At 40.2% G+C, this 69,428-nt stretch overlaps 7 protein-coding genes and 1 long non-coding RNA gene across 13 annotated transcripts; 4 read left to right on the top strand and 4 right to left on the bottom strand.

The window, feature by feature from the left end:
• Positions 1-2,001: 2,001 nt before the first annotated feature.
• LOC104449105 (nucleotide-sugar uncharacterized transporter 2) lies at positions 2,002-4,842 on the bottom strand. The gene is made up of 7 exons (XM_010063130.3): positions 4,391-4,842; positions 3,677-3,828; positions 3,342-3,550; positions 3,141-3,234; positions 2,874-3,040; positions 2,622-2,792; positions 2,002-2,503 (listed from the first exon to the last, which is right to left on the bottom strand). The coding sequence occupies exons 1-7, from the start codon at positions 4,512-4,514 to the stop codon at positions 2,224-2,226; spliced, it is 1,197 nt and encodes a 398-aa protein (XP_010061432.2). The 5' UTR covers positions 4,515-4,842; the 3' UTR covers positions 2,002-2,223.
• A 6,674-nt stretch (positions 4,843-11,516) lies between these two features.
• LOC104449104 lies at positions 11,517-14,628 on the top strand. The gene is given in 4 exon segments (XM_010063129.3): positions 11,517-11,889; positions 11,892-11,946; positions 11,949-13,693; positions 14,192-14,628. Coding segments are annotated over 4 exon segments (2,238 nt in total). The 5' UTR covers positions 11,517-11,550; the 3' UTR covers positions 14,291-14,628.
• Positions 14,629-15,651: 1,023 nt separating this feature from the next.
• LOC104449103 (protein CWC15 homolog) lies at positions 15,652-19,278 on the bottom strand. Its single transcript, XM_010063128.3, has 8 exons — positions 19,120-19,278; positions 18,490-18,645; positions 17,348-17,454; positions 17,190-17,231; positions 17,027-17,114; positions 16,601-16,703; positions 16,081-16,181; positions 15,652-15,911 (listed from the first exon to the last, which is right to left on the bottom strand). The coding sequence occupies exons 2-8, from the start codon at positions 18,618-18,620 to the stop codon at positions 15,788-15,790; spliced, it is 696 nt and encodes a 231-aa protein (XP_010061430.2). The 5' UTR covers positions 18,621-18,645; positions 19,120-19,278; the 3' UTR covers positions 15,652-15,787.
• Positions 19,279-26,921: 7,643 nt separating this feature from the next.
• Positions 26,922-30,205, top strand: LOC104449102 (E3 ubiquitin-protein ligase At4g11680). 3 transcript variants are annotated; one of them, XM_010063127.3, is made up of 4 exons: positions 26,922-27,640; positions 27,962-28,420; positions 28,904-29,285; positions 29,716-30,205. In XM_010063127.3, exons 1-4 carry the CDS (start codon positions 27,621-27,623, stop codon positions 29,860-29,862), a joined length of 1,008 nt encoding a protein of 335 aa, XP_010061429.2. In that variant the 5' UTR covers positions 26,922-27,620; the 3' UTR covers positions 29,863-30,205. The 3 variants fall into 3 exon arrangements, with proteins under 3 accessions (XP_010061429.2, XP_010061428.2, XP_039171699.1); XM_039315765.1 differs by having other exon boundaries at positions 26,927-27,640; positions 27,951-28,420; XM_010063126.3 differs by having other exon boundaries at positions 26,922-28,420.
• Positions 30,206-30,371: 166 nt separating this feature from the next.
• On the top strand, positions 30,372-31,723 carry LOC104449100. Its single transcript, XM_010063121.3, has 3 exons — positions 30,372-30,710; positions 30,819-30,888; positions 31,136-31,723. The coding sequence occupies exons 1-3, from the start codon at positions 30,454-30,456 to the stop codon at positions 31,229-31,231; spliced, it is 423 nt and encodes a 140-aa protein (XP_010061423.1). The 5' UTR covers positions 30,372-30,453; the 3' UTR covers positions 31,232-31,723.
• A 349-nt stretch (positions 31,724-32,072) lies between these two features.
• LOC104449101 lies at positions 32,073-38,910 on the bottom strand. Of its 3 annotated transcripts, none has more exons than XM_010063123.2 (12): positions 38,581-38,909; positions 37,208-37,300; positions 36,948-36,978; positions 36,565-36,683; positions 35,564-36,191; positions 35,378-35,468; positions 33,956-35,265; positions 33,476-33,555; positions 33,290-33,385; positions 33,138-33,211; positions 32,804-32,933; positions 32,073-32,410 (listed from the first exon to the last, which is right to left on the bottom strand). In XM_010063123.2, the coding sequence occupies exons 2-12, from the start codon at positions 37,238-37,240 to the stop codon at positions 32,327-32,329; spliced, it is 2,676 nt and encodes an 891-aa protein (XP_010061425.2). In that variant the 5' UTR covers positions 37,241-37,300; positions 38,581-38,909; the 3' UTR covers positions 32,073-32,326. The 3 variants fall into 3 exon arrangements, with proteins under 3 accessions (XP_010061425.2, XP_010061427.2, XP_010061424.2); XM_010063125.3 differs by having other exon boundaries at positions 36,884-36,978; positions 38,581-38,908; XM_010063122.3 differs by lacking the exon at positions 36,948-36,978 and having other exon boundaries at positions 38,581-38,910.
• A 3,109-nt stretch (positions 38,911-42,019) lies between these two features.
• On the top strand, positions 42,020-45,726 carry LOC104449099 (LRR receptor-like serine/threonine-protein kinase). The gene is made up of 2 exons (XM_010063120.3): positions 42,020-44,849; positions 44,945-45,726. Exons 1-2 carry the CDS (start codon positions 42,029-42,031, stop codon positions 45,397-45,399), a joined length of 3,276 nt encoding a protein of 1,091 aa, XP_010061422.2. The 5' UTR covers positions 42,020-42,028; the 3' UTR covers positions 45,400-45,726.
• Positions 45,727-45,920: 194 nt separating this feature from the next.
• LOC120294895 lies at positions 45,921-51,027 on the bottom strand. 2 transcript variants are annotated; one of them, XR_005552244.1, is made up of 4 exons: positions 50,783-51,027; positions 50,350-50,658; positions 49,024-49,863; positions 45,921-46,789 (listed from the first exon to the last, which is right to left on the bottom strand). It is a non-coding gene; the product is annotated as an uncharacterized LOC120294895 (long non-coding RNA). The 2 variants fall into 2 exon arrangements; XR_005552243.1 differs by lacking the exon at positions 45,921-46,789 and having other exon boundaries at positions 48,279-49,863; positions 50,783-51,009.
• Positions 51,028-69,428: the final 18,401 nt, after the last annotated feature.

The following is a 69,428-nucleotide window of genomic DNA, read 5'->3' as shown; positions in this document are numbered from 1 at the left end:
GTGTGTTGGTATAGTAAATTGTAGGGATTATCGATTTCAAGATGGGTGGTTCCCACCTTGGAATTGAGAACCGCTCATTAGTTCCATGAACCTACCTAAGAATTGGACCGAGTCTCAGGTGAGTCTATGGAACTAATTCCACCAAGCTTCACGCATTTAGTGGCTTGTTTTCTAGCAAGCCACGAGTTGTCCCACCAAGCTTCTTTTTTTTTTTCCTTCTAGCAAAGAAGAATGCTCTATTATGTAATTGCCATTTTGTTTGTAAAAAAAAAAAAAAATTCTTCCATGTTCTTTAATTGAAAAATAAAAATATAACCTTCCGTGTTCTTTAATTGCCTTGCCTTTAGACCAAACCCGGGTACATGGAAAAGCTCATCTAGCATGGTAATTTAGACAGGCTTGCATTTGAAGTGAAGCTTGTGATTAAACTTGAATCACAAGCTTCACTTCAAGCGCAAGTCAAAGAATTCCCTCTCAAATATGTGTGCAGAATATTTCACTTTCCTTTTTGTACTTCGGACAATGAATAGGTTGAAGCAACTAAAAAGGGGCCAACGGCATCAATTAGGGTTTCCAACTTACAGCAAATGGAGTTGACCAAGAGCGAGAGAGGGAGGCAAGTGTCACGGGCTGAGAGTTTCCTTGGCCTCGGAACAACTGCAGGCGCCTAGTGGCGGAAGTCGCTGGAGGCCCCTTTCTTTATTGTTCCACGAACGATACGGTGAATGATTCTTTGTGCGAGATCTCTACCACGCCCGGCTTCGCTCGGGCGTCTAGTCCATCGAGTAAGACAATAGTTTTCTTTAGGCACAATAACCGGTTTCGGCCCGCCATGACCTCATCGGGAGAGGCATCGGCCCAGGCCGGTTTGTGCAGGGAGGCCTACCCCGTCTTGAGCTCCCAAATGATATAATCCTTCTATCCTAGAACTCTTAGCATCAACTGTTCTGACGTCACTCCCACGGACTAGTTATGTTCTACCCTTCTGCCCCACACTCTTCACCAGATAACCCTAAGCGTCACTCACAAGTGTCATGAGTACGGGAGGATTCATGGACCGTGACACAAGGCTGTGATATGTCTGCAATGAACATTCGAAGGCACGGCTATGAGTCAATGAGAGTTGAGACTCAAGAGACAAAGAGATGAGACAAGATGATTGACAAGAGAGATCAGGGATTTAGGGTTTTAATTTTTCTTAAAAATTAAAATATATATTATATGTCCAGTTCGGATAAATGGATGGGTGGTTCAACATCTGAAACTGAAAATTAGACCAATACCTAATGATTCCAAATTGGAATCAGGAAACCATCGGTTCTAGGTTGGTCTAGTTGGCTTTTGGGTTGTCAAAGCTGTTTCTAATTTCTTTGCACCTCCCCAATAAACTGGCCAATCTATTCAAGCAGGAATAATAAACATCTTGTTGCTAACTCTTTGAACTTGTTTACCGCCCACTCATGTGCATTTTTAACTAAATAAGTCAATATACAGTTTGCACCAATATGATACTTTTAGGAGTACTTAAATATGATTGGACATGTCGCGACATATTTTATATCTATTTATGTATGGTAATTGGCCAAATCTATCGTGTTGACAGTAGAGAGTCCAAAATCAAATGAATGATTTCCCTTGATCGTTTCCCTCTAAACAATCATACCCAACGCTACCGACCAAAAAAAAAAAAAAAATCATACTCAATGCCTTCTCATGCAAGAAGTTATCGGGTAAACCGATACAAGTAACTCAGCACAGACGAATGGTTGAATCAGGTAGGACTCAGGTGGGCCCAAAAGATCCATCTGTTCATATAATCTCGATGCACCTAATGACATTCCTTTCGTGGGTTGGAGTAAAGTAAGAAAAATCTCGTATCAAATAAATAGAGACGACATCAATAAAGTAAAACAATGATTGCATATGTCGCCAGCATAAGAATAGTTTTTTTTTTACAGAAGCCACCTTTTACGCTATTTTGAGAGAGTGGATAGCCATTAATTAGGATAGAGAAGGCGCATGCTTGACTTTTCCATTAAAATAAGTGTAGAAAGAACTATCCTATAATTAGTGGTATTCTCGAATATTGTCAAATCCTAAGCTCTCAAAAACAACTTGAATCAAAAGCTAAACAAGATAATCTCTAGATCCCCAAAAAGTGAGGGGGAATAAGCCATAATAGACACCTTGAAAAGGAAAATGCACTAAATCTAATGGACATTTTCAGGCAATATTTGCAGGGTTATGTACATCGGGCTCCGAGGCTTGTTCACCGAGCGACTTGGTTGATACAGGCAATGCCTGCTTCGGCGGACGCTTCTTCGATTTCTCCACGGGTTCCTTCAGATTAAGAGACGTGTAGACCGACATCCCACAAAGCGCCGTCACTGCGCCGCAGATGCTCGCCGACCCCGGATCGGAGTGGAAGAAAACGTAGCCTCCGAGGAGGATCACGCACGTCTTGAACTGTCCTAGAACGACATGGGAAGTGGCCGAAGTCGCGCTGCATAAGTTTGCCATAAACAACACGTTCTGTTAGCAAGTTCCCCATTGCTGAGATGCAAAGCTCAAAATGACAAGCTTCCCGAAACGAATGGATGGCATGTGTTTCGGTTTCCTACCCCAAAGCCAACGCGCCGGACCATTGCAGGAGAAAGCCTAACAGAGCGGAGATCAAGATTGCACTCGAGTTTCGCAAGTCCCAGTTGAAAGATAGCACTCCTGGAGGGTCCAGCAATGGCATCAGCGGCAACAGGAAAAAGATGGTGATAGGGGTCGTCTTCCACATCAACCTGTGCTCATCAAAGTCGACGGTTAGAGCAGTTGTGCAATGATCATTGTGCGGAAGATACAGATCTTCGTCTGTCGCTTACGCTAAGGCAGTCCAATTGCTTTGCTGCTGCAGGTTAGACCAGAGGATCTTATTTATAGCGCTGGGGATTATCCAAATGACCGCGATGCAGAAGCCGTACAAATTGAACTCCAGATCTGTCACAGTGGCAACAGCCACACCGAGCGAAACGACTACCAAAGCCAAAACCTGAACTATGGAATGCACATTCGTGAACAGAAGAAAGAGCAAGTTCCAAAATGAGTACAGGAATGACTTCGGTAGCCAGGAATTTCAGCCTGTCCCTGACCTTTTCCAAGGAAATCCTCTTCTTGAAAAGAATGAATTCGGCCAGTACAATGGTCGGAGTGACCGCTATCTTAGCCATTTGGTAGAATCCAACGCTGCACAAATTCAGCTCATGATCTTAATTGCGAGGCAAACAAAAAGAAGATGGCTATGATTAGTCCAGAAAAAGATCATCAGAGAGGACCATGAAGCTAGTTAGGACCTGTTGTGCTTCAGGCTGGCGTTGGCGAGGCCAGTGGCAAAGGACATGACAGCACCCAACGCGAAAAGGGAGGAGAAAGGAGTGGTTTTGGACGGAGGCGAGACCGGCAGCAGCGACAGCGCCTTGAAAATCGCCATCAGAACCCAGGCGGTGCAGTAGTGGATCAGCGTGAGGAAAATCGGAAAGTTGAACCCGATTTGCCCCATCACCTGCGGTCACGCTTTTACTGATTGAGCAGGAGCCAGATGATTTGCTTAAATGGATCAACCAGTAAAGCCAAGACATGCCGTAAAACGTTAAAAACTGAAAGTGGACAGAAGAAACGAGGGACGGACCGATTTATTTGTGAGGATGATCCCCACAGCAACCATGAAGTTGAAGGTCATCGCCACGACCGGCCCGCAAAACCGCTGCTGTTGGCGCTTGGCGCCTTCCGATGTGCAGAGCTCGTTGTGGAGAGAGCTTCTGAGCTCTTCGAGTGCTCGACCTGGTCATGACCCTATGTTAGTCTTGGGAGTTCTTACTCTCATCTAAGTTACCACACGTGCACTAGCCAGGTTCAGCACCGGAGATTCAGCTAACAAAAGAGATGATAATCTAGTTTCTGCATATGAAATTCAATCACTTGCTCAAGAGGACACACGTGAATGATCAATACCATCGAATTATCGGGTTCTTCAAACTAATAAATTTGCCAATGCAGCACTCTTGATCAAGTACATGGAAAAGCAAAGTAACTAGAAAAGAAGACAAACAGTATAGGAAGGCATTCAGTCGAACGTCCTCCTCACCCACATTACTGAATTACAGACTGAAACAATCTCAGCGAAAAGAGAGGAATCGAAAAAACACTTAACAGAGCCAGAAATTGACCTAAACCGATTCGCCCAAACACGAAGAAACATCGCCAGGGACATCAAAAGAGGACACTTTCGAAGCTAATGTAAATTCCAACTTTCCTGACAAAGAGGCGCACATATAATATCACACTAAACTCATCAAGACCACGACAATGCAGGCAAATTCAGGGTACCCTTTTGACGACTCACCTGTGTCCCCGGCATCGCTGTCCTTCCTCTTGATGAAGAACTTCCTCACCGTGTTCCGATCCAACAACGGGTCGAGAACTCCCCCGCCGGATCCGGCCGCCGCAGCATCTGCCTTACCGCTCATCGGGCCCAAAACCGACCTCGCCCCGCTATCCCAAGCCGGGTCGCATCACGGCCCGAGAGAGAACGAGCAGCAGAGAAGGAAATCCTGCGTTCCTAGAAGGAATGAGAAAATATTGAGAGGTTGTTTTGCAACGCGAAGGCTCAACAAACTTGATGGTTAGCTACAACTAGTTTTTTCTCTTGTTTTTTTTTTTTCTGCCTGTTTGGGCACTAGCACTGAGGTGGGCACCTGGGTTACGTGATCGGGAAGGGAAGTTTTCGAGGGAAACATCATAAAGAATGAGTCAACGTGGAGATCTGTCCCCTCGATTGGTGAGAGTTTCAGATGAGATTTAGGAGTTTGGGAAATTTTATCTTGCTTCGTTCTTTATTTCCCTTCTCTATCAAGATCTTTTGTTTTCAAAGCAAATCCCGCATACGTGCCTTGTTTTGGAAGGTACGATGTTCCCAGGGTCTTGGTTTCTCGAGAGGCTTCTTCGGAATTCATCATCACTGGAGCTGTGGGGTGACCTTGGAGATAAAAAGGAACTTGAAAGGCTAGAGATAATAATGATATTCTGCTCTGTTAGGGATGATCAGGATAGTTTTCTATATTGGAGATATATTTCTATTGATTCTCCATATCTATTGAGATTGTGCATATGAATCTGGATCGTGCATATCTTGATTAGTATGTTATCTTAGATAGTCACATGATAAAATTTATAAATAAACTGATTTATTCTTCGTTATTATATGACAGAAATACATTAAAAAAACTCAAAAAAATTATATAAAAAGTAGACCACCAATTCAATCTTAGTTTGACAAAAAAAATACTTTAGCTATAAATTTTTGATGATTTGTCAATTTAGTTATTTTGGCTAATTTTGATTGAAAATTGTTGGTGTGGTGATTTAGTTAGTGCTAGATTTTTTATGTGACACGGTCAATATTGACATTAACGATTTTTTTAATTTAAAAAAAAAATTCTGAATTTCTTTTATCTTTTTCCTTTTTCCGTTCCTTGGTCATTGACCTGGCTTACTACAAGTGAGATTCGCCACAACTTCCACCTAGCATCGCCAAGGCCAGCAACCAGCGGAGGGAAATAAGGGAAAAAGAGAAAAGAGAAAAAAAGGGAAAGTAAAAAGAAAAAAAATTCAGGAAATTTTTAAAATATTACAAAAACTGTCCAGGTAGGACAATTGGCGCTGTTGGACCTCTATTTCCAACCAAAATTAGCAAGCAAACTAACTAGGCAAATCATTAAAAAGTTTATGACTAAATTGACACAATTAAAAAGTAATAAATTTAAAATTTTTTGAATAATTTTCCCTAGAAAATTCTCAATTCTATTTCCCACATTTTTCTTTAACTTGTCCATTAACCCGCGATTAGTTAGTAAGTCTAATTAGGTTTGAAATTAATGAAAAACAACAGGCCATGTGCACCCCGCTTTTCTAAAAAAAATCTGAACCAACTAATTTCCAGAACAATGGAGTATAACAGCGCAACTACTCGTACTATATATATATGCTAATATATATCCAATTTGATGGCACATCGTAACGTTGCTTGCATATAAAATTCGTCCGAGGAGACCACCCCAACAGTTTCCTAACATCCTGCGAATCATCCGATGAAATGTCATGAACAGCAACCAATTTGCCAAAGTTTTTTTTTTTTTTTTTTTTTTAGGGCGCCGAATCATGCCACACCATTGGAAGTCGCCACAACCCCGATGAGGGTCGGCGATGAAGGGGGCGGCGCGACCGCCCTCGTCCTTTGCTTGTGCCCTCCGATCCCCCTCCCTCTGTTCTCAACAAAATGCTGATTTTCAAGCCCCTCAAACGACGCCGTTTGAAGGGTATCGGCAAGTTCTAAGACTTAAAAAAGCTTAAAAAGAGTTTTAGGATACAAATCCAGATAAATATAAGTATTGAGGCTCCTACAATAATTTTCTTGTATTTAAATACTTAACCCTCCATCACGCCTGAATTTAAACTATTAGATAATAATTTGAACACATGAAAATTTGTAAAATCGCAGTCCATCTAAAGATTTAAGATTTAAGATTTTAAAAAAAAACCTAATTGATACACCCATGATAAATTTATCACAAACTAATTTTTAACCACAAAAAATCTTAAACCAATATATATGTAACAATTTTACCATAAACTAATTTTTTGACTTTTAAAAATCTCAAAATGATATATTTGTAATAAATTTACCTCTGTTAGTTTTCGACGTTTCCGTTAAATTGGATTAATACTTCAAAAAATATTAAATTGATATACATGTAACAAACGGAGGATAAAACTCCAAATTGGTACCTCCATCAATTACCACATGTTATTTAACTTAATAATTTGACAACGGAATTTAACGGAATTTAATGGAGGGTAAATTTACCACAGGTGTATCAATTTGAGATTTTTCATGGTATTAACCTAAAATCTGAATTATTTAGACAGATATGTGATTTAGAATGCAATAGTAGACAAAAAAACAAGAGATGCCTACATTTATGGGCCTATCATCACAAGGCATGTATCTATTGTCACCAAGATGGCCCATTAGTGAACCATCTCTAAGACGACCTATTAGTGAACTATCTCTTCAGGGATTGTGAAAGATGTTCCCCTCAAACTATTATTGTTGTTGGTTCAACTCGTATTCTCCAAAAAGTGGATCATGCTCTAACAGATCTGAATAAATTAAATACATGCATTAAGATATGAGTGGTTCTTATTCCACAACAATGAAATCACTTTTTCACCTTTTCATGGACTAAGGGAAATTCACTTGGAAAAGAAAATATTTCAAACTAATGGTTCCGGATACACAACTAGGTTTCTAATGTACGAGATTTTGTAGCACTTGCCAATAAAACTCTATAAATTATTATTACATGGAACAAATCTCCATACACTGATTCAATTACATCACATCTTGGATTGAAACTTCAATGCTCAACATGTCTTGCAAGTGACTAGATCCAGCTATCTCATCACTGATTTGATTGCTTTATCAAAGGTTTCAAGACTAACCTAATCTTGGTCACCTCCTCCAAGCGTAAGTTCTATCATATTTCGGCTTCGAAGATTCGATAAATTTTTTTTTTTTTGCATTAATTGTGCTTCCTTTCACTTTCAAAGCCGAAAACTCGGAGAAGAGTAATTTTTTATGTTGTGCTCTATAGGGGTCATCAGTTTTAAGATAAGTAAGTTTCAGATGTGGAACCTGAAGCCTACTTGTTTGAACCGATTTTCATTTTTTTGAACTTGAAACCTGCCTTAATGGTCTTGGAACTAATTTGGAGCTGTTTGTCTATCTGGGTACTGGTTTTTTTTTTTACTTCATTTTTTCTTTTGAAAAAAACCAAAACACGTAGCAATCATAACAAAATAGTATGGGTAACAAAATGGCTCTAAGTAAAACATCCATACAATAGGGAAATTAAGCTCATGCAAGAATAATAATTATCTTCTTCCAAATTCAAAAAATATGTTCTAATTGGTTCACGAATTGGTAGGTGGGTAAGTTCAACACCCAAAACCTAGAACCTATCAACATAGTACCAATTCCAAAAGAGAGCCAATTATGTTTTTTTTATGGATAGTCTATTCCAGTTTCAATATAGAACCGAATTAATTACATAGCCCTAGTGCTCTAGCTTTTATTCTTTTTGAAGTTGGAACTCTTATTGTCTCAAAATTCATAAAGTCGAGAGCCAAAATTGGATAAGGAATAAATTTTTAATGAAAGGAAAAAGGATGAATTGTATGACTTATGGTAAGTTGAAAAGGACACATAGCATCTACATTTCCCAATGTACCGTAAATGTGGTCATTACTAAGTCAAACTATATGCTTATGTTCTGGCCAGGAATATATAGACTCAGTGCTTTTACAATTGAATATAACCTCGACGCACCAACCGTACGTCGTACATATGATACTGACCCTCGTAACGTTTGTAATGTGATTATTGTGAATTTGATGAAAACTGGCGTGGTCGATGGTGTAGTTTACAGAATTTATTAAGATGATGATGTTGCTTGATCTCTATGATGTCGACCCTCTTAGCTTGATTGACCTAATATTTAGGCGTGATTATCGAATCAGCTAGCTTCATGGCCCAAAAGAAGAAAAGTGAATTCGCTAACTTGGGAAGGACCCAAGCACGCCTATGAATGCGGAAAGCGACATGTCGTTTCCGGGCTTCGAGAGAATTCCGTACATCCCTCCCAATAGAAAAACCTTATATAAGCACTATCTTTTATTCATTTATCTCAAAATCCTATTTTTTTATGGACAGTAGCAAAGTTGCTACGCTTGTTTGCCTCTATAATTCCTGGGCTTTCACGCTTTTTGTTTTCTTTAATTGAGTATTTGTCCTTTTAATTTATCTAATGAAGTCCTTTTTACGTCATATAAATTTTTAAATTAAGTTTCCATACTAAGTCAGCCAGATTTAGCCAACATGGCCATCTAATGTCGTCATAGTGTAACATGAATAAAATTTTCTAATATGGACTATGCCAACGTGGCCATCCAATGTCGTCATAGTGTAACATGAATAAATTCTAATATGGACTTCCACTTTGGCATACGTACTTCATATTCTCACATCATTTATATTGACTTGTCCACATATATTCACATGAGCATCAAAATATTCTATTTGAGTCATTTTTTGGCGTCATTTGACATTTTTGTCAGCTGAATTTGATTAGATTTGGAGGTGGAGGACTTTGATTAGAAAATTTGTGAAAGTAGAGGGATTTGATTAGATTAATTAAAAGTAAATGGGCTTTAATTAGATAAAACGTGAAACAGTAAGATGACAAGTAGAATATTTCTTTTAACAAAATTCGCGCAGAACTCGTAAAAGCATTGCGTCGTGTCCCTTTTCTCAATGAAGCATCAGATGCTGTTTACCACTTTCCTTCGACTTAATTTGTCTTGCAATAGAATTGACGGTCACAATTGATAGATGTTTTCCAGCAAAACAAAAATATAAATGCAGGATCTTCTTCGCGGAAGTCCTCAGATATTTCTCAAGTATAATTGATGATGAATATTTAGATTCTTCAAAACATCTATTCTATGTGACATGCGATAACTCAGAGCATTAAAAACTGCAAGCCTTTCTTCATTTCGATGTTTAGCATGAGGGTACCGTTTAACCTAGTCTTAATATTTAGTGGATCGAACTGATCTACAAAATAAAACTAATGCTCTTGTCTAGGTTTTATCTTTAATTTATTCAATATTTTTAATTTTGAAGGACTTTTATTATGCTTTTGGATCTTCCGATCTTAAAAATTTCTAATTGTGTCGACTTACATATTACTTTAGAGATTACTTGCAATTGCTTCCAATTTTGTAATTACGATTATCTCATGATAAATGGGCTCTTATTGACTCGTCTTTATGTGCACGTTTTGAGTCAATCAATCATGACCATGTGTCATGCGCTTTACTAAAACGTTTCCTATTGGAAACTCATGCTCCATTTCATCGACAGGTCTTGTGAAACAACTTTTCTTTTATGGCCTTCATGATCAAAAAGCTCGTTAGCCATTCCAGCGATTGGGTTTCATGGGTCACGAATATTTTGTAGTGACTTGGTTTGGTCACCACTATTTTATATTCGGGACTGAGATTTTTGGTCTAGTATTGACCCACTGGCAAGATCGAAACTTAAAAAGCATAAAGAACAAATTCGGAATTACCCATTAATTTAGTGTGATTCCCATATCCTTGATTAGGAAGGGGGTTTAACCAAAATGCTGGGTCGTGTTCTATTGAGTTGCTGCTGTCGGTAGCCCCTGCATCAACTCATGCAAAGCCTGAAAGCAACTCTAGCAAATTGACAACCAGAACACAATTAAAAAATCTGATCTTGTAGACGACTCTGTTCATATGGTCCCCCACACAACCAATGACGGTCACCCCATCGCATCTCTCTATCCTCTAGAGTAAGGTCTTTGTTTCTAGATATCATATTCGAATGGAGATCAAGAGAAGGATTTGATTCTCCATCCTCCCATTGTAACCACAAAATTCATGTTTGGTAGATGAAATCACCTGTCTTATTCTTAAATATATATATAAAAAAAAAATCACGCCTTATAAAGTATTCAGCGAACTTCATTAATTAGGCGAGACATGATCTAAAATTCATATGGTTGTTCCAAGCTGGCAAATACAAACTTATATAATTTAGCTGGTGAAATGTGAATTGATTGAATTTGCACAGTAACTCTAATTCACACATATCGCATATAAGTTTTTGCTCTTTAACCACCTCAACTTCTCTTGGCTCTCCCCTCGCGAAAAACCCAAAGAAAGAAAATTCAGCAGGAACAGTAAGTTTTGAGCCTCAAAATGTCATGGATGGCATTACATCCGATGCAAGGTCAAAAGGTACTTTCCCATGCTGCAGTTCTGTTGCTTCTTCTGCTTCCTCCCTCTTTTCTGTTTTCTTGGCCTGGCCTTTTCGGGAGTGACCCTGGAATTACTTGATTTGGGGGGAACCGGCTGAATGAGTTTGTGCAGGAGATTCACGGGACGTTTCCCATGTCAGGAACTGCCCAAAACAACAGAAAAAACAAAAGTGAAGAAAAAAACATAGGGAAGTGCCCACAACAGCTCAGTTCTGTGCTGTTTTTCCAAGTGATGAAGGGAAAAAGCGGGGAACACATGAATTGCTGTCTTGATGATGCGCCATTCCCTCTTTAGAATAATCTTATTAAAAATCTCACTCACAAATATCTCAAAATATATATCAGACGGCTAACTAAGAAAATTTTACAGTTCTCAAATATTTAAAATGTTTTCAATTGTGGGTTCTTGACAAGTTTCCTACGGACGCTGGCCCACCCAATATAAGCGATTCAAAGATATTTATCGAGAAATCGGTTAATTAAATTTTATTTATTTAACGGCCCGGCATTGAAATTGTCGTCGGCGGACAGCATTCGATATTTTTTCATTTGAATATTCAAGGTCCCCACGTCGATTTAATTAAGGCGAACTGCCCTGATGATGCGCAAAGTCATTCTCTCTCTGGGACAGTCTTCTTCTTCTGACACCACAGACAATCTCTTTCTTTCCAGTTGCCGTCAAGGGACTCTCTCTCTCTCTCTAAAGTTCATAGAAATCCGAACTTTTATGCACTCTCTCTCTCAAGTTCATAAAAATCCGAACTTTTATGCAGGCTACGCCGGTGTCAAGCTAGCATTGGATCATCTTCCTGAAAAAGCTCCGACCTTTGCCCCTGAAACCCTGCATCTCCGCTTACCCAACAATAAAGAGAGGGAAATGGAGCTGGTCCCGTACAAAGATCCGAATTCCGAACCCGAATCCAACTCCCCCTCCGGCTCTCTCCCTGGCAAGACATGTTCCGATCGGCCGCCGTCCGCAAGCCCGCCCCGCCCCCGAGGCCGCGCCGCCCCCTCCCCCTGCTCCCTCCTCCGCCGGTGGCGACGGCGGCCCAGGTGGCAAGAACTCGCTCTCCGACGATCCCCAGGTGAAGCTCGCCCTCTACATAGCCATGGCCCACTTTGGCCTTGCGTTCACCATCTTCGTTCTCTACGGCATATACAAACTGTTGCAAGAGTATATGAGGCCAATTCAGTGGGCCATTCTGTGCTCGATCCCTCTGAGAGGTATACAAGAGACCCTGGTCGCATTTTGGACTGAGCCTCTCCAATTAGGCCTCACTGAGACTGTGCTTGCCGTCCCCCTCGCCATCTTTAGGGCTCTCATGGGCACCTTTGTGGATATTAAGGAAGTTTGTTGCAGGGTTTTCCTTAAGAAGCCGAAATCCAACTGGTCACGGCGGAAGAGGAGTGGGTTCTCAAAGTTGCTCCGGTGGCTAGTGTCGTTCGGGGTCCTCATAATTGTGTATGAGAGAATTGGCGCTGGTGGGTCGGTAGCTATTCTTGTGCTAGGCTTCTTGTTTAGCTCGAAGAATGTGGACGCGGCAATGTCTGCCGTGTCGTCGTTTAGGAGTAGCAGTTTCCGTCGTAGCGCAATGAGTGCGTTTTTCACTAAGGGCATATTGAAGAGGTTGAAGACCATCGTCGCGATTGGGCTGATTGTTGGCATGATTATGGGATTTTTGGCTGGAGTCATGTTCTGCTCTTATAAGATTGGTTTGGAAGGGAAGGATGCTGTAATTTCATTGAAGTCTCATGTGGAAGAGAGTAATTATGCTGAGAAGATTGGTGTGAAGCAATGGATGGATGAGAATGATGTGCCTGGGATGGTCGATAAATATACTACCATGTTCTATGCGACCGTGTCGGACCAGATAGATAGCTTGGCAATGCAATACAACATGACTGAGCTTGTCACGGGAATTAAGCACTTTGTGATCAGTCCATCAGCCGGATCTTCGGAGCAGTCTACATCTCTAATGGCCCCCTCTCCATACACTGAGAAATTTCTTAGTATCCGCCAACGGGTCAGTAAACGTGAGTGGGGTCAGATATATACTGAAGTAGATGCCCTGCTAAGGGAATTGATAATCACAAGAGAAGATTTAGTTGAGACGGCAAAGGGCTTAGCTGTTCAAGGAAAGGATGTTCTGCAAAGTGTTTTTGCAAGTAGCGCCTCAGTCGTAGGAGGTGGGACGAAACTTGTGTTCTCTGTTGGGAACTCAATCATCTATGGAGCAGCTGAGTTCTTCAATTTTGTGTCCCAAACGGTAGTGTTCTTCTCGGTGTTGTATTACCTCATTACGGCAGAATCTGGAGGGGTTACAGAGCAAGTAATGGGTATGCTTCCAATGCCAAATTGGGCAAGGCTTAGGTGTGTCGATGTTCTTGATACAGCTATATCAGGTGTTCTTCTGGCAACGGTCGAGATTTGTTTCTTTCAAGGATGTCTCACCTGGCTTTTGTTTAGGCTGTATAAAATCCATTTCTTGTATGGATGCACTGTTCTTGCATTTGGTAGTGCTCTATTGCCCATCTTCCCATCTTGGTTTGCAACAATTCCTGCAGCATTACAATTGGTCCTTGAAGGAAGATACATACTGGCGATCACATTGTCCATTATTCATCTTGTGCTCATGGAATATGGTGCATCTGAGATTCAGGAGGACATACCTGGTCATAGTCCATATCTCACTGGGCTTAGCATTATCGGTGGAATGACATTGTTCCCTTCTGCATTTGAGGTAGTTGTGAAATCATTACTCATCTTCCTTTTCCTCCTCTTTCACTATATGGGAATGTACCAGCATCTCTATTTGCATGCTTTGTTCGCTTCAGAGTCCTGTTATAATCTAGTGAAGCTGTCTTTACTAGTCATCCTTTAAGGATGCATCATTTAGTCAGACCATATTTGGGTATTTTAAGTGTTTATGTCTGCTAAAACTGTCGTGAGATAATTTTTCTTTCGCCTGAGTTGCTTATATACTTCAAAATCTGCTATTTCCTTATTGGCATGGCTTCCTCCTCCATTGTTTAAGAGCACTGATACTGCAAGAAAAAAATTCTGTCCATAGAAATGCCAAGTTAGCAACTCTTTCTGCATGGCCGTGAGGTGATGCCTTACCCACCATAGCCTCATCAGTGTGTTGTTAACGCTCAAATGAAGGGGCATGCCGTGAAATTATTTTTCTCTTCAGAAAATAGATTCTGTCACTAACGTTGTTGAATCCTCACTTTTACAGGGTGCTATCATGGGTCCTCTCATAACCACCGTTGTGATTGCTCTAAAGAATTTGTACGCTGAATTTGTTCTAGACGAACCAAAGGCAAAGCATGACTAGAAAACCCGATCCAACTCTCTGCGTTGCTTGAATTTTTGTCTGCAATCACGTGGGGAGCCTCTTTGTCGAGATTGAGCTAATAGGAAAGGATACTGCATCTAAAAGTCAATTCCATCGGTATGGTTCATTTATTGTCATTTGTTTGAGTTGTAATTAATGGGTGATCCGTCTTGAGGTGAAGCTTGTTTTTCTTCTTTTAGATGGTTCCTGTAATAATTTTTTGTTCATAGCTTCTTGTAACTTGTAACGTGATTGTACATTACTCTGTGTCCATTATCAAGAGACCACGGTGCTTATATCGGAAATTGGATTACATGTAGTTTTCTGTGGTTTTATCATTCTTCTTGGTCACCTATTCATTCTCCTCATGTTGGAGTACTAAAATTTTCCTTGAATGGCCTGCCTGCCAAGCAATTGTTGCCAATTGAGTTTCAAAGTATCGGCTTCCTCAGGCGAAGTTGATTAACAAAATGGATATTGCGGACTGGTTTTTCTTCAGGTAATGAAATTGATGGCTGTAGGTTAAGCTCACTGAAATCAAGCACATCAAAGTCCATAGAAATCTCAATTTTGAATCAAAATGCCAAAAGGAAAGGAGGGAGAAAAGAGCCTGAACGAAGAAACCCTGCTCTTCAATCTGTAAAGAGTGACTCCACAAATAGAACTCAAGGAGCTCAGTATCTGATGACCAACTTCACCAAGTTGAGCATTATACCTCATGGGAGGTCAACTTTCATGTGACAGCAGCAAACTATTGACACCACTTTTGAGTCCGCGATGAACTTAATGACGGTTTAATGTATCCTTCGACGTCTTCTTAAAGCTTAGTGCCATTTTGACTTGCAACTCTACTTGCTTAGCAGCCACGGTGGTAACTGAAGAAGTGACGAAAAACCAACGAGACACGATGTAATCAGTGGACTTGATAGGTCCAGTGATTGCAGAACGACTCAAAAGCTAAACTGCCTTTCAAAAGCTGTAAGGCTCACTTTTAAGCCTTCAAACGGCGACCTCCACTCCCATCTTTCGTCCTGAGTAACACATTCACAATAAGAAGCCACGAGTAGCACATCCGGACGTGATTTCGGTACGCGTCGAGCTGTACGAGATCAGTTCCTTTGGGTATTCTTTTTGTAGCCATACTAGATTGTAGCTGCACCGTGACATACAATTCGCAAAAATGCAATCGCCGCGAAATTTTATCAATACCTGTGGAACAAAGGTTTCATCTTGATGGTCTCAAATTGGTCTTCTTCATAGGCAGTTCCCGCTCATGCAACAAAAGAATGAATTTCGCAGCTTGCTTTTGAAGCTATAACGCATTTACTAAGAAAAACACATTCCATAATTGAGAATTACGGTGGAAAGGAAAATTCATGTCTGGGAATTGGACTTCAGATAAGCTTGCACAAGATAATCCAAATACAAAGTATTTGCAAGTTCTCACTTCTCACATAAGGTACATTCCTTTGCTGGAAGCTGTCTAGCTTTAAAGAACTACTTCATGTATCTCTGCAAGAATTTACGGTGGAAGTCATTTCTGATGGTGTCATTGATGAAGCGCTTAGGAGCCTTCATTTCGCCACGGGCCTGATTCTTGAAGACGACATCATCGTCCCACCTGAAACAATCAAGGGGGAAGAACAACCACAAGAGACACATCACTGAAAGTCATAGATTACATATCACATGTATATTAATCAATCCTTTGCTGCTTGACTATCAACAATTCAAATGAGTTTCAACTTTCTTTTTGGAATAAAAATGAACAAAAAGTTAAGGTCACACACCTCCTTTTCACATTGAAAGAAGTAGGATTATTTAGCAAAGGATTTCCACGAAGAAGCTCTGCTTCCTTGACTTTAAGTTCTTCTTCCTTCTGCTGTCTTTCCTGAAAGAGTGTAAGGTAACATCGGTTGCTATTACAGACAGTGACAAGAGGCACAGGCAGCCAATAGTTATCTATACTACCCATAAAATGAGAGATTTGAGTGACCTCTCACGAAATTATTGACCATCTTGGTTTTTGCTTAAGTTCTCTAAACTCCACTGATCTCCACTGAATTCTTAACTTCCCCACATGTTTCGTGCACTCTTTTCTTCATTGTTTTAAGTTTTTCATGAATTACAAGTCCCCAATAAAATTTTGTAAGTGCCAGTAAACATGCGTGCATAGCCTGCACTGGAGTTCTAGTAAATTATGAGGCGAAAAGATCTGGGATATACGTGTAAAAGCAGAAAAAAGTTCTAGCCAACAGAGATAAATTTGTGGGAGCAGGCAGAAGGTGGAATCTAAAGATGCAAACTAACCTTCCGAAGCTTCTCCTCTGCTCTTTCTTTCTTTATTTGTTCAAGCTCAAGCAAAAGAGCTTCAGTGTCATCCTCGTCATCGTCGTCGTCGTCGTCGTCGTCGCTGCTCAAAACAACAAATGTTCCTTAGTAAAAAGTAAAGTAGGCAGTCCATTTCAAAACAAAACAAGAAGGCAATTCTCAAAATAGACGTGAGATCTACTAGACAGTGAACAGACAGGCAATTTTCAAACTAGAAACAACTACACAGCATTCCTTTCACACGAAGTTCCACAAGTACTAGAGAATTAGTGTTCTAAAAATAATCTAATCATGCCAGTTTTCTGCTTCAATTACCATGTGTAATCAACTAAGAATGATTGAAAGGACCCAAGAAGGCCATAAATGATGATGTGCAGACAAAAAGTTACTCAAAATAGCAGCCACCTTTCATCATCGCTTTTGACATCCACATCAGAATCATCTGCATCCACTGTGCGGGGAACAATGCGATCTTCCACTTCCCTCTTTGATCCTATTGATCACAATCACAAGTGAATATCATATAAGCACAACATTATATCATGAAAATAGGGAAGCAACTACTAACCTTCCAAGAGAAGCTGCCCTCCTTTCCGGCGATCTCTATCATCTACCATAACAAATTGAGAAGAAATCAAATTATCTCAATATATGGTAGTGAAAAGCGGAAAGAAATGCAACGTCCAACAAAATACATGCATGAAAACAAGTTTAACAAATAGATACCGAAGTAGGACTTGTCCTTTGACGAGAAGTGCCTGCGTTCACGATCTTCAAGCTCCTCTCTTAGGTTCCTCTTCTGCACCTCTTCGTGGGTGTCTTGTCCATCCCTCCTGTTTAGTAGAGATGCCAATAAGTTGAAAGGAACCATCAAAATTGAACATAAGGAATCATTCAATTCAAATCTAAATCCAAAAAAACCGCATGAATGCATATCGAACAAAACTGCATGGGTAAGATAACCTTAACTAGGCATGAACTCGTTCCAGTGTCACCTGAAAACACACAAACCTCTACTACCTCTAAACTCATGAAAACTCGTAACGCATTCAAGATCACTCAGGTCTCCATGTCAATGTATTTTCTCTTTGGCAAGGCCAGAAGTGTCACTTACACGAGCTAAGAGATACTGCAATTCGCATTAAAACCATTGACGCAAAAAAGATCGCTCAAGCCTCTAATTTTAATGCATAGGAAGGCTACCAAGGCCATGAGCAGTGCTAAGCACATCAGCTATACTGCCAAATACACCCTTTTGTAGGAGAAGTGGGAGAGGGGGCCTAAAAGCCTTCACAAATGCACACTCAACCAATTTTTCAGCTCAATCAGGCTAAGCATATGGCTCTTGCCACCAAAAATATACTCCTCATAGGGTCCTAAACCTCTCCATAGGATACATGTATTCTATCCAGTTCCTCATTATCTACAGTAGGTTCACAGGATCAGCTATCTAAGCGCCCTCCTCTGCTCTTCTCAGTCTCTTTACATAAGGATGCCTCCCATTGATGTGCAAATTTTGATGATTGTCAACTCCAGCGCAACTCTTATATGACGCTTAGAAAGAGAACGTAAAGCAAGGAAAGTACCAAAAGAAATAATTTTTTTTTACATAACCCCCCCTTCTTTTCAAGCAAAAGATAGATCTGAAAATGTAATTCTAACCTGTCTGCCGCACCTTTCTAACAAACACAAAATTCCAGGGAACCGCATCAATCCAAGTTTTCACAATTAGATTTCACATGAAATCAGAAAGCTAACGGATTTCTTTTCATGAAATACACAAGCAGAACCTGCCAAAGGTGGCTGTTTCCGAAGAGCACGGAATGATCATTTTATCCGTAAAGACAGGAGTGGCGAACAACGCATACCTGGGTTTTAGATTCGTGTGAGCGGCAAGGTCTCTGGATGAGTATTTCTGCGAAGGACCGAATATCCGAGTACCACCCTGCTCATTTCCACCTTTTGCAGGTGCCCAGGTCGGTCTAGCAGCAGTCGTCATGATTCCTAGTTAAATCTGATATTCTCTGAAGACAATTGGAAATACTTGAGAACCACATAACACTATCTCGAACAAAATAGTACACACCCCAAAAAAAAAAAAAAAAAAAAAAGAACAAAAGAGGCCAAAAAGATCTCAGCAAAACATTCAAAAAACACGGGCAAGTTGACGAGAAACCACAATTCACAAGCTCGAACCGCGCAAATCACACAAACCCCACTTCCAGAAAAACGACGTATTCATTCGAATTGCCTCGGAACTCAATCGATCGGGCACGAACAAAAGGATCGAGAATCTTCTATCGAACGACGCGCACCGATTCACGTCGCATTCCAAAACCGAAAGCACCGCCGACAAGACGACACCCACTCAAAAAACCACGCACGAAACCAGAAAACGAAAGCCCTAGAAGGGAAAACACGGTATATCCACCGCCAGAAAGCATTCGATCAATCCGTATCGCAAGAACGAGAGGAGCGGAATTAGGGTTTTTCTTTACCTTCGCAGAAATTCCTCGAATCGGAAATCGCCCTTGACTTCGCAACAGCGAGCTTTGGGCTGGGGGTGTTTGGAAAATAAGAGGAGAGAAAGGGGAGAGGGCGTTTGGATACGAGGTTAGCTGTGTCGGTTAGCTCGGCCGGGGTTGCCCTTGCACTGCGTATATATCCGATGCGGATGGGTGGAAACGCGGAAAGCGATGGGCTCCGGGATGGGCCCGGCACTGCTAGTCCAGCCGACACGGGTGGATGGAAGCCCGGAAAGCCACGGGCTCAGAGATGGGCCCAGACCGCTGGCCTCATAACTAAAACCTGGGCTGGAATCGGGACAAGAATCTTGTGAAGGACTTTTTATTAACAAAAAAACATTTTTACATGCTCTAACTGGATTCATCTTATTATTAGATTGTTCTCTCTCTCTCTCTCTCTGACATCGACATAGTGGTATTCATCTTACGACGTTCTAAATCCAACTTAGGTACCCCTTTGATATGTGAACAAGCTAAACATTTAAGAGCGATGATCGGCGTCGAGGTAACAAACAATTGCGTCGAATGAGAGCTCTTGGAGTCATCAGCCTATTGACCATGGTGTGCCTTTTGACCCGTCGGCCACTCTGTCTGTGAAGATGCCATGGGGTTTGAGGTTGACAATACCAAAGGAGCCTATGAAACATCTTTCGACTCGAATATTCCTCTTAGATGCATGCAAACCATTTCGTACATATGAGCCGGATCAAGTTTTACTCATAAGGTGATGGATATAAGAGATGATCAGTTTAAGGGTAGGTACATTTCGAACAAAAAACCCAACTCCAATTTTATATGGGTCAATTCCCGAATATTGAAACTGGAAATCGAACCTCTTGACCCTAGATCCGGGCCCATTTTTTCTTTTCATGATGACATATCCAACTAGTGCATCACACTGGCGATTTATAATACACAGGCTTTGTTCCACTGAATTTGCTCGGACTTGCTATTTGAACAGGGAGGTATTAAAGCCCCAATAAAAGGGATAGCCAAACTCTACGCTACAAAAGAAAGACGCTTTCTTGACCATTTATCCCCTAGACTTAGAAAATCCAAACCGGTTTACTGCGACAAGTGGACATTGAAATCAGCACAATCAAATATTTCCCTGGAGCAGCTGCATTCGCCGCCTTATCTGCATACCTGTTGTTCCCTTGTTGGATTATCTCGGCGTCAAGCAAGAATTATTCATCAACCTATGCCGACATTCTCAAAGACATGGATCGGGCAACAACAGTTCCCAATGTCGTAAACCATAATGACGAAGCATTCGCCAATTAAAGGAGGACCGTGCATAATTTCGTGGTGGTAATTGGTAATGTTCATCAACTGTGTTAGAAAGTGACAATGAGGCATCCAGTCCGGTGGCTGGGAGGGTGATGTGGGGACACCAAATCCGGGGTTCAAATCCTGGCACTCAAACTATTAGATGAAGGGAGACCATAGAAGGAGCATATATAAGATATGTTGTCAAGTAGTGCGGAACAATAATAAGGCAAACCCCTCTCATGTGCAAGCCAAATTATAAGGGGTGCGAGGAATTTGATTAATGGGGTGGACGCAAATATGTGAAAGGAATAGGATTGGCCATCTGATACCATATTGGGAAGTCCAACTGAAAAGCTTAAGCTTAGTGGTGAAAGACCATATAAATATAATAAATATATAGTACCCATTGTCAAGCGATATTGAAAATATTTCAACAAACTGAAATGTTGACAATTTGTTGTGAATTCATTATCCTCATCGTTAAATTTTCTAGTTCTCCCCCATTTATTCTATCACAGAGTTTTGAACTCGATATGCATGTTGTTCAGGATGAGAGAAGCATCGGAGCAAGAATGGAAAATTGTCCAAAAAATCCTACATCTTTTCACGTTTTGCTAATTGAGTTTATTTGAGAAACTTTGATAAGAAATCACTAATATGGATGCTAACAATCTTTTATTGGTGTTGATAATTTTTTTTATTTTTTTTCTTTTTCATTTTCTTCTCTTTTTTCCCCATTTCTTCTTCCTCCAGCCAATCACTGGTCCTAGGCGGTAGTCAATGACTGGCAAACCCAAAGTTGGCAAGGTGGCCCTTGCTAGCCTTTGATGAGTGCGACCTTTGCCCAAGGTTGATGAGGTCACGCCCCTCACTAGATCCGCAAGGGCGACCCTTGCTAGTTGTTTCTTTTGGACAGTCATTGGCCATTGCCCAACCCAATCGATTAGCTAGAGGAGGAAGAAGTGAGGAAAAAGATAAAAATAAATTATATTGTTAAATTTGTCTACAATAGCACCGACTATACCATGTAGAATGATTGGCATTCACATAAGTGATCATCGAAAATTTATCGGATTGAGACAATTGACAAAATGTAAAAAGATTTATGATTTTATTGATAACATTAAAATGTTTAAGACTGAAATTGGTAAAAGTGCAATATACTAAGAACGTTTTGGACAATTTTCTCAGGTAGAACCAATCAATTTAAGGTATAGTTTTGTTCCCATTTTTTCTACTAGAGAACTGAATTGATTCCCATATGAATTAGTTCAGCTACTCACCCTTAGTGGGTGTGCCCTCTGTGTTCCTTTTACTCGAACATGGATCTACCACATCTAAACCAAGTTTTAAACTAACTCAACTAATTTATTAGGGCTAAATTATTGGTACGTTTCGAGTTAGCATGGCCTTGTCGTGGCTTTTATAGTTGGACCATCTTATTTCATGGTTGTGGAGATGTGCACCTCCTAGATTGCTCAACTAATCTCATCGGTCCATGATCTTTCCCCTATTCATGACAGAATAATTACCAGGGACATGAGGGCCCCCAACTTGAGGATAGCCTTTGGGAAAATTACCTTTATTATGGTAAAAATAAGATTGCATTTTTTTTGATGCACTGAATGATTGACGAGTGCGAATGATTAAGAGAATCAGTTCATGTTACTTTACGTAGATAGTTTCTATCTTTGAAAGTTGTTAGAGTAAATCAAAAGTTTAAAGCAACAGCAATAACATGCTTAGCTTTTCAACCAATGGCCGCTTCCAACTTGTGCTTGATGGAATGCCACAAAATCCTTACTTTGAAAAGACCGAGTTATCCCTTTGCAAACAAGCAAACTTTCCTCTTTGTAACGCCTTGGTCTCATGAGAGCAAGAAGTGATCTCTGAGACAAGAAGCATAAACAAGGAGTAGCTCGCATTAAACTTTTAGAATGACGAAGATGGTAGGAATAAATCAAATTATACACCAAACCTGAAAAAAATGTCCTTAAATTATTAATGTGAAACTGGATTTGACCCTTTTGACATTTCCAACATTAGTGTGCTCAAGTGAGAGTTCTATTAGGATGGGCAACTTCCTAGGAAAGTTCTTGTATGGTAGTAAACAAAATTGAGGCTCAATATAGAATGGTTAAAGCAAATAATATTTCAAATGAGTTAATTTAAATATGTCGCACCGCAAACACTAGCCTCCATCACCTCCATAAACCCTATCTACCCTCGACCACACCCACTGCTATCCAACAGCAATCACCTGGCCATCGATTGGTTTCGTCGACGCCCTTCCCTCTCTAATCACTGTGCATGTCCCCCTATCTTTTCCTCTCTTTGCTCTACTGCAATCTCCCTTGTCTCATTCTATCTTCACTATGCAACTCAAATCTCCATGGATGAGGCCTGTCCATGGCTGCGAACATGGGCGAGGTCTATCCATGGCCACCAACAGCTCATGACCTCGTCGAGGTCGTCCATGGCCATGAAGGGGATTACGACCTTAATCATAGGTCGGCCATGGCTTTGAGAGCACCAACCTCAATTCAAGGCTAGCACAACCATGGCACAATCCCGACTGAGGCTAATTACGAGAGAGAGATGGAGAGGGAGAGGGCTCCCAACAATCGCACACGACCGAAGGCAACAACACCGAGGTCTCCAGTGGATGACAACGAGCTAGTAGTAGGCTTCGGCATCGGTGACAAAGGGCATTGGTAGCGGCGGTCGAACTTAGGCTAAGGTGGTTAGGGTTTTAGGCCATGGTGTTGTGGCAAGGTGTGGGTTTGGTACAGGGGAAGGGAAGTTGTTCTTTGGAAAGTAAGGGCTTATTTGATAACGTGCCAAACAATGCTCAATTTTATTCTTTTGTTTCTCGGAGTGAAAAAGAACTTAAATTTTTGTGATAACGTTTTTGTTTCGACAACATATTTGGAATAAAATCAAGAAGTAAAAAAAAAAAAAAATTTACTTCTTTATTTCTAGGAATAACTCTAGAATCAAACGTAAACCATTTTCTTTCTTTATTTTTTTTTTTCTCTTTTATTTTTTTCTCTTCCTCTTCCTCTTCTTCTTCCCCTAGTTAGTCACTAGCCATGGTGATATCCTAGATGAGATTTGGTGAGGTTAGCCTCACCCTGGCCTGATGAGGCTGACCTTGTGGCGGTTGGGCTAGGTTGATCATCGCTAGTGGCTGGGCGAGGCTCAACCTCATTGAGGGTTGGTGAGGCTTCCCTAAGGCTGGCAACCTTGCTAGCTTGAGGAAGGAGAAGAGGAGGAAAAAGAAAAGAAAAAATTATTTAAAAATTAAAAGAAATTTCGATTACAAAAAATTGAGAATCATAGAAATGCATTTACCAAACACATTCAAATGTTTAGAAATTCGTCCAAAGAACGAAATAAAAAAAAAAATTATTTCTGAGCTAAAATTGTTTATGAGAATGAGATGATTATCAAATGTAGTCTAAAATGCCAAAGTTTTAAATAGGTAGACAGTTTTATTGAAGCGAGGTATGTAACTTGTAGTTTCGACTGAAGAGGTATGCCTTTCGTCATGAGTGGAATAGTGAGGGATGCCCAAATATTCCCAAATTTAACACTATAAAGATGTGAAGGGCTTTCTCGACAATCAAGTACACTTCCTTACACTTATAAACTTGTATACATATGCTATGCTCCTTCATCATTCCTCGAAAAGCCGTCAATCCACTGAGTGAGGTAACGCAAAGGCGGCATCGATTCCAATAGGTAACCCCGAATCCCAACACCTGATTCGAGATCAAGGAAGGCTCAAGCCCGTCGATCGTCCCGACCGATGCCTCACCTTTTCGCCGTTCGGATGCTTTTTGAAAAATCGATGACTAGACATCGCCACGGGACACGATAACTAAAGGGCTCATTTCCATCTTTTCTTTCCTCTTTTGTGTAGGAGAAGAAATCTTTGCTGAATAAGAGGATAAGAGAGGGCGGCTGAATCCGTCGATTTGGCGAAAGGGGCCAGCCATGAATGACGTGCGGTGGGCACGCCAACGTCGGCAAGCGATGCAAAAGATTGGGTTGAAACTTCACGATCCGGCTGGCGGGCTTCTGGGAGGATTCTTGAGTGAAACCAAAGGGTGCGGGGGCAAGAAGTTAAAGCCCCCGATGCCAAGTCGCCATTTTTGAAGTGTAATGATATTGACATTTTATGAATTAGGAAAATGAAAAGAAAGAGATGTACCACCACCCCCAAAAAAAAAAAAAAAAAGACACTAGAGAGAGAAAAATCTCCCTCAGATTCTGCACACGTTGCACCTAGTCATACCGGAGAAGATCAAAGTTTGGTCAAATAAGAAACCAAGAATTTTTATTTATCTTTTCATTTTCGTCACAGTATCTTTCTCCTTTTCCTTTTTTGGCGGGTACTTGTCAACGTGAAAGCTCTTTTGAGTCGTGTCGGCTCTTGCTTGAAGTACGTTTATTTCGTGTATAAGGAATAATTTAAAATATGATTTTATAGATATAAGAATTCGTCTCATTTACCAAAAACAAATAAATGAAAAATATATTCATCGACTATGAAAAATATTTATACATAAATTATTTCGATGATGAAAACATTTTTAATTGATTAATCATTTCAAATGATTACTCTTAATTTTTTTTTTCAAATCATTCATTTTTTCTTAAAATGAACAGAGCATTGTTAAAACTGAATATTTGATTAGAACTATTTCTTATTGTAAGCTCCTCTCCCACCATTAATTTTTAATGAACACACACCATTTTGATCTTTGGGTTATTAGCAGAGATTCATACCAATTAACCAAAATTACATAAGTAGAAATGAATTTGTATCTAAGAAGCTTGTATGCATTTTTAAACACGACAAATTCTTTAATTTCATATCAACAGTTGCCGATCATGTTGTCTGATTTTTCACAAAAAAAAAAAAAAAAAAATTATTTGCAAATTTTAATGTATTGAGGTGATCTAATTTTTATATGCGTCACCCATCAATCTTTGATTAAGTTGTCAAGATGTTGTGTTGGCATTGATTTGGATAAATGGGCCAATTTTTGGGGTCCCCTCTCTTTTTCTCCAATCTTCCTTTGCTGCTTCCCGGGCGGTGTCGAAACACGTTATAAAGGTTGACGTGGATTGAGCCCGGCACCTGTCAAAAATATGGTGATTTGTCGTAAATGACTTGAGTTCTCGCATTGATTTATCTTATTATTCTAGAATGAAGGAAGTTTCAAAAGTCTAAAAAAACAATTTGTTTGAATGTTGACTGGATCGATTTGAAATTAGAAAAAATTTCCTCATGCACCTCAGTTATCAAGGTTTCTTGGCCGGTGTATTTGATTATTCAGTTAAGTGTGTGGATTCTTAACTAGATTCGAGCATCTTTAGGAATCTTTCCTTCAGAACCATATTTAACTTTTTGTGTTATTATTATTATTATTATTATTATTATTATTATTATTATTATTATTTAGAACCATATTTAAGTTTTTATTATTAAGACCCTTACGAAAAATGAATGATTTAGAAAATATTTTTCTAAAAATAATAGCTCAAATCATTTACAAAAATAAGTGAATAATAATTATTTTCATCGTTCATGATAATGTTAAGCTATAATTGTTATCGATAATTTTTTTTTCATAAAATTTATTATTTAAATAATTTTTTTTAAGAAATTTTTTTTTTTTTTTTTTTTTGCCAAACAAACAAAACCTAAGAAATATTATGTTTTCCTTTGAGTACGCTGGATATAATCAATCACTTTCTTCACGACCGTGAATAAGGATAGAAATTAGGATCATGTCTTGTTTCCCTGATAAGGATGCAACGTAATCACAAGAAAACTAATGAAATTAATGCCCCACGAAAATTACCATCTTCATGTGTTTTCGTAGGTGGATCATAAGAACAGCGTGTCAAAAACTTCTGTCCGTATCCGTTTCGAACTTGCACATGATTTGCGAAGTTTCCGAGACTTAAAACGCTGGCATCGCTGCCAATAAATTTTGATTCCACTTCATGAGATCCAAAATTCACGACTTTCTAACCCTCACGCGATAAACGCAAGTCCATAACTACGGAAAGCAAGATCTCTGATTGAAGCGCACGCCTGGCCCATTTCAGAAGCGGACAATATCGGCACCAGCCATTCGGGAACGGATCACTCCTAGTTCGTCGTCAGAAAGCGACGTAAAATTAAAAGGATAATATCCTCAAAAAAAAAAAAAAAAATTCCCTTTTTGTGCTCTGGTTACGGTTCTCCGAAGTGAGACAAGCCACCGCTCATTGACAAGGGCCAACGTACCCTCCGCAGCGGCAATAATGGTGTGATAGCGTTATGGCCTTCATGCAAAGCAACACATTCACGCATAAAATACGAAGCAGAGGGACCTTTCCATTTTGCCACTTATTTCAATTGGGAAAAGAGTGGAGAGCTTGGATTAGGTGGCCAAACTCTAACCATTTACACGCACAACCTCAAACCGTCACTGTGCCGGCCACATTACGAAAGTCCCTTTAACCTTAAACTCCCAGAAATTAGCAAATGAATATGTAAAATTTTGTGTATGAAAAGATTCGAATTCAGGACCTCTGATATTATGTAAGAATTTTATGGGACCATAGCGAAGGAGAGCATGTATGTTTTTCTTAAATTGCGTTGAAAGAAATGGGATGAGTTGCACTGTTCAACCAGCTTTGCTTTTTATTTTAATGGACAGTTTTGCAGTTGAAGAAGAGAGGTAGACCCGGTAGAGCTTTAAGGTTCTTCTAAGCTCTCCCTTGCTTGCTCGATAAACAAAGGGAGAGGGGGAGGCCAAAAACCAGAGAGGGAAGTTAGGCCAACGGTTAGCTTTCTCTGATTCGCTTTGAATCAAAGAAAGGTTTCTTTTCTTCTTTCTTTCTTTTTTTCTGCTTTGGGTATTCTACGGTTTGATTCTTGGTCACCATCTGAGACTCACCCAACTTCACCTTCCTGTCATCTTCTCCGCACCCGACAACATCGCCCCCTCTCCTGCTCCTGTATTCTGTTGCAGTTGCTGTCTATATACTCTTGTCATCTCACACGGTTCATGTTCATATTTGCCGCACACCCACATAAAAGATATGCTCTGTCATTGAAGGGTTGTGCTCTGAAGGGATAGTTTTGGCGTTCTCGGTTGAATTATGGCGGACGGGAAGCTTGCAGCTGCTTGAATTTCATGGTATTCATGTTTTTAAGGTACTGACTGTTTTCTTGGAAGTTTATGTAACGCCCCTGAATTCGAATTGGAAGAAACGGGAATTTCTTGTCTACTAGTGCTCGGGAGCAACTTTCATGATTGCAGTCCTATAAACGTGGTGGAGATTGGCCTGTTCTCCTTGTAGTCTGTAGTCGTAAGTAATCCTGTTTATGGAAAAAGAAAAAGCGATCCTTTAGTTGTCTGTGAGCAGAGGAGTGTTGGCCTATTCTTGGTTTTCTGAAGCTTGTTTGTTTCCTAAATTCACTCGTTTCGCGCCCGATGAATACTCGATATTTTTTCCCACCGGAGTCGTTATGCAGTTCCAGCATCGGCGCCACGTTCTCTTCGAGTTCATCAGCCACAAATGATCGGGCGGTGATAGGGTCCCGGAACCGGGCTCCCCGCGTTCCGCCTTCATTTTTGGTTAGGATGGCTATGAGAATATCTCGAGCAAGATGGTTCACTTTCTTAAGGAGAGTTTTCCACTACCAGAACGGGTCGAGGTCGGATCTCGGGTCGAATCCGTTCAATTCGAGCACCTGGATGGTGCTCGAGCTCACGGCCTTGATGGTTCAGATAAGCATAACTTCTTTCACCCTGGCCATCTCAAGGAGCGAGAAGCCGGTCTGGCCTATGAGGATATGGATCATGGGTTACGACATAGGGTGCATGCTCAGCGTGCTGCTGCTCTATGGTCGCTACAGGTATCTTTTTTTGGCTCAGGGAGATGGCTTTGGCATCTCGGATTTGGAGCAGCAAAGAGGCGGTGAAGATTCCAGGTACCTTTTTCTCACTTCTTTTACTTTTATTTTTCGTTCTTTTAGCATAGATTAGATGCTATAGACTGTCATAACCTGATGTTGCTTAGAGTGGAGGATTGATGAATCATTTTGATTCTGAGACTCCTAGGGTGCACAAATGGTCTTCGTTCAATCTTACCCCGGAATTTGGATCAGGCATCAAAAAGTAAACAAAAGTGAAATAATCTCTAGCTGGGGCAATGGATTCTTCGTCGACTTATCCAATTCAACACACTGGTTTAATCTTGCACTGCTATAGTTCAAGTTTATTTCTAGGTGTCCACCCAATTAAGTTTGAGATTTTGTTTGGTCCCAGATAGATCTGACTTGTAGGAAGATGGATTCTTCTGATATATTAGACTGTCCCATAGATGGCGAAGCGGGTTAGATATATCTTACAAAGTTAGTTTGTGGTTTTTTATACAGATTCTCATTGTGTAAATGTCGATTTTGTTGGTGCAGGAGTGTGCATCTGATGAACAAATGTCGGACTTCGTTAGAGCTGTTCTTTGCGATATGGTTTGTGATGGGTAATGTTTGGGTGTTCGATTCTCGGTTCGGATCGTTCCAACGCGCACCAAAGCTTCACATGCTTTGTATCTCTCTGCTTGCTTGGAACGCTGTCAGCTACTCTTTCCCATTCCTGCTATTTCTCCTGCTATGCTGCTTTGTGCCACTCATGAGCACCTTCCTCGGATACAACATGAATGTGGCTTCGGTTGAGAGAGGAGCATCTGATGATCAGATTTCTAGGCTACCTAGCTGGAAATATAAGCAAGTGGACAACAATTTAGGGCTCAGCGATGACTCAAACCACAATTTGGTCCCGGCAAATGAAGACAAAGTAAGTAGGCTAACTATAGATGGTGTACAAAATTACTGCTTCTATACTTTGCATATCCTTTTGATTCTTGGTTAAATTACATGGACGTGCTATTTCTTCGTAAGACACTGTTTGGCCCCTTAATGTATTGTATCTGTCTGTATATTTCACCGGATGCAGATCAAGTCCACTCTTTCACCCATGAATGTTGTAACTCACTGCTTCATTATCTGAAGAAATGTTTAATTCAAAGAGGGTGAAAAGAATGAAGTGATAAGTACATTTGACAATTGGAAAAGTGTAGGTGTTCCATAAGGACTATGCTTTGCGTATAATTCAACTCAACCACAGGGGTCGATTTAAAATTTGAAGCATGAAGTTAGATGTCAGACAGTTCTTCAAGAATCAATATCGACTTATGTGAGTCTGCAATTTCTTTCTCTCGCTGCAGGAATGCTGTATATGTCTGTCCAAGTACAAGGAGAGAGAAGAAGTTCGGCAGCTGCCGTGTTCGCATATGTTCCACCAGAAGTGCGTCGATCAATGGCTGAGGATCACATCTTGCTGTCCTCTATGTAAGAAAGAACTTGAGAGATAGGAATGCGATCTGCGAGAGCTGGAATTCCTTCTCCAATATGCTGGGTTTCCATTTCTTCGGTTTGGCGTGATTTGTAATTATTGAGGAGGTGGCCTACTGAGTGAGCTACTTTGCTTGTATATTCAAGCTCACCAGTGACCACAAGCATACTCAAATTTGCATTCTTTTCTCCGTTTTTACTTACAATAGTAGAGGGTGAAGCTTTGGGGTCTTTGCCTACAAAGGGGTTAGGACTTGGCAAGTCCTATTAGACGCCTGCAACTCATATTAACATGATGTACATGTTTTTGGTACAGCAATAAACAAGTTACTGAAAAAGAAGAAGAATGAAACTATGCTGATATACTTGCGTCAAAGTCTCTAGCACAGGATCTTCTTCCTCCTTTTTAAGAGTCCTATTTCAGCATCATCTTTCCTTGAAAGACCAGGCTCCTGTTTTTTAGTGGCCCTTTAAAGGTTCAAACCCAAGAAACTATAAATTGAATCCTACATGTCACTCCTCCTGTTTCTGTTGCTGGTTTGAAGTAATATAGAGACTTTCGAGGATGAACCTAGCTGGCCATTCTTTACGAGAGTGTAATACCGTGTGGCATGCGCGTTTCGCAAACTCTCTTTAAGATACAATGGCCGGGCACCGCTGGAGGATGGCGGTCTTTGATTGGGCCTCTCAGCCTATGGACAGGTGTTAGTATCGAAAAACCGGGCCTTCTTTGCTATTCCTGTTGGATCCCCCGAAAGAGGGAACGTGAAATATGCAGTAAAATTCTGGTTTTAGTTGCATCTGCCGATTATTCTGGTGCTACAAATGCGCAACGGCAGAACGGCAGAAGGGCGAAAACACAATCGAGGTAGTTGGAAGATCCTTGAGAGAGAGAGAGAGAGAGAGAATTGCATTGTTCATCAGTTTTGTCCACATTCTCTTACTCTCTCCAATCCTTCCATTGTTGCTGCTGCAGCACCAGAGGAAGGTACCTTCAATTGGCAGCTCCAAGAAACATTACTGCTGATCTGAGATCAGATTTTAAGGTAAGCTGGTTTAACATTTTATTCTTTTATGGGGAAGAAAATTGGGATATGGTCGTCGTTGCTCTCTTATTCTACAAGAATTCGCAATTAGTTAAGCCATCAAAGGATCCAAATGTTTCTGTTAGATCAGATCAGGTCCTGTACAAGCCATCTTTTCTAGGATTTGAGTGAGTAATGAAACTATTCACGATGTTGGTTTCCATGAATTAGGAAATGAAACGGTAGTTAACTATGTACTTGATTACAGAGAGCAAGCCTATGGCTGGGGGAGAGGTCCTCAAACCACCCAAGATTGAGGAAAAGCAGCCGGAGCGCAAGATATCGGTGCCAAGGATCACGGTAGAGGAGATGCGGAAGCATTCGCCGCTGATGTTGTCACCGCGGGGACAAGGGGACGGCTCGGGCAAGCCATTGAGCAGTCGGATGAACTGCCTCTGCTCCCCCACGACCCACGCTGGCTCGTTCCGGTGCCGGTTCCACCGCAACACCGGCATCCCCCGAGGCCACTCCATCGGCTCAAACCTAAATTACTTGGCCGCAAAGTCGGGCAGCATCAGCGACTCCCTCCAGGCTCAGTAGCCTCCAGAGATCGGCAGGACGGGGCAAGTCACATCGATGAACCCACGATTTTTTCTGGGTTCTAGTAGGATACCTGCATGGCAGTGCATCCCCAACTCATGGTGTGTACTTGGCAAAATTGCGAAAGGCGAATTTCCTTCAACTTGCTACTGCATGAACTAAGCTATTGTCAATTCCATTAACGGGGCCACTATCATCGGTCTCTTGGCAATAACTTCTACCTCTACAATAATGTAAATATCTGTTCTTGCTACAATCTTGTTATTTCTGTCTCACTGATGTTGGTTCAGACCTTCCGCGTCGGTTGACGAGTCATCGTTCTCTTTCAAGTGCATATGGGGTACAATTCATTCTTCCGAATAAGCACGTGCGCCACTGTTATCGCAATGTATTCGGGAGATCATTTTGCACAGGATCAACACCTGTGGAACTTGCGGAATCGCAGTTCCGGCCTGCGCAACCTAGTAATCAGTAACACCCTGGAGAGCAAGATTGTTAATAATTCTCCGACGGATTTACTATGCTCTTACTATGCTCCGAGGTCCTAGTGATGCTCCTCAGATTTTGCAAACGACCGAGTCATACAGAGAAAGTTCTCGGCCAAGTAACGCATAGGATCGAGGTAAGGATTCAATTAACCTGGCTAAGGGCAAAGCTAATACAACTATTCTCTCCTCCGCCTCTAAATATATGTACAATCATAATTATAGGCAGGGGACGATAATAATTATAAAAAGAAAAAAAAAGTTCAACACAGCCAAAAAAATTCGAACCGGAGGATAAACCTCAATTCTTCCACTTTTTGGCATCATATTGATCTTGGCAAGCAATTTTGTTGGCTCGATCTTGAACATTAGCGTCATTTCGTTGGCCTGGTCCAGGTTGTCTCCGAGGTGATCAAGTTTCCGTAGTAAACCTGCTTTGAGGATTCATCCCAGTATGCCTGTAAAGACGATAAATGAGCAACTAGAACTGATAGTTACGAGAAGCAGGGGAGAGAAGCAAATAAAGATCAAAATTTACGAAAACAATTTCACTTTTCTCAAATAAACGTAGTGGGCGATTCTCAACACAAGAGTATGGATTCCTCGGGAAAAAAGTGGAGAAGAATGACTCATTCTCGAGCCCTAATGATTGATGAAATACCAAACTGGTGACTTTAACACCCAAATTCCAGAAACAGGATGTTTGCTGCACCCCAAAATAAAGATCAAAGCCCCTCATTGGACTATATGGATAAATCAGAGCTGCCAATTAAACGGGTCCAACTCCTCACCATTACTTTCTAGCCAAACAATTAGAACCTACTGCAGAAAGACAGACCCAAGAAACTTACCTGCCATCCAGACGGCAGACTTCTAGAAAGTTCTACAAGACTTGGTTGCTGGTTTCCATCGTTTGATTGCTCTTGATTCTGTACAGCTTCCCTGGCAGCTTGAGCTCTCTTGCGCTTAACTCTCTCACGCCTGTGACAGAGCAACACAATTCACACAGAATCCAACAATGAGAGACAAAACCAGGATCATCCTTCATGACCTAGAGCTGCTATTTTCCATTCAATATCATCTACAAAGAGGGGAGGTAAAGAAGGGAGGAAGTTCAGAAAAAAAAAAAAAAAAAAAAAAGAAGGGAGGAAGTGGAGAGAGGGTTAAGAAATTATGAAACAATACCAATCACCCCCCAGTGGCTGAAAATTAGCATTCTCTTTGGCCTCTCCACTGGCAATTTGCTGCGCACGCCATTCCTGCAATTTAAAAAATGATAAATGCCATCAGAAAGAACAAAAGCACAACCACTTCTTTATGCAGAATCATCTGTATACCTCTATTTCCCTTTGACGCTTCTTCTCTAAAAGTGCAAGAGCAGTTTTAGCTTCATCTTCATCATCTTCCTGTAATTCTTCTTTGGCAGCCTTCCACTGAGAAAATTCACAAACAGAATCAGGAATAAGTGTACAGAGAAGCAAGCAAACCAAGTTAAACAACTACCCAATATGATGAGAAAGTACCTTATCCACCAAACTGGAGACTTTCTTATTAGACCTCAAAGATGGAGCAACAGCAACAGTCCTTTTTTTACTACGCAAAACTGATCAACGGGAAAGAAAAATCTTGAGTCATGAGTCTATCAAATGATTGCATTATAAGAAGATAGCCTTAGCCTTCTAACCACTCAATGAGTTTTGGGAAGTTAGAATAAGAAAATTGAGCATTTTTCCTTAGAATATAAAACGACAATCAAAGAGAGATATAACCATGCAATGTAAAGAGAATTCACGAGATACTTGACAAAACGTCAAAAGTTGAAACTTGACATGCCCAGCCAATTAAACGAGGGCTGGCCATAGAGTCTGGGCAGTAAAAATAGTAAAGCAATTAACACTCAGTCTCTCACACAATTCAATTTTCATCTTTCTGAGAAATTACATAAATCAAAACGAGGCATTAACTATTCAAGCCTGGCCTAAGTTAGGATCCAATGGAAATACCTTTTGACTGAACCTTTGAAATGGCTGATGAGGCAACAGGAGCTGCAGATGCAGCAGCAGTGTTTATTGATGGAGCAGAAATATTATTTTTCTCGGACATGGTTGCAGAAGCTTCTATGGCAGATGAAGTAGAGGGGACATCAGAAGTTTCATTTTCACTTCGACTGCCAACAACTGAAGACGCAACACCTGACAGTGGTATTGAGCTGGAACTTGTCTCTGCAAGGGTGTGAGCAGATCCAAGCTCATCTGAGGTGGTGCTATAACTATAATTGAGAGAATTGGGCTGGCTTTGAAATTGGGAGGTATTCACTATACCAACACCAGGTGCAGCTGGTACTGCTCCATCTTGGGTGCTGTAATATGCTACCGACTCAACAGGGTTAACAATGATAGAAGCAGTAGTGCTTGGAAGAGGTACATAGGAAACTGATCCATGCGGTAAAACAACTTGGCATCCTTCAGCATGTCCATAGAAGCCATTTTGTCCATAATACTCATAATTAGTGTTAGCATAAGTTAAAGGGTATTGCTCAGTGTAGGAACTAGGCTGCTCAACTTCAGTATAAGGTGCCGGTGGAGCATAAGATGGTTCAGGAGGCTCGTCTGGAGGAGGTGGAGGTATCTGTTCAGCATCTGGAGGTGGCGGGGGAATGAATTCCTCATCTGGGGGAGGTGGAATAAAATACTGATCTTCTGAGGGAACAGATGAGGCCTCAGGAGGTGGATCTAGTACAGATGACTTTTCTGGAACAACAGTACTTTCTACACCAATCACAGGACCCACATCTTCTACTTCCATATCAACATCCATATCAACATCTTCCTCAGCATTCACTGAAGCAGTAAGAATTGGTCCATCAGAAATAAAACCGCTATTGGCTAACTCACCATCTTCCAAGTCACCTCCCAATTGTCTGATTCCCGACTGAGAAGCAAAATGCTCATTATTTGTACCATTGTCCTGATTAACTGCACCGGGCTCGACTGCAGTGGATGCATCATTTGGAAAAGAAGCAGCAGTTTGGGATGTCAAAAAACCTCCTTCATTTGTGTTTTGATCTTCTCTAAATTCGAGCTTCATGGTTTTCTCCAATTTGCCTTCACTTGTTTCCTTAACTTCATCATTTAACATTTGGTAAACTTCATCAGTGGCAAGTTCCAGACGTTCAAGCTGCCTTTCAGAGTGCACCCAAAAGGGATGCAAAGCTACACCGTATGATGAGAGTGACTTCATATCTGAAAGTCTAATTTCAACTTCCATAACATACTTTAATATCCTCTCACGAACAAAATGAAGTTCCTTGGAGCTGACAATATCAAAGAAAGAATTTCACAATAACAAACTAGAAAAACAAGGGAATCCACCAAATTCAATAGTTTGGAGAGAGATTGAATGAAATTTAGAGAACCATTCATTACCTTTCAAGTGACTTCAACTTTTCCAACAAACACTCAGTTTGCTTGATGAGGTATGACCAATTATCAGTCCCCAAAGGATATTCTTTGCTACCTGATGAGTCATGTGCACAAGTATCAGAATAACTCCAGCAACCTATTGATTGCACAAAGGAGCATGACACACTGCTGAGATATATCTAGATTTACCTTTGTGGATATCATCTGTGTAATATGTATAATCCAGATTCTCAACATTCTGCTCTTCAGTCATCTCATCCTTTCTAGAACTATATTCGGCCAACTTCTGACTTTGAGAAGCTAAAAGTGCATCTTCAGAACCAGCACCCTTGTCTCCAAAATAAGCACAATTCCCATCTTTTCCAACCGTCATAGTTGAATTAGGATCTACCTCATGACTATCATGACCAGGATTATGGGCCGTCTCTGTGGAAGCAATGTATGTGTCTCCAGCAGAGTTCGTCATTTGAGACAAAGCTTCAGGTACTTCCCATGAAGTTTCCCCAGTGTCAACGTTCCAATAATAATACTGATTGGTCTCCTCATGAATTACTATCTTCCAACCTGAACTTACATCCCCAACAACTTGAGCATCAAAAGCTCCTGCAACATGGATTTGTTCACCAGATTCTATTTCCTTTGGCAAATCATGCGAGGCAATCGTTTCACTTTCCTTAACATCACTTTCCTCAAACTTCGGCATATCATGTACAGATGGCGAATCCCTTCCCACCTCCTCCCTCACTTTCGCAGAATCTGATTCTTCAGTCAAGTTAGCTCCTGTGTCTTCATTCTGTTTACTAGTTGATGTTTCGACCTGCATAAACAAAGCTTCCGCATTTAAAAATCATCCATTTAAGCCTGCTTCTTTTTTTAACTCAAGAAATTGCATACAGTATCTTTGTTACAACCTTGATAGGATTTTTCAAGAAATTGTATATTACTACCGAAATCAGATCTTTTCTCTCAAAAGGTGATCTTTTTATTTAAAAATAATGATACTTAATGTGGACACAAAAAAGAGAACCAATTAAACAAGCAAACACTATAAATAGAGCAAAAGTGTATTTTTGAAACTGATATCGTTTACCATTGCATAGGCAGTCGAAAATGCAAAAGCTAGAGTATTTTCACCTTCCAGCAGCTAAAACAAACAGCTGAACTAAAACTATGACAGATTCCTAACTTGCCTGGTCATTGTGAGCCACAGAACTCTCCCCAGGGGCATTAGAACTTCTCCTTGGTTCCTCCTCATTCTCATCATCACTATATTGGCCAAGTAACAGCAGAGGATTATCTTGCTGTTGACCTGCAGACAACAAATTTACATATCAATAACTCTTAAAGCATGACTTCATGTGCTAGATTGAATCAGCACAGAAAGCTAGAGGAAATTTCCATGCCCCAAAACAAGGAATAAATCAACATGAAATCATGATAGATAAAAGGGCCCAAGAGATGCAGCCATTAGGTCTGGCCGAAAGAATTAAATTGGCTTGTCATATCCACCTGTTACAGATTTAAGAAACTTGTCAGTTGTTCATGATGCAAGTGAAGCCAGAGATATACGAACCGCTGTAGCTTTCCGACCGTCTCCAATTGCGCTGAGAAAAAGAGCACGAGTAATTGAGTCATGCAAAATTTCACAGTCACAGGGCCCTGATCTGATCTGACAGTGAATTTTCCAAGACCACAGCCACCTCAAAGTCTGAGAGCAAATACTTAGGGCCATAAAATTCTAGTCTTGTAAAGTATTGTCCATATTTCCACCAAATAATGTTGATCAGTCATGTTTGCCCTACATATTCCTTTGAAGAAAACTGCGGAACCCACCTGAAGAAGATGCTGGATTGGGTAACCCATCATGATGTGTTGAATCTACATCCCCTTCAACTTCATCTTGTCCAGATGAGATACCCAAATCTCCTGAATACAAGAAAACTCACACTCATAACTGTTTACTCATTTTGGTTTCCTGTCAAACTAACTGCTTTTTTGAAAAAAATAATAATAAATAAGCAAGCCCTAGTAATTATTTAAGTAAATGAAATTTAATTAGTAGCCAAATAGTCATAGTAAAGGTAAAAAGAATGCATGAGATGTACAATTCAGGAGTTCATGCACAATTTCTACTTCTGCTTTTATGGATAAAAATGTTATGATGTTTCCCATGTAAAGTCTTGCTTCCATAAAAGCAAAATCTTAAGGAAGATTCAACTTGGAATCTCTTTGTAGACCTGAAATGAATATCAAAAGGAAAATGGATTTCAATTGCATAAAGCCATATTACTATATATTCAAGCAAGGAAACCGCATTATTCCTAATGCTGGACTGAAGGTGCCTTTAGAGAGACCTCTTTGCAAATGCATTGCAGTCCACAATAGGCGCTCAAAGCCTTTTACCAAACGCATGACTTTCTGTAGAAAATCTTTGTGGGTTGGAAGTCCATTGGCAAAGCTATGCCAAAATGGACCCTATCACTGCCTTGCATCCAAATTCATTCCCAGAATAAATATCAGCAACAGGTATATGAACATGTCAAGTGAAGGGAAAAAAGAACCATTTAACAGAATCCCCCGAAAATGCATCTAATAGAATCCCTTCATTTGCTAGGGCCTGCCATGTGAATTCATCTAGCCATTTTGCTAAATACTCATGTACCTAAGTTTCCCTTTCAACATCCATATACTGATCAAAGATGTGTCTGTGCACAGTCATCTAATTTTAACAATGTCCCAGCTCCACAAACAAGGCATATAATTTTCCTTTTACTTCTACTGGTTATAGTAACTATTTATGAAATCTCCCCCCTTGGCCCGTCATTGCGTGCGCATCAGAGAGAGAAAGAGGAAAACACAAAGAAATAACCAATCAGACAGCCAAGTCCCAACACCAAGAAACGATCAATCAGAAAGCCGAGTTCTAAAGGACTGAAAACGTAAAAACTGAGCTTCTCCGGACCAAGGCGAACTTCTCGCACGAGCCAAACATACAACTCCAATCTAAAAACAATCAGCACAACAAGCCAAAGCCCCTAATGAAACCCTCTCTTAGACCGCGGCAAAATTAACTCTCCCGATACACGACTTTGGCAAACAACATCGACAGACGCCACGCACGTCCGCGGCGATCCCCCGGCGGACGGACAGCCAAGCAATTAATCACACCGCAAGCGGAAGATGAAGCGAAGACAGGTCGCCCGTACCAGAGGGTTCCGCAAAGAGATCGAGCTTCACTCGGCGGCCGGCGTTGCTCTGAGCAGCCTTCCGACGTTCTCTCCTCTTCCCCATCCTTCCTCTCTCTCTCTCTCTCTCTCCCTCTCCCTCTCTCTCTCCCCTTTCCGCTGATTTCCTCCACAAATCGACCGTTTCCGACGGAATTCTCGCCTCGTCCTCGACGCTCCGGTCCCGCCTCCGGCGAGAGCCGCTTGATTCAGCGCGACGGTGAAGAGAAGAGAAGCTCCCGGGAGGATGGGAGATGAAGGAAGAAGAAGAAGATGAAGATGGAAGGCGGACCGACAGAGAGAACCCTCGTTGGATCATCAGTTCCGTCCGCCTCGAGTCGATGTGGGTCGGACCCCGGTTCGCGCCATAACCCATGGGCCGGGTCCATCTTTGGGCCTGACGTCAGCGATACGCCTCTCCTCGGCCCAATTCGTTTTATTTTTGCACGGGGACCTTCAGCTGGGCCGGACCGGGGACGACTCGATTGAGTGTGAATGAGGCTACATATGATATCAAATTATTTCGTGTATTGAATTTCACTTGACTGTTTACGGCTCCATTGCTTGCGCTCGGGATTTGGGAATCTACAAGATCCATTCTCTCTTTTTTCTATGATAGATGGTCAGACAACTGTTTTTGGACTGAATTTCATTTTTCTCACTTTTTTTTCCTTCTCAATTTGAATCTAGCGTGTCATTGCATTTTGACTTTTTTGAATTTCGAAACACTTGAACCTTTCATCACACACATGTACCTACACAAGGATTCATGTTATTTCTTTTTCATGATTTTCTGGAGTTTATGCAATATTTTAGATTGTGATGAAATAGCGAAACCTATTTTTTTTTACTATTGCCAAAAATTCCGTTGCTTAGACTAAAAATTGGTTTGGCTAGATATGTCATGCACTTGAATTTTATTCAATTAGTTAATTGTTACTTCGTAGATTGCGATGTGCTTTTGAATAAGTTAGAAGTGCATGCAAATGACGTTTCGGTAAACTTTAAGATACGTAATAGTTTGAGAGCAGTCAAATGAAAATCCTCAAATGTTGTCAAGCTTGAGATCAATGGGGATGAGATTCAACACTCAAATTGTATTTGGTCATTGTGAAATTATCTATATGCAAGCAAACAGTTTGCTTGTCACTTTCAACATGGGCATCTTCTGCTGAGGCATGCAAAGAAATTGATCTTTAATCCTCAAAGGTCCTTTTGACGTAGGACTTCCTTTTCTTTTTCCTTTTCTGGCCGGTCTTATACGTTCAATTTGACCGCCAAAGAGAACACTAGAAAAGGGACAAACAGGGAGACCAAAATGCTGAAATTAGGGAATGACAAGGACAGCTTACGTTGAGACGATGGGACATTGATTTGACGTGTTTAAGAAAGTGTCAAGGAGTTGATCAAGCGTAAGCCTCTAACCAAGAAAAAAGACTAAATTAGAAGGACCCAAAAAAGGGTTTGATTGAAAGGGCACACAAAACTCCAAGTTAGGGTTTAAAACAAAGGAAAAGATGGGAAGTGGGAAGCAAAAGGCAAAAGCAAAGACCAAGGAAAGTGGTCATATCATGAGATAATTTTTTCCCAATTTGCAATTTGGCTTCCTTTTCGATGGGACGTTCTAGCAATGTTATCATTGATTTCTTAGCATCAGGGCTAAATCCATCTATTTCGATTAGCCAAAAGCTAGTCACCCCGTGGGGTTTAGGTTTTAGGAGATCTGTCATGAAATCCATCCTAATTTCTTAAGTTTGTGATTCCTAATAAATTGGAGAAGAATCTAGGAACATGTGATGGGAAGATGACAATCCAAAGGCCACGTTGGGGTTGTGGGTTGACATCTAATGAGCATGGTCGAATTAACAAAGGGATTATCAAATGAGGTCATGTTGGGTGTCTATTGACTCTTCATGCACATGAATTTTGCACAGAAAGTACTCTAAAAAAGACTTCCCACGTTCTGGTCATCACCATTAGGTAGTGGGTAAAGCATACCCTAAGTTGGTCTAAGTTGGTGTATATTGGATGGACATTTACACCTGAAGGAGCTCACGGAGCGTTAATCGACTAGTTATATCTTGCCTTCGAGAAGAGCAAAAGGTCTCGGTCTCGGCTTCCTTTCAGAGTCGCCATTGGTCCATCGCGAATTCTAACTGAATTGCTTGCCCACCGGCCAGGCTAAATAGGCATGCTTGATCTGATGCACGAAAAGGCGATGCCACCGGATCCCTGTGCCAAGCCAAAACATAAGCTGGGATGAATAAACAATTCGGAGCCGGTGGGACATTGTCTCTTCCACTCTAAGGCTAGGGGTTTAATCTAATATTCTCTTGGCTTTCTTGTAGCCTTTAGTGGCCAAAAGCTACTGGACAGCATGATCAGATCTGGATCCGATTGACCTAGCAATGTTGAAAGGCTCTGAAACATCATTTTCCTTCCCTGCATATGCAATTCACCACTCCATTTCATTCCACATGCACACACAGCACACACACACATAAACAAACTGAAGCTGATCTGCATTATTGCTCTTAAACAATTACTAAAATGGGAACTTTAGTCCTTCACTCAAACAATGACTCTTCAGATCTGTAAAGTCCCCATCTTTCCCCAACAAAACAATGTGAAAACATTCAAAAGGACTCTCTAGTGAGACCCAGTTTGCCAATCCGAGACTTGATCGCATTCCCTCCCTTCTGTCTGATTTTTACTGCTCTAATTCAATTTCATCAGCTGCCGGTAACAGCAGACTTTGGCGAGATCTGTCTCGAGTCATACGAGGTTATGGATCACTTCAGACTGTCTGTTTTAGCAAACACGGGTCACTTTGAAAGCTTATTATTAGCTAAAGCATTGGGAGAGTGTTCACTAATCAAACTGTAGCATTCAAAACCGCCTTACAATCATGCACGTTGGACGTGAACCTGACTCAGCACAGTGACCCTCACGCGATAGGAAAACTTAGTGTGGCGAGATGAGACAATCATACAAGGAAACAAGATGTAATGAGCAAGCAGCATCGAAGTTGCTTGCCTGAAAGCTACTCAACGTATTTAAAAATCACAGACGATTATACAATGAAGCAGCGCACAATGAGTGAGCAGCTGCTTCGAAGTTGCTCTCTCAGGGAAAGCTACTTGACATATAAAAATCAGCAAAGCAGTGAGAAATTGAAGCGGACAGTAATTCCATTAACCTTCTTCTCATTCCTTCACATTCATAGAAAAACAAAAAGAGAGACAGATTTAAAGAAGGCAAACAACACATCTTCGTCACCATCTCCATAATAAACAATTTCACCATCCAGTATTATATTCAGAAATGAAGGCGCTCCCGATCTGGATCCTCTGGTTTTCTTCTATAAACAAAACATGGGGTTTCGCCCTCAACAATCCCAAAGCAGATCGACTGTTCTTCTTCTGCAGCAATGCCTGCAGCTCTAAGGAACCCCCTGCTCTTTCCAAACATCTTCTCCTTCACTTTCGCCTTACTTCTGTTAATAAACTGCCACCTTTTCCCATGCTGCGAATGTGTCGATATTCAGGGTCAGGCTCTTTTAACATGGAAAGAAAGCCTGAACAGCTCTGCAGATGCATTAAGATCATGGCATCCCCTGGATCCGACACCATGCAAATGGTTTGGAATACGTTGCAACTCGAATGGCGAGGTGATCGAAGTGAGCTTGAGATCAGTGAATCTGCAAGGCTCATTGCCTGTCAATTTCCAGTCTCTCAAGTCCTTGAGGAGCCTCATCCTCTCGTCGGCAAACCTTACAGGCACAATCCCAAAAGAGTTTGGGGAATATCAGGAGCTCAGCCTCATTGACCTCAGCGACAATTCTTTCTTGGGCGAAATACCAGAAGAAATATGCAGGCTGAGCAAGCTACAAACTCTATCTCTCAACACAAACCTGCTCGAAGGCAAAATCCCCAATGCAATTGGAAACCTTTCAAGTCTCACCTATCTGACGCTTTATGACAATCAACTTAGTAGCGAGATACCAAGAAGCATCGGAGCGCTGAGCAAGTTAGAAGTCTTCAGGGCAGGGGGAAATAAGAATCTCCGAGGCGAGCTGCCTTCAGAGATTGGGAATTGCACCAACTTGGTCATGCTAGGATTTGCTGAAACCAGCCTTTCTGGAAGTCTTCCTAAATCGATTGGGTCCTTGCGAAGGCTTCAAACTTTAGCCATATACACGGCTTTATTGTCGGGCCCCATTCCCGAAGAGATAGGGAACTGCAGCCAGTTGCAGAACCTGTACCTGTATCAAAACTTGCTCTCAGGTCCAATCCCACCGCAAATTGGGCAGCTAAGAAGGCTCCAGAGCCTGCTTCTATGGCAGAATAGCTTGGCTGGTGCAATCCCTCACGAGCTTGGAAGCTGCATGGAGATAACGGTTATAGATTTGTCTGAGAATCTTTTAACCGGAAGCATCCCAGGTAGTTTCGGAAACCTTCTAAAATTTCAAGAATTGCAGCTGAGCGTCAACCAGTTATCCGGTACCATACCATCAGAAATGATGAACTGTACTGCTTTGACTCATCTGGAGGTTGATAACAATAACCTCTCAGGCAGCATTCCCACGCTTATCGGCAATTTGAGGAGCTTGACTATTCTCTTTGCGTGGCAGAACAAGTTCACTGGCATCATTCCTGGTAGCCTCTCTGACTGCCAAGGTCTTCAGGCTCTCGATCTTTCTTACAACAATCTATCTGGTCAGATACCGAAACAGATATTCGGACTAAGGAATCTCACCAAGCTGCTGCTGATCTCCAACCACTTATCCGGTTTCATACCACCTGATATTGGAAACTGCACGGCTATGTATCGCCTGCGGCTGAAGGGCAACAGGTTCGCGGGCCCCATACCAGTGGAAATTGGAAAACTGAAGAACTTGAATTTCCTTGATCTGAGTAACAACCAACTTACGGGAGGAATCCCTCCGTCGATTTTGGGATGTGGAAATCTTGAGTTCATTGATCTCCATTCAAATGGGCTCACAGGTCCCATGCCAGATACGCTACCAAGGAGCCTAAGGTTTGTGGACGTCTCTGACAATCAGCTAAGTGGTCTGCTGACTCGAGAGATCGGATCTCTGACCGAATTAACGAAACTCAATCTCCAAAGGAATCAACTCTCTGGCAGAATTCCAGCGGAGATTCTGTCTTGCAGTAAGCTTCAAATGCTTGATCTTGGAAGCAACAGCTTCTCAGATGACATTCCAAAGGAGCTGGGCTTAATTCCATCGCTGGAAATTTCTCTGAATCTTAGCTGCAATCAGTTCTCCGGCAAGATTCCATCCCAGTTTTCCGGTCTAACTAAGCTAGCAGTCCTTGACCTCTCACATAACAAGCTACAGGGCGATCTGAATGCCCTGGCGAGCCTCCAAAATCTTGTTGCATTCAACATCTCTTTCAACAATTTCTCCGGTGAATTACCAGACACCCCATTTTTCAGAAATCTTCCCTCTAGTGATCTTGCTGGCAATAAGGGTCTTTACATCACTGCTGAGCCTGCAAACACAGATGGCCAAGTTGAATCTGCGAATGGTGCAAGATCTGCTGCAAAGTTAGTGATGCTAGTCCTAGCAAGTACTATTGCTGTGCTGCTTCTGCTAGGAATCTATGTGCTCGTCCATGCTCACACTAATAGACCCCCAGGAGATGAAACTTGGGAGATGACTCTCTACCAAAAACTCGATTTTTCCATTGATGACATTGTTGAGAGTCTAACAACATCCACCGTCATCGGCACTGGGAGCTCTGGTGTAGTATACAGAGTGACGACTCCAAATGGAGAAACACTTGCAGTGAAGAAAATGTGGGCCCAAGAACAGTCAGGAGCATTCGGTTCAGAGATTCAGACTCTGGGTTCTATCCGACACAAGAACATCGTTCGGCTTCTGGGTTGGGGATCGAGCCAGAACATAAAACTGCTGTTTTATGACTATCTTCCGAATGGAAGCTTGAGTTCCCTCCTCCATGGTGCAGGGAAGGGAGGAGCGGAGTGGGAGACTAGATATGATATAGTGTTAGGAGTAGCACACGCACTTGAGTATTTGCACCACGGTTGTGTGCCGGCAATCCTTCACGGAGATGTGAAAGCCATGAACATTCTGTTGGGTCCTCGATACGAACCTTACCTTGCTGATTTCGGATTGGCTCGAGTTTTGAATGGTGATGAAGATGATATCTCCAAACAGGGTCATAGACCTCGCCTCGCTGGTTCTTACGGATACATGGCTCCAGGTAGATATCTCGATGATTCAATCTCAGTTTCAATGACACATTTATGTAGTACTTCCACTGAACTACAACTCATTTACGTTCTTTTGGTGATACAGAGCATGCGTCCCTGCAACGGATTACTGAGAAGAGCGATGTATACAGCTTCGGAGTGGTTCTTCTCGAGGTATTAACTGGAAGGCACCCACTGGATCCTTCATTGCCCGGGGGAGCTCACTTGGTGCAATGGGTTCAGGGCCACGTAGCAAGGAAGGGAGACCCGGTGGATGTTCTTGATCCAAAGCTTAGAGGAAGGCCTGACCCGGTTTCGCACGAAATGCTGCAGACACTGTCTATATCTTTAATGTGTGTAAATACCAAGACTGATGATCGTCTGCTGATGAAAGATGTCGTTACTCTGCTGAAGGCAATTCGACATGTAGAGCTCATACGGCCAGGATCCGATGCGACTAAAGGAGTTCTGTCAGTTGTTCGCTCATCGCCTCCTTTGAGGCATGTTGTCTCACAAGAATCTTCAAACTGCTCATTCGCTTTCTCTGATGATTCAGTGTGACAGGAAATTGGTCAGGGTTCAATTATCTGCTAATCCCGGGTCACGGGTCGTGTCTTGCAGGAGAATATGTACAGCTACTGTATTTTCGTGATTCAATGTTACTCTACGTTTAAGTATCCGACATATTGTGGCAGTTTTACATTCCAGGCAGTATATCAACGATCATCAAGCAGGGAATGTGAAGGAACTCCTAACGTTTTGTAATAAAGTAAGCTATCTCTAGGGTTGACTTGTCTTGGTGTACTTGAGCTTATGATTGGTGCTCTTGGATCACGCAACTTATAATCAATGGCATATATACTCTCTCTCTCTCTCTCTCTCTCTCTCTCTGTGTCTGCAGACATTCCAGCCTTGCTCACATGGTCCCAAGTTTCTTAAGTCACGTGCCCATGAGCTGCACAAAGACTTTTCATGGCCAAAGGTCCTGAAAACTTGTCAATACCAACTTACAGGATTTGTGCACTCCAATTTTCATCACATGTTTTCAGAGGAATTTGAAAACTAACTTTGGAAGAAATCGATGAGCAAAAATTAGGCTGGCCAAGATCATTGAATTTTCAGGATTCCTGTAGGTATTTGATACATCGCAAATTTACACAGGAATGAGTTTCCTGAGGAAAAAAAAAAAAAAAAAAAAAAAAAAAGACTAGAAGTCCATGCTCACTGGAGGGGGATCTTGTGTAGACATTGCAAAATGTCCAAGATAAACAAAGACACAGTGATTTCTACAACTGCAAATCAACGAACTTAAAATACAGAACATTAAATGAGGAGAGAAAAAACCCACTCACTCAGATATGGTTAGTAACATCCCATTAAACTTGCCAAGTGGACAACATCACCTGCGTCTGTAACCAGGCTCGCATGGTTATGTTATTTACTGAAACAAGAGGAAGCCTTGGCTTTGTGATCCAACATTGGCAGAATGAACAGCTTGAGTGACTCCTTTTGCAGTCCCATTGCGCGACCAGTAATACATGTAGGTGAACTGCATTGCGCCCTCCGAAATTTAAGATGATTCCAATGACATTATTTTTAGGGCAGCGGAGGACTAGTGTGAAATCAATGTCCACCAAAACAGATGCTGATCCTTCGAGGAAGAATTGCATCAGAAGGTACATTTTATTTCTTCTCCAAAGAAGCCTGGGATTCTAATTTTCTCATGATGACGCTTATAACACCCCAATTGAACCCAATCCTTGATTTCCGCTTATCAATGGGCAGACCCTGACTTCAGAGCCACTGCTTTGAGGCCTGAGAAAATAAGTGATCCAGTGCCACCTTTGACAGACCGAGTCTTGACTCTTGCTCAATGCTAGAAGCACACTCCTCAAAAACCAGTTACAGCTTTCTCAGCATCAAATTTGCTGACTCCATTCTTGAACAGTTCCTGATCCAGAAACCACAATGCATCAAAATTTTAGCATCAAACAGGAAATCAAACAAATGTGAACAATTTGCTGGCTTTTTCAATACATCACGTATAAAAAACTAATGAAGCTCCTGCATACATATGCAGATCTTCTAAACATAGATTTGTTAAAAGCAACAACTCATGGATGGTAAAAATAGGTGAAATGACACCAGTAGTTCCTCAACTTTTTGCCTAAAACTTAAAACCGTCTTTCTACTATTTTGGTTCAAAACGTAACTCTATTTTTTAAAAGTGTCCATGGCGGTCCTTGAGTTGGTCTAGTGACGGAATTTGCTGACGTGGATTCGATTCTGCTAAATGTTGACTTGTGCAGACTTCTTCTAAAAGAAACAAACCTGACCCCCTCCCCCCTTCTGGCCATGACCGCTTGAGCTCAAGCTTGCAACATCCATTGTCACGTGTCCTCGAGCTCATGGAAACAAGGGCTGCTCATTGTCCACAGCTGCAATCAGCTCAAGCTCATGGCGTCCATGGCTTGAGCTCAATCTCGCTGCATCAATGGCCACTCAAGCTCGAGCTCCCGTCATCATGGCCATTGATTATGGCATCTAGGGCTGCAATCCACTTCAGCTTGAACTCACGCCATCCATGGCCACTTACCACTCGAACTCATGGCGTCCATGACCATGATCCGCCTGAGCTCGTGGCATCCATGGCCGCAACTCGACTTCGTGGTGTCCATTGCTGCAATCAGCTCAAGCTCAAGGCATCTATGGCTACTCAAACTCGAGCTCACGGCATCCATGGCCACTTGAGCTCGAGCTCGTGATCATGACCACCAGATCTGAGCACAACAGCAATGAGTGGTGCCATCAACATCAGAGAGGTTGTCCAAGCTGCAGGGGCAATGGCCAGGGTGGGGAAGGGAGGCAGCCAATGGTGGGGAGTGTTTGAATGTGGATGATTTAAGGTTAGGTTTTGTTTACTTTTTAATTTTTTTAGCGCAACATAAAAATTGAGCGTATTCTCCTAAAGTCCATGTCAACAATACAAAAGTCCACATCAGCAAAAATCAATCAGCAATAGAAAAAGTATAACAGAAGGAATGAGTGTGGAACGTTTTAAAAAGTAGGACGGTTTTGAATTTTGGGCAAAGGTTAGAGGAGAGCTAGTGCCATTTGACCTAAAATTTATTGTACTCCAAAAGGCTAGCATCAATAACTAAAACTTGGGGGCAAACAACAAAACAATTAGGATGGTAAAAGCTGTAAAATAATATAAAGGAAAATCAGAAAGAAAGCGAATATAGGCAATACTGGCACAAACAGCATCATTTAAAGATTTTGACTCATGATCTTGCATGCAAAAGTGCACAAAAGAAACGAACAATTGAAAGATGCACGCAGTCTACATACTTGCTTTGTTCTCCTAGGACCCCTGCAGGATGAAGACCATCTAGATCGTGAATATGTCTCAGCATAAAGACCATCATGGATGAGTATATGAATATAGTGGGAAGCAAAAATATGGTTCTTCATCTGATATAAATATCTTTGGTTATGCCAAAGTTATAGCTTTATGCTAGCTATTGTGATACATCTAAGGACTGTAGTAAAATGCTCAAAATTGGCTGCACCTCCAAGGAAATATGTCCTGACTTCAACGTAAACAGCTTACCGACAAATCATTCCAAGTTTTCACTCTGAGGATAAACCATGTCATATCATCAATGATGAATGCACATTGATCAAAAAGGACATTATGATGCTCCCACGATGGAATAAAGAGATATACCAAAAAAAAGGAAATGTGACACAAATATATCAACAGTGTAAATGCAGTAGCTCTCACTGAATGCTCCAGTTTTTGGCTGGCAGAGAAGCAGAGATGCATCACCCCGCAATCAATCAATTTCTAGAATTTCTAAATTAGTACAACTTGACAGGAGACCTAATTGGACAATAAAGGTCCTGTTTGGAAAACAAATTGATGGAGAGGCTTCTTTGTTCTTTTGGATTTTGTTCCTGCATTTGTAATTAGTATGATTCTAAATAATCCCAAAATGGAAACAAATTATTGACGAGCGCATGTTCATATATTATACCAGAACTACCTTATGACATAGTGTCCCACCCCCTACCCCCACTAGGCCCCAAAACAAAAATGAAAAGAAAAAAAATGTATTTACAGAAAACAAAATGTGGCTAGCCCCTCAATGGGGATGCTCTTCTTGCTTTTCATCTACTAACCTGCTCTTGAAATCATTGACCACAGCTTCAACAATAGCAGGAGGAAATCTATTCCCTTGCAATTTCTTTGTCATTGCTACTGCTGTATATTTACTGTAGCCAGAGCCTGGAATTAAAACTAAAACCTCTAAAAATTTTCTGTGGCATGAGCCGTGAGGAGATACTACTGCCATCACTTAAACGTTAACTAAAGATTTTTTTTTTTTTAACTTCCTTTGGGCATTTTTTCAAAAGTCAGAAACGTCAGTGGCAGTGATGTACTAAAGGGAGTTGATCATACTCAGAGCATTCTCAACAAATTTATGAAAGCCAAGAGCCAGTTCCCTTAGTGGCATCTGCCTTCTCCAAACAGGGAGAGGTCATGGATTTGAACTTTGGACATCAAGTTGGAGTGGGGGAAACCACTCTCCCATCATTTCACTTATGGGGGAAAAATTAACAATTTGGTAGCCATGCTTTGAGTAGCCAAGATGGATTTATCTGATTTCCTGTCTCATCTCTTCAGTTCTTAGCCTGGAAATTGACAACTGGGCCTACAGCCTAACCAGCCTAATAGTTAGCTCGCAATTTACTACTGCCGCAACAACTAAGAATGGAATTTACAATGATTTGAAGGTACAAATCTATTCATAAGTAACATAAGATATAATCAAAACCTGGTAGCCAGCAATTGAAAGGCCAAATCTTTGGCATCTTTTCTAGATTTGCCACCTCTTAGCTCACTGCCAATGTTATTGTTATCCACTTGATGAATTTCAATCTCATCGGCATCCGCTTCTATTCCTTCAATAAAGTCATCATTCGTCTCAATGATATCCTCAATGGTGTCTTGCCCCAACCCTACAATCAAGTACTGCTACATTAAATCCCGCAAAACTTGTTAAGAAAACAGATGTAGTGATGTAACACGAGAGGTGATGCTCATTGTAACAGTGTACCTACTCATTTTGAAAAATCATACATGACACACCTATAAAGCAAGCACACAAGCACAGATGCACCTGAGCTCACACAGATGTGCCGTCATACTTGGTGGGCACAGCTCATGCAAGCATGGCACAGACATGCAGCAAGAGCTGCAACAGCTTAAAAGGAAATATACAGAAAACTAACTACAAGTAAAACTAAGAAGACCCAATACCACAATTCAATTTTTAATCCCTGCAAATTCAAACTCCGATTTCCATCAACAGAAGAAATGCAGAGGGTCATATCAAGATAGAAATAACCCTTCGTGCCCATTACACTATCCTTGAGAGAACTGCATATTAAGCACAATCTTACAACCTCAACATCACATCCAAATATAATTCAATCCATTCCTACCGGGCGTAGCATCGATAACATCGACGACTGGCATCCGCTTGTCCACAGGACTCCGAATCTCCGCAAACACTAAACCATTTACAATTGCTTCTCCTTTACCTTCACGATAAACCTGAGACCTTATCGCATCAGCATTTGATATGCTTCGAGCTTCACGTATCTCTGGACTCTTGGCTGGTGGAGTTTGAGGTTTCTCATGCTTGTCAGCCTTGTCCCCTTTCGAAGGTACTTTGGGAACGTACCTGACAGGAACGGAAGAACCAAGGTCCCTCCTTCCCAAACATTGGATTGCCCCCACTCTTCCTAACTCTAGAAACCCAACCAGAAAAAAAAAAAAAAAAAAAAAAAAAATAACCCTTCAATATCCTATTGTTGAATCAGCCTTAGAACGATATCCTATGAAATTCGGGTCGATTATAGAGAAATCACTCACCATGGGAAGGAGAGGACCCTGCTCTGAAGCTGAAGTGTCATCTTGAGGGAGAGATTTCCAGGGAAAACCGTCATTTTCGTTCAAATTTGCAGAGGAATCAAGCAGACCCGCAATAAGAAGATGAAGAATACAAAAAGTTGATGATTACAGCGGCTTCGCTTCCGTTAAGAGACCCCGGGCCACCGCCAGGCTCAATTAAGTTCGATGAAATCGTATAGACGTAAATGATCGATATGTGAACTTTGGTCCAATTAATTCAATTTGGTTATTGAAATTTAACCTAACTCGACAACTTTTAATTTATTCATGAATTCTAGCATACAAACCAGATGGCTCTCTCTACACAAAATGGGGAGAATGAAACTAAAACCACGAATGAATATATATTTAAAAAAGCTTTACAAAATAGTCTTCACACTAGACTTCAACAAACTTTACATATAATAGCCTCTACACTAGACATCCATCCAGCAAAATAGCCCAAAAAGGCACAATCCACACCAGACAATAGAGGTCCAAAAGCATGTTCTATATCACAAAAAAACAAAAAAAAGAGTCAATATATGCTAGACTTGAACAAGCTTTACAAAACAAGCTTCAAAACGAGCTTTACACCAAGCATTCAACTCTCCTATAGGTTTATTGCCTTGCTTCACTTTGAGATTGTTCAGTTTGAGGGGGTCCAAAACTTGACTTGAAAGATCCACAGTAAGATTCACATCGCCTTGATGAATTTCTTATGATCCACGGTAAGATTCGCACCACCTTGATGAATTTCTTGTTCTATGTTACTGTTAGGCATTTGAAAATTGAGAGAAAAAAAAATGTTTGTATGCTAATCATAGTGGATTAAAAAATCCTAACAAAATAAAATGTTCACCCTCAAATATGAGTTTTCAATGGCTTCAGATACGTAAAATCCATATTCTTGTAGAACATATAAGAAGACAAACCATATTAACATTTTACTTTGGTATTATAAAAAACCACAATAATTGTACTGGTGGACTACTCATTCTCCTCGACTACTCATTCTCCTCTTTTCAAATCAGACAGCATTTAATTGTCCTTTTACAAATCTAGCTCTAGCTGAGGTATTTTCACTTTGTTTCTTAGATGTCCCTCTGGATGCTTTCTTGGCCTACCTCCTTTGTCATATATAATAGACATGTATAAGGTATTTTAAGGGAAAATATATTGCATTTGCGTTTGAATTTTCTTATAGTTAGTTTAGTTTAAAAAGGCACCGGAGGTTGGGGACATGTTGTCTTCTTGTTGTCTTGTTATGGTTATCTAAATTTGTAATATTGCCCTTGCACAAGCCATACAAGAATCATGTCAAATCCACTTGATTAAATAGACACGTGAATTGATTATTTTCAATTGGAATAGTGACAATCTTGCGGATTTTTGGAGTTCTTAGCCAAATTATAACATTCAAACGAAGCATATGAATTATATCGTGTCCTCTTCAGAAAGAATGAATTAATATAAATGAAGACCTTCATTCGGAATTCGTTGGATTGAATGAGAAAATAAGACGTGGTGATTGAACATGAAATTGATGATTTCCAAAACCACCATGCTCTCTAAATATTGTGGAGTAGCCAAATTTCAAATCAAAGGAATTTCAAAATCGAGTTGCCAACACTCGTCTATAGATAAGCTTATTCAAACTTAATGATGGATTTACCTATCAAAAAGGATAGGGCTCTTAGCTCCTAGTTGGGCTTTCAGCTCCATTTGTTAAGTCAAATGACTTGGGCTATGTTTGTTAAGGGAGATGTCTTCTCTCTCTCCACTAATTTCCTTTAAAAATCGATTGTTTCCAACGGAATTCTTGCTTCGCCGTCGACGCTCTGGTCTGGTCTCCGGCAAGAGCCGCTTGATTCAGTGTGATGGTGAAGAGAAGAGAAGCTCTGGCGAGGGTTGAAGAAGACAAAGGAAGAAGAAGAGGAAGATGGAAAGAGGATTGATAGAGGACCCTCGTCAGATCATCAGCTCCGTGCACGTCGAGTCGATGTGGGTCGGACCCAGTTCACGCCAGAATACATGGGCCGGGTCCATATTTGGGCCTTCCATTGGGCTAGATTTCGCGATCCGCCAGAATTCGGCCCAATTTCTTTTATTGAATGCAGCGACCTTCTGTTGGGCCGAACCGAGGACGACTTGATTGAATTTGATCGGGCCAATACATGACAGTCTGTTTTTAGATTGAATTTCATTTTTTCACTTTTCTTTCCTTCTTAATTTGAATCTTGCGATGATGGCATTTTGACATTTTCAAACTTCGAAACACTCGAAACTTTCACCCCGCACATATACCTACAAAAAGATTCATGTTTATTTCTTTTTCATGATTTTCTAAAGTTTATGCAATATTTTAAATAGTGATGAAATAGCAAAATTCACTATTGCCAAAAATTCATTGCTCATACTAAAACTTGGTTTGGCTAGATATGTCATGCACTCAAATTTTACTCAATTAGTTAGTTGTTACTTTCTAGATCGTGATGTACTTATGAATATGTCAGAACTACGCGCAGACTAGGTCTTGGTAAGCCTCAAGACATATGATGGTCCAAGAGCAGTAAAATGGAATCCTCAAACGTCAATAAGCTTGAAATCTATGGGGATGAGATTCGATACTCAACTATCTCTGGTCAATGTGAAATTTTCTATACCTAAGAAAACAATTTGCTAGTCACTTTCAACATGGGCACCTTCTACTGAGGCAAGCAAAGAAAGTGTTCTTTAATCCTCAAAGGTCCTTTAGATGTTGGAACTTTCTTTCCGTTTTCTTTTTCTAGCCCGTCTTACACGTTCAATTTGACCGGCAAAGAGAACAATAGAAAAGGGATAAATGGAGAGACCAAAATGCCAAAATTAAGGCATGACAAGGACAGCTTACATTGAGACAATGGGACATTGATTTGACGCATTTAAGAAAGTGTCAAGAAGATGATCAAGCGTAAGCCTCTAATCAAGAAAAAAGACTTAATTAAAAGGACCCAAAAAAGGGTTTGATTGAAGGAGCACACTAAGCTCCAAGTTAGGGTTTAAAACAAAGGAAAAAAAAACGGAAGTGGGAAGCAAAAGGCAAAAGCAAAGACTAAGAAAGTGGTCACACCATGAGACAATTTCTTCCCAACTTGCAATTTGGCTTCCTTTTCAATAGGACGTTCTGGTGACGTTATCATTGATTTCTAGGTTCCAAGCCTAAATCCGTCTATCTCATTTCGGCCAAAATTTAGTCGCCTCCGTGGGGTTTATGTTTTAGGAGATTTGTCATGAAATCAATCACTATTTTTTAAGTTTACGATTCAATGAGCATGATTGAATTAATAAAGGCATTATCAAATAAGGTCATGTTGGGTGTCGTATCGACTCTCCATGCACATGAATTTTATGCAGAAAGTACTTTGAAAAAGAGAAAAAGTACACTAGAAGTGCTTTAACTTTTCGCCGGGTAACTTTATTGTCAAATTTTTTGAAAGACAATATTTTTAGTGCCATCGCCGATCTACTTGACTGGAAATCTGATGTGAAGTTTTCTTATTAATTTCCTATTTTGACGTGGCTTGCTGGAGGCTCTAGTTAGCAGCCAAACCACAAATGATGTCGTCTTACTCATTTTCTCTCAAATAATACCCTAAATCCCTAAATTGAAAGAGGAACCCACAATTGAAGCCTTAACCGGCCATTCAACCAAAATCCCACCCTAAGTCGATTTGTCCCCAAAATGAATAACTCAATCTTGCAAATAAAGGGCAGGAGCTTTAGTAACGGCTTAAATTTGTTTCAACGAAGTGAAGAATAAGGTGAGTGTTATTGTCATTGCGGATTACCAAGTCTAATAAGAACATCTTGGACTCGATTGAATCCTGGGAGAAGATTTCATTGATGCAATAGGTCTAGAGAAGGCTTAAAGTGTAAATATTTCAAATAGGTTGCTGTGAAATTCTCTAGTTGAGCGAGAGAGGTGATCTTGGAGCTACTTGAACAATGACATGAACCTCCACCTACAATAATGGGTGAGTTGGTGGATGTCGACTCAATACAAGCTCGAATGAATGCTTCAGAATCTTTGGCCAACCAGTCGAAGAAGGAAGTTTCAAGGATATAAATTGAAAGGAACTATTATCAAGTATTGTTTGTATTCTTGTTCACTTGGGTAGCCTATTTTGTGATCAAATATAAAGTGCGTGATGAAAATAAGTTTCTCCATCTACCATAGTTAAAGATTATTGGAATATGTACTTATATTGGGTAATTTATGAGTATAATTGTGCTATTGGTAAGCTGCAATTTTTGTGTATAATTTATGGTGGAAATGATGAAAATGGAAGGTCGGAATATTGGTCTTGCTTAGTTGTGTATGAAACTTGGTTTGTTTAGTTTTTGTTTGAGATGTTTGGTTTGTTGTAATTGTTTGCTGGTAATGGTTTGCTGCAATGCTTGTTAATAAATGGGTTTACTGGATTGCTACAATTTTTTATGCAAACGATGGTGAAATGAAGAAGTGATACAAAGTTCTCAAGTGTTTATTTCATTGCCATAAGTTGTAAATAATTATCGTATCAGTATCAATTTTAGTTGAAAGTAATCACTTCAGTGCCAATCATGATAAAAAGAAGAAGAAAAGAAGAAGAAGAAGAAGAAGAAGAAGAAGAAGAGATAAGTGCTGCGGAAGTCCTAAAACTTGTCAAAATATTTCATTTGAGTTCTAAAATCAACGCCGTTAGCCTTTTCCGTTAAAAATGTTGATGTGGCATTTATAATTAATTTTTATTTTTCACGTGGCTTTTTTAATTATTTTTATTCATTTAAAAAAATAGATTTAAAAACTAAAAATTAGAGTTATTCATTTTATCTTATTTAAAAAAAGAAAAATGAAAATTTATTTAAAAAAGAAAATAGTTCAAAAAAAAGAAAAAAAATGGCAGCCTCGCCGGAGGGGTCGCCAACGGTCGCCGGCCCTGAGCTTGGCGAGGGCTGGTGACCCTCACCAAGCTTGGGAGAGGGTGCCCAGATTTGGGCACGCTGGCCCTTGCGAGGGGTCGGCAATCGTCACCTACCCTAGTCAATGTGAAATTTTCTATACCTAAGAAAACAATTTGCTAGTCACTTTCAACATGGGCACCTTCTACTGAGGCAAGCAAAGAAAGTGATCTTTAATCCTCAAAGGTTCTTTAGATGATGGAACTTTCTTTCCATTTTCTTTTTCTAGCCCGTCTTACACGTTCAATTTGACCGGCAAAGAGAACAATAGAAAAGGGATAAATGGAGAGACCAAAATGCCAAAATTAAGGCATGATAAGGACAGCTTACAATGAGACGATGGGACATTGATTTGATGTGTTTAAGAAAGTGTCAAGAAGATGATCAAGCGTAAGCCTCTAATCAAGAAAAAAGACTTAATTAAAAGGACCTAAAAAAGGGTTTGATTGAAAGAGCACACTAAGCTCCAAGTTAGGCTTTAAAACAAAGGAAAAAAAAGGGAAGTGGGAAGCAAAAGGCAAAAGCAAAGACTAAGACAAGTGGTCATAGCATGAGACAATTTCTTCCCAACTTGCAATTTAGCTTCCTCTTCAATAGGACATTCTGGTGATGTTATCATTGATTTCTAGGTTCCAAGCCTAAATCCGTCTATCTTATTTCGGCCAAAATTTAGTCGCCTCCGTGAGGTTTACGTTTTAGGAGATTTGTCATGAAATCAATCCCAAATTTTTAAGTTTACGATTTAAAATAAGTTGGAGAAGAATCCAAGAACATGTGATGGGGAGATGACAATCCAAAGGCCACATTGGGGTTGTAGGTTGATATTCAATGAGCATGATTGAATTAATAAAGGCATTATCAAATAAGGTCATGTTGGGGGCGTCTATTGACTCTCATGCACATGAATTTTATGCAGAAAGTACTTTGAAAAAGAGAAAAAGTACATTAGAAGTGCTTTAACTTGTGTACGGTGCTCACTTTGGTGCTATAACTTTTCGTTAGGTCACTTTATTGTCAAATTTTTTGAAAAACAATCTTTTTAGTGCCATCACCGATCTACTTGACTAGAAATCTAACGTGGAGTTTTCTTATTAATTTCCTATTCCGACGTGGCTCGCTAGAGGCTCTAGTCAGCAACCAAACCACAAATGACGTCATCTTACTTATTTTCCCTCAAATAAGAACCCTAAATCCCTAAATTGAAAGAGGAACTCACAATTGAAGCCTTAACCGGCCATTCAACCAAAATCCCACCCTAAGTCGATTTATCCCAAAGTGAACAACTCAATCTTGCAAATAAAGGGCAGGAGCTTCAATAGCGGTTCAAATTCGTTTCAACGAAGTGAAGAAGAAGGTGAGTGTTATTGTCATTGCGGATTACCAAGTCCAGTAAGAATATCTTGGACTCGATTGAATCTCCGGAGAAGATTTCATGGAGGCGATAGGAATAGAGAAGGCTTAAAGTGCAAATATTTTAAATGGGTTAATGTGAAATTCTCTAGTCGAGCAAAAGAGGTGATCTTGGAGCTACTTGAACAATAACATGAACCTCCACCTAGAATAATCGGTGAGTTGGTGTCGACTCAATGCAAGCTCGAATGAATGCTTCAGAATCTTTGGCCAATCAGTCGAAGAAGGAAGTTTCAAGGATGAAAATTGAAAGGAACTATTATCAAGTATTGTTTGTATTTTTGTTCACTTGGGTAGCCTATTTGGTGATCAAATATAAAGTGTGTGATGAAAATAAGTTACTCAGTCTACCATAGTTAAAGATTAATGGAATATGTACTTATATTGGGTAATCTATGAGTATAGTTGTGCTATTGGTAAGCTGCAATTTTTGTATATAATTTATGGTGGAAATGATGAAAATGGAAGGTCGGAATATTGGTCTTGCTTAGTTGTGTATGAAACTTGGTTTGTTTAGTTTTGTTTGAGATGTTTGGTTTGTTGTAATTGTTTGTTGGTAATGGTTTGCTGCAATGCTTGTTAATAAATGGGTTTATTGGATTGCTACAATTTTTTATGCAAACAATGGTGAAATGAAGAAGTGGTACAAAGTCCTCGAGTGTTTATTTCAGTGCCATAAGTTGTAAATAATTATCGTATGAGTGCCAATTTTAGCTGAAAGTAATCACTTCAGTGCCAATCATAAATAATAATAATAATAATAATAATAATAATAATAATAATAATAATAATAATAATAATAATAATAATAATAATAAAAGCGATCACTCGTGGTGCATAAACTTTTAGATATGATTGTTTGAGTGCCAATTTTAGCTAAAAGTGGTCACTTGTGCATCTTGTCCCACACCCTACACTAACAACTTGCTGCATCAATAATAAGCATCTTGTACCAGCACAGCCTACACTAGCAAGCTACTACATCAAACACCAGCACACCTTACACCAATAAGCTAATGTATCAACACAAAGTATTTTGTGCTTGTATCAGCATATCCTACAGTAGTAAGTTATTGCAGCAACACCAAGCACTACAAATGGAATATAGGAGCATCAACACCTTGAGCTTACACCAAGCACTGCATCAACACCAAGTATGACCATGAACAAACTAGCACATCTAGAAATACCAACAAAACCATCACCACCAGCATAATTAGCATACCACCACAACCAAAAGCAAAATATGTGTAAATGGAAAAAGACATGCGGATCCCTAGAGTGCCATAATTTTGCACAAAGGACACTTAAGCGTTATAACTTACGAAATGTACACTTAAGTACCAAAATCGGAGTAAAATGGATCACTTGAGTGTTAATCCGGCCAAAGTCCGGCCAAAATGCCGGTGTGGCATTTTTCCAGCAAATCAAGCGCAAAACGACGCCATATGCAAAAACGGCATCGTTTTTGATTGACGTGATAAAAAATAAAAAAAATTAATTAAATTATTTAGTTAAAATATAAAAAATAATTAATTTTTTTTTTTTTTTAAAAAAGGGAAAGGGTGGGAGGTGGCTGAGGGATCAGCCCTCGCCCGCCGCGAAGGGCCGGCGATGGCGGGGGAGGGTCGGCCGACCGGTGGCGGGGGCTTGCGAGATCGGGGCGAGGGTTGCGGCCTTGCCACTAGCCACAGATTGGGGAGGGTCGCGACCCTCGCCGGCGAGGGCTCGCGAGTCGCCGCTAGTCGGCCGGGGTCGCCGGGCCCGGCCCCCCGTCGTTGCCAGCCCTTCCGGCGGCGGCGGCTAAGGGCTAATCCCATAAACCGCCTACCCCCATTTCCTTTTTTTTTTTTTAATTTTTTTAATTTTAATTTATTATTTTTAAATATTTTAACTAAATTTATTTTAAAATTATTAATTTTAAATAATTTTAATTAATTTTATTTTTAAATTAAATTTAATTAAATTTAATTAATTTTATTTTATTATTTTACTATGTCGGCATAAAACGGTGTCGTTTTGCATTATTTAGCCGAAAAATGCCACATCGGCGTTTTGGCCGGACTTTGGCGAAGTGGCACTCAAGTGATCTATTTTTCTTCAAATGTGGCACTTAAGTGTACATTTCGTAAGTTATGGCACTTAAATGTCTATTTGAGCAAAGTTATGGCACTTGAAGTGTTATTTTGCCAATGAAAAAATATAGACAAAATAAACATCGATCCATTGACATTGAACATAGTGTCTTACATTGGTTCAATATCCAACTACAATATCCACTTCCAGTGGTTGGGTTCCAACTAAACAATAAAATAAAAAAAGTAATTGGATGCCTAAGAATATCAACTTCAGTCAATAGCAACCTCCCAACAAAAATTAGAAACAACCATATCTAGCACTGTCCCATCATTCGTCAAAATTCACAACCCCTCTAGTCCATTTTCTTGATAGACTTTTGGCTTGAATCCTCACATTCTTCCTTAACGGCAACTAGACCTGGAGGTTATTGTACTAGTTTTTTTGTCCTATGCTTTTGCTTTTTCTTCTTAGTAGGTACCACATTCTTAGAGGTGATGTCACTAGTTGTTTTGGAACTGCCAGCATCAGTTCCTTAAGATGATACTAGTGTTGAATTTTTTTTTTTTTTTTTTTGTGTGGTTGTTCTAGAGTAGCCGCTTGTGTCATTTGTTTTGGAGCACTCTTCTTTCTCAATTGTGTTCTTGTCGTTGGACCTGCTGCTCATGTCATTTGCTTTGAAGCACTCTTCTTACTTGATTGTGCTCCAATTGACATTGTTGTGGTTCTTCTTTTGGGTGCAACCGTTGACTCTTGGCTTAGGCCATCTTGAGAGATGAGTACCTCCAAAATTCTCCTAGACTACAACAATATAATCATATTGTCAACACCAGTATCATAAATTAAATGCACGATACTTACAAAACTTACATTCAAAATAGTCATTCCAATGTTGAAATTTATATAAATGCTTATTCTTCTCTTGATAAATCCTCCAGTTCGAAGTGGTGCATCAATATCAACAACTTGAGTAACTTGTGCAGCTTGTCTTCTTCTCACCTAAGAATATAACACACACAATCAACCCATAAACAACATTATACACATAACATAAACTACCACTTAAACATATAACTAGCCCATAAAACAATATAACGCACACAACTAGCCCAAAAATACACACACACAACAGAAACTATCACCTAAGAGCAGCCCATAAAACAATATAACACATATAGCCAACCCACAACATGACACACACAATAGAAATTATATAACTTACAGGATATTTATTCATTATCAGTGCAACTGTTGCATCAGGGGTTGGCCCTACGTTTGGTTTTCAACCGATACTTCAACTGTCTTTTCACTTGGCCGTTCAATCGTCCATTCTTCAGTTGGCTCTTTAGTAGTTGTCCTTTCAGTTGACCCTTCCTCAACCCCTGTAGATGGTCGTTGCTGTTGATGTACCTTCTTTAAATGATAACCAACCTTATTATGCCCTTCATCATGACAATAAGAACACTTTATTTTCAGATCCATCATGCCCATCTTCTTACTTAAGATCTCTCCCTCATGCATTCTACGTCTCTTTTTTGGCCTACCCATTTGTTTTTTTAAGGGTGAAGGCTAAATGGGTTCGTGAGTTGTGGGTTCCCAAAATATGCTACTTCTGATTGGTTGCAACATGTGTTGGTAGGAAGCAACATATGTACTTCCCTTATAGCAATCATGTAGGTAGTCATTTGGACTATGATGCTTCAGTTGGATGGTATAAATGGCATGCACACATGAAATTCTAGTCAGTTGCCAGGCATGTCATGAACACTTTCTTCCCTCGAGCTAAGCAACATACTTATTAGCATCGTACATTATCTTATATCCATCATCTCCATTCCAAATCAGATGACAGAATCTACTAACAACCATGTTCTCCTCTAATCTCTTTGCAATCCTGGGACCACACTCTTTGGTCCACTTTATATCCTCATCCCTTTGCCTTTGAAGCATAATCATGACTATTATTCTTATATCTTCAAGTATAGTGATGATTGGTTTGCACCTAACCTCTAAGATTCTTCCATTAAACACTAAGGTTGTTATCAATAATGTCACACTTGAATTCTTCGTTGAAGAATGCCCTACACTAATTTTTAGATTTAGTTTGGAATAATACTTCAAATCATTCCCTAGTCAACCCAAGCAAGCCCTGTTTATGTATTCTAAAATCAGTCATATTAGTGCTTCTTGCTATAAAACAAAATTACTTCTATGGCCTGTCTCCTTTATAGTTCTTTGCCTAGTTTGCATAAATATGTCTTGCACACATTCTATATTCAGTATGTGGCATCAACTCAACTAATGCTAGAACAAGTCCCTACAATAATTGCATAAATAAATATTTATAAGTTAAAATAAGTAAATAATATGAAAAAGCAAACGATTGATAATAGTATTACCTGCCATTGGTCACTCATGAATGCTCAACCTTCCTCATTATGGATATCTAAGTCAGCATTATATTCTTCATAAACCAAGACAAAGTGTCCTTGTTTTCTACCCTCATAACAGTCCATGCTATTGGAAACATCTAGTTATTAGCATCTCTCCCAATGGCAGCAAAAAACTCTCCTTTGCATAATCCTTTCAAAAAATATCCATCCAACCCTATGACTCTTCTATAACCAGCCAAAAATCCTCTCTTGCATGCATCAAAGCAAACATAAATCCCATCAAACTTAGTTCCATGGTTAGGTAATGGCTTTTCGACAACTTCTACATATATTCTACTGGATGAGTTTTGAAGCCTATACTCAGCAGCATAATCCCAAATCCATTAGTGTACTCATCACCCTATGTTTGGTTCTTTTGCACTAGTTTTTGGACACATTTACTTCTACATGCTCCTTCACTAATTGCTTGAGCTGAGGACTTTTCATTTGAGGCATCACCTTGATGGTGTTGAAGAAGTGCTTCAACAACCATGCACTAGTTACCCTTTTGTTTCAAACACAATGGAACAAGAATGTTCATCTTGGAAAGACCTAAGTTCGAACAATCCGATGTTCTTATTCACTGCACCATAGATATTCCATGAACAATTTCGTTGTGAACACCTAGCTCTTAGAAATTTATTAGTATTTCTAACGAATTCAACACTCATTTTTTCAGCAATTGAATATTTCACAATAGCTTCTTCGAACTGCTTCGTATCATCAAATGTCATACCAATAGTTAATATAGGACATGCAGTAGTAGGATCATAACAGGGATACTTACTTTTCCTCCAATGCATAGCTCATTCGGCATCTTCATTCTCTGAACTGTCAATCTTGTTATCACTGGCACTTTTTTCATAATCGGTTTGATTAACATCAACTAGAGATCCTTCATCTCCATTTAGAGGTTCAGATTCATGCGATTCTCCCAACGCTATAATTTTATTCTTTTGAAAGTCCCTTTGCTTTTGCCTTGATTGTGTAAACTCCTCATCATCGTCATCACTCTAGTAATTCACATCTTGCAAAGTTTCATCATCTGATTTACTAGATAGAGCAACTTCTCACTCTAATTTAGTGAATTCTTTCTTCTTTTTTTTGATGACCCAGGGAAATCCGTAACCGATAGCCGGCGAGCAAACCCTGAGGCCTATGAAGGAACCACTACCCTCGTGAAGCGGGTAAGTCCACCTGCGACGTGTTGGGGATTTGAACTTCTCCCCTTCGTGAGGGGGAGAAAGCCCAAAGCCAACAACGCCACTCAGTGCGGTGGTCTAATTTAGTGAATTCTCCGTCACCTATGTCTTCACCAAAGACTCTTCTTGACTATTCTCTATGCCCTGCCTCCGTCTCTTCCCTAACCCGAGCAAGCCGCTATCCTTCATTTAAAATAGATCCAAACCAAATTTTAGTAGTCGGTTCAACACTACCTTATACTTCTCCTACTTGAATACTCTCATCATCTTCACCATCTTCGTCTTTATCAGCTTCATCATCTTTGTAATACTCAACATATATTGTAGCTTCTTTGCTATGAAGATAATAGTAAATAATGTCCTTTATATCATTATCATCATCGAAGGTTCTCAAACCCTCCTTCAATTCTTTCCCAAGAAGACAATAGTGCAATTTTCCTATTTTGCAACAAAATTGATATACTATCTCTCTCGCAAAACTAATATATGATGGCTTACTCACATCGACATAAATAGTCCCCTCATTTCCACCAGCATATTCCCATTCATCGGTGCCAATGATGAATTCCTCACCATATCTAATAATGACGCTAGACGCCTATGATACTGTTATCCCCCATGCTAACCCTAGACCCAAGAAAAAAAAATTAGCTTTTAGGACAACAAAAAGGATGATCTACAACTCAACATGGAGGTCCCCACAGGACACCTAATTTAAAAAAAAAAAATTAACTTGCGCTTTGTCTTTTATCAGACAAAAAGCAATAATAGAGCAATAAGGGGTTGATATATTTTATATCAAGGTCCGGACATTACTAGCTTTGTAGCCAAAAGAGCGATGAGGCAATGACCACTAATAACCCTAATTTTTCCCTCCTCACTCAAACCCTAATTTTTTCCCTCCCCAACCCCTAAATTTTTTCCCTATGACTAACTCACTCAAAGCAAGGAGGAGGCAATGAATGACAACTAACCTGACTAAATGAAAGTGAGGACGTGGCGAGCAATAACGGCAAGTGAGCGAGTGATGGCCAGCAAGCAAGCGGCGACAAGCGAGGGTGAGCGATGTTCAGAGAGAAAGCGACATCAACGATGAAGTAACATGATCACAGCCCTAATTTTTGTTCATTTGGAGTAGCATCGTGTGGCATCATTTTGGGCAAATGATGTGGTGTGGCACATTTAGTCCAACCCAGCCATGTTGGACTAAGCGTCACCATTTGGCTAGTCCACGTAGATTGGAACTTTAAAAAAATTCCAACTCAGCCATTTTTTTAAATTGTAAATGCCACATAACTATTTTGGGAAGGATTTTTCATTGAATGCACTTAAGTGATCGTTTTTCTCTGATTTTGGCATTAAAGTTTAGCCGACAAAAAGTTGTGGCACTAAAGTGAGCACCATACACAAGTTAAGGCACTTCTAATGTACTTTTCCATCTGGAAAAGACTTCGCTCGTTATGTTCATCATCGTTAGGTAGTGGGTAAAACATACTCTAAGTTGGTGTATATTGGATGGACATTTACACTTAAAGGACCTTGCCGAGCGTTAATCGACTAGTTATATCTTGCTCGTCGAGAAGAGCGAAAGGTCTTGGTCTCGACTTCCATTCAAAGTCGCCATTGGTCCATCACGAATCCCAACCAAATTTCTTAGCCACCAGTCGAGTTGAAGAGGTGTGCTTGATCCGATGTATGAAAGGTAATGTGTTTCGTCGATTTTAATTTTCGTGGAAAATCTTTCACCAAACACTATGCTTTGGTTTTATTATAGGAGACTCAGATCTTGTGTTGAATTTAAATAGAGAATGTCAAATGCAAAGGAAAATTTTATTATCAACTTGTATATACAATCCTGATGATTGATACTTGGAAGGCTCAAAGACTAATTGATTTTGGGCACAAATTACACAAGAATCTAATTGATAATGTAATCTGGACACTAGTAACTAGATAGCCTATGTTTCGAACTCAAACTATGTCAAAATTTAATCTAAGACATAGCTTGTTTTAGGAATAAAGAAGAAATTTAATCAATAGCAATACCCTTGGACAGGAAACACAACATCGAAATTTAATCAACTATGTTGGGCTCGTGGAATAATATTGGAATTTAATTGACGATGTTGGACCGGATAGAGATGCATGTTGGAATTTAATTGATGACAGGAATCTTGAAAACTATAGCTAAAAATTCGATAAAGTAAAGATAGTTGTTGTGTTGTTCAAGAGACTCTTTGTTGAATAGACTATGGCATTTATAGGATGAACTGGTAGCAATCAGTTGGTTTCCTTTACTTGGGCATCACTTTTAACATTTTCCATTCCTTGTTGGCATTTTTATCCATGAATAACCGCTTTCCGACTTATTGACAATGCCTATGCTACTTGCCCATCAAGTAGATAATTGCTCCCTATTTTTACAGGCATTTCTCGCAACAGTTATTCTCGCTTAAGTTTTAATGCTAATTTCACTTAATCTTCAAATATGGTGCACTATCCCCATGGCTTGACACGTAGCAATAAGTTATTTGGCCATCAACTTTAGAACTCACTTTTAGAATTCCATTGATGCTCAACTTAAGTAGCCTCCATGAAAGCTATTTACTCGACTTTATGAACGAAACAGAGCATTTTACTTATTATCCACTCGTGGCTAGCACGTGATACTAGGGATAATTTTGGGTGTCAACTATGCCCCCTTTTGAAAAAAAATATACTTGAATTTATTTCTTCTAAAGTAACACCTCTTTTCCGTGTGGCTTTCTAATGCGATCATGCCTTTTTGTCTTCTAACGTCTTTTCTCTTATATGGATTTTCATTCCTTGTATTATCTTGACATGTCTCCTCTAATTTCGTAAGTAACTTTTTTACTCTTTCTTCCCTGAGACATCGTCTTTTACCAAATCTTCTTAAGGATCCCATTATTGTATTTCATTTTCTTGCCCTATTTCCAAATTCTCTTTCGCGATTCCCTTTCGTCTTTACTTCATCATTCGCCATGGCACCAAAGAAAGCCTCCAACTTTGACTCATCAAACTACCTCAACAATTTGGTTGCTCTCCAAACAGGGAAACATGCCAAAGATTCTCACTTTAACCTATTGGATGCTGCTAAAGGTATAAGTGGTTGCTTTCTCCTAAGTCCCAGTCTTATTGACCATAACAAGGTCCCGCCTTTATTCAAGGCATGCTTTCCTTCTAAGCGCATGAGATCTTGGCCTTCCAACATTGCTCTTTCCAAGACATATGGTCTTCAGCTTCTCCTCAATTTCGTGGGAATCCCTCATTTGAAGCAAATTTTCATAGATCTTATCTGTGACTAAAAGATGATAACCCAACTCAACTCCTTTGGATAGGTGCTAGAATTGAGAAGGCACTTGGAAATAGCATGTCTTCTTATAACATAAACTAGGGATTGGTTGGGTTCATAGTAAGCTTTTGGTCCCCCTTGACTAATTGTTTCTTTTTCTCTTGGGGACCCATAACTATTAACCTTCTAGACATGTATACCATAGCAGGTTCTTAGTTGATTGGCCATTCTGCAAAGCAATTGTCTGTAGTTGATATCTCTTTTATAATCCCAGATGGAGTCCTTACTTACCATAAGTTCCTTGAACGGTATGGCAGAGCAATTGGTCCTATCGATGAAAAGGAACGTATTACTTTCATATTATACTGGCTATCATGGTACATTTTCTGCTATCCCACGCTTAAAATTGATAAGGATTATTTCCAACTAGCTGCAAATCTCGCGTATGGTAGATGCATTGCCCTTGCTCTAGTTCTTTTAGCTTCTCTGTATGAGGGGTTTACCCATACTTCACTGGTAATGAAGGCTGAAAAGAGTGATGTCATCTTTAGTCCTTTCTAGATTTTACAAGCATGAATGTCTCTTTATCTTGAATTTCTTTTTGATATAGGCTCTCGTAATCTTCATTATTACCCCTTGTTAGGTGCAATACCTAGGAGGTCTCATCTAGGCTATCGATTCTTAAATAGCCTACCTAAGAAGGTTCCTTTAGGCATCTCTTCCTTTCTTCATTATTTTAAAGACACCTTGGAAGTTGATTGTAGGGATATTGAATTTTTCCTTTATGACAATGAGGAGCACTACTACTTTTTCAATGTTGATAACCTGAGCCCCTTCCAAGACTTATAGGTTCATGTGTTGTTCCTATTAGATCTTCCATTATAACTATCTGTGAATGACTGATTTTATTAGGGGTTTAAAGCATATTCTCCTTATTACTGTACAAGACAATTCGGCTTCTTCCAAGCTATTCCCATGCATGTCCTTCACCCGATGGAATTTTCTCGGTCAAAGAAGAAGGAATATAATTTGGAAGATCGCAACCCTTTAGCTTGCTATTCAGGATAACTAAGATTATGTACGATAGCTACTCGCAAGACCTAAACAGAGTCTTCCAACCTTGTCCTCATCACAGCCCTAATTGGATGACATGGTGGGTTAACTTTACTCATGAAGGTCCTTACAAAGATGATATTGCAATAGCAATTGATCGAATTCAATGTAAGGAAAAACCAAAACAAGGTCATATAACCACCAATCTTGACTCATTTTGTGCTCTGGCCACACTTGATAACAATACTCTACTCGGTAATCCTTTACTTCAATCGAGTAACCTTCTCCTTGAGCTTCTATCTGGCCCTAGTGAGCCTGAAAGACCCAACAATGACACCATCAACCTTCCTGATGACTCGGATGAAGGTACCTTATCTCTATCTATAAGCCCTCCATGTTTTTTCTTCTATGTATATATCTTTCACTTATGAGAGGATGTATACTTCAAATTCAGATAAAGAACCATTGGCATGGCTACTGAAGAAAATGAAAAAAAAAAAAAAAAAATTCCCCTATTTCTTTAAAGAAGCAACTTAAAGTTCTTCTTGTCATCTCTCGTCAACTACTCTTGCTCCTTTAAGAAGATTTTTCGCAATTAATACTTCACCAATCTCCATTTCTTTGTGTTGGGAATGACTGATCCCCGAAAAACCGGATTCGACACTAAATCGAACCCCTAAACTCAAGCGGAAGACAAGCCCGGGAAAACGAACACGCATCACCGATCCTAAAGCACACCACGGATTCGAGCGTACCTTTTAGCCACAGATTAAACACCGACGCCAATGGAGGAAGAGAAATCTTAGTCCTGTTGATCCGGTCAAGCAAAAACGCCTTCGGGAGTCACTATTTGCCTTTGGAGGAAAACAACAGAGAGCGGGAGGGAGAGAAGCGTACGTCGTTTCTTTTTGATTAAACGGTACCTTTCTCTCTCTCTCTCTCTCTCCTCCCTTTTATACCCCTTCTTTCCACGGCCCTATTCCCGTGGGCCGGGCTTTGGGCCCAACTTGGGCGGACGGGCCTTAAGCCCAAATCAAATAAAGCCTTCATCTCCTACTCGCACATGGTGGGCCGAACAGATTCTCTTTACCTCTCTTCAACTTTCATACCGGTGAATAATCCGTGCGACCAGCATACTTTGAGAGCTCGTTGCTATATATCGTTAGGAATATGTAGCAGCTCATAATTGGGCGTCACACTTTGAGTAGATTTAGTATGCAAGCACCTAGATCGATTGATCACATCTATATCTCCCTTGATCTCTTTTAAACATGATATATATATATATATATATATATATATATTGTATTCACAATTATAATTATCACAAAGACACTCATAATTGGTCGACCAGTGAATACAAAAACTACAATGTGATTCTCTAAAATCGATCTTCCTCTTTCCTTCAAACTCTCAATTTCAGTCCAGCTTGCTTTTCTAGAAATGCCCCATTAGATCAAATCATCTCATGACCATTGGCAACATCCTAAGATAGCAAACACTAAATAGAAATCTTGAGAATAAGTAAGAGTCCTGAGGGGACTAAAAATTGAGGAACTCTTTTCCTCAAGAGTCTCACACATCATAAAAGTTGAGATCAAACTTTTTGCCACTCTTATTGGTCGTCTCATGCATACGTAGTATGAAATACGTATTACGGCATTTACTCCTTTCCCATGGAGCGTATGTCTACACCTTTCAATACCGTACGATGATAGTTCGACATACCCAATGTCTAACTTGAGTTCACGTACCTACTCTTTTACAAAATTCATCGAACTCACATCTCGGCATCTTAGACAGATAAAGTAAAATATGTGGGGTATTTTACTTTCGGACATCGTAAGTATTATGTCCTCATCTTAACACTCGTTAAGGCGACATACGTTTTTTAAGCTTGAGCTCGATTATCACCTAGATAATAAGCTTAAAATCAGTCTCATCTCTATTTATCACACAAGAAACAGAGGCGATTACCCGTGTGAGTGGGCTAATCTTTTATCTGTCCGGCATACTTCTCAACTTAAAATAATACACTAAGTATTAAGATGCATAAAGATCATACAAAGATTCATAGGCATTAATGATGAAAACACAAATTCATCAAATGTGAACACTTAGGAAATTACAATATTCAGTACATTAGCTTCTACGCAATC

This window comes from Eucalyptus grandis, chromosome 6 (assembly GCF_016545825.1).
Source record: "Eucalyptus grandis isolate ANBG69807.140 chromosome 6, ASM1654582v1, whole genome shotgun sequence".
In the NCBI taxonomy this organism is placed as follows: Eukaryota; Viridiplantae; Streptophyta; class Magnoliopsida; order Myrtales; family Myrtaceae; genus Eucalyptus; species Eucalyptus grandis.
The sequence above is the reverse complement of the archived record's forward strand: the minus strand, read 5'-3'. Positions and strand labels throughout refer to the sequence as shown.

Bases quoted from the DNA above. Each gene is read 5' to 3' on its own strand.
- LOC104449102 (XM_010063126.3), top strand. From the start codon at position 27,921: ATGAATACTCGATATTTTTTCCCACCGGAGTCGTTATGCAGTTCCAGC. The intron at 28,421-28,903 runs GTACCTTTTTCT...TTGTTGGTGCAG, and splicing joins AGAGGCGGTGAAGATTCCAG to GAGTGTGCATCTGATGAACA. The intron at 29,286-29,715 runs GTAAGTAGGCTA...CTCTCGCTGCAG, and splicing joins TCCCGGCAAATGAAGACAAA to GAATGCTGTATATGTCTGTC.
- LOC104449099 (XM_010063120.3), top strand. From the start codon at position 42,029: ATGCCTGCAGCTCTAAGGAACCCCCTGCTCTTTCCAAACATCTTCTCC. The intron at 44,850-44,944 runs GTAGATATCTCG...TTGGTGATACAG, and splicing joins TTACGGATACATGGCTCCAG to AGCATGCGTCCCTGCAACGG.
- LOC104449100 (XM_010063121.3), top strand. From the start codon at position 30,454: ATGCGCGTTTCGCAAACTCTCTTTAAGATACAATGGCCGGGCACCGCT. The intron at 30,711-30,818 runs GTAGTTGGAAGA...TTGCTGCTGCAG, and splicing joins AGGGCGAAAACACAATCGAG to CACCAGAGGAAGGTACCTTC. The intron at 30,889-31,135 runs GTAAGCTGGTTT...ACTTGATTACAG, and splicing joins ATCTGAGATCAGATTTTAAG to AGAGCAAGCCTATGGCTGGG.
- LOC104449103 (XM_010063128.3), bottom strand. From the start codon at position 18,620: ATGACGACTGCTGCTAGACCGACCTGGGCACCTGCAAAAGGTGGAAAT. The intron at 17,115-17,189 runs GTTAGTAGTTGC...TGTGATCAATAG, and splicing joins AGGGCAGCTTCTCTTGGAAG to GATCAAAGAGGGAAGTGGAA. The intron at 16,704-17,026 runs GTGGCTGCTATT...TGTTTTGAGCAG, and splicing joins GTCAAAAGCGATGATGAAAG to CGACGACGACGACGACGACG.
- LOC104449105 (XM_010063130.3), bottom strand. From the start codon at position 4,514: ATGAGCGGTAAGGCAGATGCTGCGGCGGCCGGATCCGGCGGGGGAGTT. The intron at 3,041-3,140 runs GTCAGGGACAGG...TCCATAGTTCAG, and splicing joins AGAGGATTTCCTTGGAAAAG to GTTTTGGCTTTGGTAGTCGT. The intron at 2,793-2,873 runs GTAAGCGACAGA...TGATGAGCACAG, and splicing joins AGCAATTGGACTGCCTTAGC to GTTGATGTGGAAGACGACCC.
- LOC104449101 (XM_010063122.3), bottom strand. From the start codon at position 38,665: ATGGGGAAGAGGAGAGAACGTCGGAAGGCTGCTCAGAGCAACGCCGGC. The intron at 33,212-33,289 runs GTATACAGATGA...TTTAAATTGCAG, and splicing joins AGCGTCAAAGGGAAATAGAG to GAATGGCGTGCGCAGCAAAT. The intron at 32,934-33,137 runs GTATTGTTTCAT...GCTCTGTCACAG, and splicing joins CAGCCACTGGGGGGTGATTG to GCGTGAGAGAGTTAAGCGCA.